We start from the raw sequence: 72,089 nt of genomic DNA on the forward strand, positions 1-72,089 counted from the left end.
AAGATTGGCATTAGTTATTTATTCTTTACAAATGGATGTAATTGTTGTGGGTTTTTTTTATTTTGTTATTGCCAAAGGTCTAAAATATGGATTATTCTGCTTTATGTATCTATTTTTATACAGCTCCTGGGTAAAAGTGAACTTTTACATAGCATTTTCCCTTATTGTTTTTAAAATGTAATATTTAAAATATTTGCCATTTGCAAATCAGTCCCTTTCTTCATCTCTCCTCCAAAGTATTACACTTTCTTTTGTTCTATTGGGATTTCTTTATAGATGAAAAAGAGAAAAAAAAGCATATTCCAGAAACAACAACAACAACAACAACAATAATAATAATAATAATAATAATAATATATTTTTCATTACTACTGAAAAGCTACAATTAAGCAAGACTTTTAAAAACAAACCTTTTAAAGAATATTGAAAAGAAGAAACATCACAAAACAGGGTTTTTTTCCAATTTAGCAGAAATGAGGGAATGTAGCTTGTCAGAGGAAAAGTACAGTTGGAATTCATTACCACGCACCACTGAGTGGGCTCCCTTTCTCTTTCCAGGCTATTTTCTATTTGAACTCCATTTTTTTTGGGTGATAGTTGTTTTTTACTGTCATTTCTGCTCAGTCCTGTGCTTGAACTGAGGTCTCAAGGTGTTGCAGTAATATAATTTGCAACAGGTAAAATGACAAAACATCCATCATTATCTCCAGCAATTTTTTACAAGGCTATCAACAGAGCGATTTGAAAACTGTCCCAACTGCTTGGCTTTTGAAGGCAGATTTAGCGCTTCTGGACTGAGGTTTTTGCAATATTTCACATAATGGTTTGTGCACAAAACTGTACTATCACATTTATAATTGGAGTACCTTTTGTCATTTATAAATCTAAAGTAATAAATATCATCGCCACTAAAACTGTAATTCATTTAATGGTGTCACATCCTTTTAAAGTCAGTAGTACTCTGGATTATGTCCCTCCCTTGCTGTAATATTAGAACCATGATATAAAAATGTACTGATGACTTTGCAAGAAAATATCATTAAAAGAGAGTGCTTTATCTCTTTTACTCCTTTGACCTCTCCCTCTCAGCCATAACTAGTTTACTGTAGCTGTATTCTTCCTCTCCCAAAGCAAAAGTAATTAATCTGCTTTCAAGATTTGCAGAATCTCATATTTCAAAAAGTACCTGGTTTTGCTTAGAATGGCCTTCTTGTCATTGTATGATTGAAAAATGATCTGAAACACTTTATCAAAGATCAAAAGCAAACTGCACTTACCATTAGCTAAGTATTTGGCCTGGGCTGAGTGATACCATCACATACTGTGCTCCTGAGCCCAGTGTCATCCCTGATCAGCACTGGAGTGTGGCACCCACAGGTTTAATAAGACTGCAACCTGTCTGTATAACTGAGTTTGAGTTTAGCAATAGATAGGTACGGTGATGGCCTTGTTGTTGCTGTGGTAAAGACTGGGCTTTTAAAAAGTACATAATAAATTAAGAGTAATAATGACAAACAAGAGGAGGTGGTTGATGTGGAGCTTATGAATTCTAATTTAAATTAGGAGCTTCTATGTGAGATTTCAAACTCCAGAATGAATGTAGCTCTGGGTGCCTTCACTACTGTCTTTTACTGCCATATTTGGCTAAAATTCAATGGGATGATGGCACAGCTCTAATAATGGAAAGTCATTAACCTGAGGAAATCTTATTCAAATGAAACTAAATGGGGAAATGCAATAGCTAAAGCTTGCCAGGGTAAGTTTTGCCTGACTTCTTTTCAGGGAGCTGGAGCTCAGAGCAGTGGAATTTCTCCCTGAGGTAGAACAAAGGAATTAGATGTAATTTTGCAGCCCTTTAACTGAAAGTGATTTCAAACCTGAAGACTTTTTGCAGGAGAGAAAGTAGCGTTGCTCTCAAAGTAGAATTAGCCGAGGAAGAAGAAAAATGGCTGTGTGAAGAGGAGAGAAAAGGTGAAATATTCAAGAATGTTCCAAAAAGTTCCTACTATCTCAAAATACACATAGTTCAGAGAGAAAAGCCAAAAATATTCTGATGTATCAAAAAAGCATTGGGGGAAGGAAACAGAGGCATGTATATTTATTATTTTGTCTAGTTCTGTATCCTTCCTGTGCTAACTGAAGTAGAGGATAATTGTATTTAGAAATCCACATACATCTTGGGCATCTGTTAACTTTCATCTGTCCTGTATCACTGAAGAGTAACATGTAAATCCAGCGTGCTGCAGGCTAGATTTAAGGAATTCAGTATGTTTAAATCACTGCGGTGTCTGGAAGCTTAGGACAGCCTAGGGGCCATTTAGCCTCATTTCTGTGAAGCGATAACAGATACCCATATTTATCTAAGAATTGTGTCAGAGGTGCCAAGGATGGGACAAAGACCAGTAGACCAAGAGAAGATGAAACTCACATGTCTGTCCTTGAGGTCCCAATACAGCAGCCTGGCTAGTGTTCAGCTAGGGTTAGCCCCATCAGAGCTGAAATAATAACCAAGAATAATAGGAGAAATATATATTCATAGCAGTAAGTGAGTTTGCAAATTGCATTCTTCTTAAGCTCATGGACTCGGACCAGAACTTTTTCATTTAAATGATATATTGAAATAGCACTTTCCCTCCCCCTCCACTGGTTAATTAACAAAAGCCTCATACTGAAGTGCAAAGAGTGAACAGTTGAAAAAATAGACACATTTTGGGGGTTTTTTCTAAGCTATTTCTTCAGAAATAAGAGTTCCACTTCATCAGCATTATTTCTGAGTTTGGGAAATTGTATGCAAAAGCCATATTGAGCTTGCTTGTTTCCATCTCCCACGAAGATTTTTCCTACTTGTTTGTGACCCCCACTTCCCCATCAATTACTCCCTCTCAGTGATCTGAACTGGCTTGAAATCTTGTAATACAGATAGCAATACCAAAGAGGACTCATCCATAGAGGAAGGGAATGTGGAGCTAGTCTTCAAAAAAGCAAGTGTCAGTGTCTCTCAGTCACAATAATATTATTTTTTTCCTGAACTAGAAGCTTCTAATGTTTATCTTAGCCTCTGGGCATTAAATGGATCAAAAAGGAAGACTGGAGGGGACAATACTTATCTGAGGCACTCATGTGCTGGCAGCACACCTTCATTGGTTGATCAGTTGATTATCGTATCGCCACTTATGCCACTCATACTGTGGCGCTAAATATAGGTGGTAGTGTTCACATTAGCCTAGTGTTGCCTGACGATCTTTTGCTGTGAGAGGGGACACTACCATTATAGAATTGTGAAAGCAGAAGCTGAAGTATTTCAAGAAGGAGACACTTATACATGCACGACTTTTTACTGTGTCCTTCCCTCTTCTTTTTGCATTGTCTACGTGGAGATGTCTCTTCCCCCATGGTTATGCTCTCATGTGTTGTGTGTAGATACTGAGGGACTCTACTGTAGCTGACAGAGCTGGTTGCTCCTGTAGCTGCGGGTAGCTTACACATCTTTTCATGGCATAGCAGTCTGCCAGACAGGCAGGTTTCTGGGTAATGCTGACACCAGCTTCATCTGCAAGTGTAATACTGGATGTAACGATGTAACATGTAATGTAAAGGGCTCAGAATGCCCCTCCTGGGACACAGATGTCCCAACACAGACACACGCATGCACGCACGCATGCGCGCACGCACACAGACACACAGACACACAGACACACACCCACCCCCACACACCCACCCATATTCAGATGTTTTCAATGCTTGTGTAAAGGTAGGTGCTACAACATGGCCTTGGAAGCCTTTTCAATGCATTGATGAATGCAGTTGAATTTTAGATCTCTGGCTTAGTGACCTGGATATTCGTTAGTTCTGTTTTTTGCTCTACCATCTAAACCATTTTTAGTGGTAATTTGCTCTCATATAATTCGCTCAGTACAGAAGAGAAGAGGCTTCCTCTTCCCTGTCCTTTGACCTACCTTTGATTTCTACTTCCAATTATATCTCATGCTTTGTAGTAGGTTTTCATTTATTTATGACATTTATTCTGTGATCTTTCCATCTTTCTAACATCTAATGTCAGGGTGAAGTCTTTCATGGTGTTGGGAATCTGCAGCCTCAGACCCAATGTAAATTGAAGGCAAGGGAGTGTGTGGTGGGGGGCAGTGGGAAACATCCTTCTCAAGCTTACACTGGTGGTGAGCTCAGGACGTGGCCCTGCACTGCATATTGTGGGGAAACAGGGGAAAGCCTGGAGAAGGGATGGCTTTGGGGCACCTAACAGCCCCCCAGTGCCTATGAGGGGTCATGGAGGAGCTGGAGTTGGACTCCTCACGGCAGTGCGGGATGGGAGGGCAAAAGACAATGAACACAAGCTGCAACAAGAGCTGGGTTCAGACTGAGTGTAGGAAGAAACTGTTTCCCCATGAAGGCAATAGGGCAGTGGAGCACGTCACTCCAGAGGCTGTGCCATCACCGTCCTTGGAAGGTTTCCAGCCCTGACTGGACCAAGCCCTGAGCAGACTGGTATGACCCCAGAGCAGATGGTGCTTTGGGCAGAGGGTTAGACTAGAGACCTCCTCAGGCTCCTTCTAGTCTAAATCATCACTGCAGCACTGTGATAGACAGAATATGTACTTTCCTATGAAAGATACCAGGAATAATCCTTCCACTGCAGGAAGCAAACATTGCAGCAGAGGAAGAAGGGACATGGGCTGTGTGTGAGGCCTGAGGAATCCTGGTACCCTCTTCCTAGGACTGTCTGAGTGTAAGTCCTGGCTGACCTGTCATTTCTTTGTCAGTTTGTCTTTGCTCCCATGGTCCCTGCTAGCACTGAAGCTGTGACTGCCACTTGCTGGGGTGGGAATGGCCTGCAAATGGTGGGAATGGACTGGAAACTGTTCTTCCTCCTCTTTTCGGAGAGTTGGCAATTCGACCCTGTGGAGGAACAGAGGGGCTATGGGCACTGTTGTCTTTGGAGACACTGACCACTGCCTCCATCTCATCCTCCTGGTTCTCTGTGCTTTCTGTGGAGACAGATGTCTGCAGTGGTTTCTGTGTCCCTCTTCCCTGGCTTCCTCATCAGAGGCTCCCTGTGGCTGCCAGGGAGACCCTGGGGCCGCAGGATCCTTGTGGGTGAGGATGCCTGTCGTCCTTTCCTTGTGCCCAGGCCCTTGGAAGTGTCCTGGTTTGGGGTGGACCCTGGCTGGAGACTGTTCTGGGGCTGGAGAGGTGTCCACACTGGAAGAGGCTGAGGGACATCCCTGCATCACAGTGGGAGTATGAAGGTCACTAAGGTCCCAGTGAGCAAAGGTGTCCCCATTGGTGGCACACCTGGCTTCAGGGACAATCTTCTAGAGGAACTGCTGGGTGTGACCCAGCAGGTACAGAATTAATTGGACCATCAACAAAGTTGCTCCCAACTCAGATGGGATGTCAACAACCCACCTCCCATATTGGGATTGAATTGGGCCCTGTGTCTCCAGCTCAGTGCCTGCAGGGTGAGACTCAAATCACGCTCACTTTCCCTACAGTCATTCAGGTGTTAGTGCTCTTTGGGACCATTGGATCCGTTGTGCTAGTGCCCCAGCTGATGATGCCACACTCTACCAAGAAGACAGAAGCCAAGACCAGTCCCTCTTGTGGAGGTTGTCAGGAGCTAGGAGGTGACCTTTCCTGCTCTACAGGGTTTCTCCTCTGTGTAGAAGAAAGTCACTGTGTTATTATCTACATGCCACTTTGTCTCCCTTTGCTGAAGGGAGTTGTGCTTGGCCAACCAATTGTTTACATCCCATATTCTAGCCCCCTTGCAGGGTAAGTTTGGTTCTGGATGCATGAAAACCCATTGGGCCCAAGAGAGGGCTATATTTTAACAAAATCAGAGCTGGATTCCCCAAAGATGAGGAGGCTCTGACCTTCATTAACCCTGTAGCCCAATGGTTAGGACCTTAACCTTAGAGTCTGAACAGAGGAAACAAGAACCAACAGACCAGCTGTGTCACGATCTCTGCTTCAATGAATAAGTAAGGAGTACTAGAAAGGCCCACAAGAGGTGTCCCTTAGTGTATCCTACAGCCCATTGGTTAGGTCCAGCTGTCTGCAGAGGGATTATAGTAATCTCCACTATCTGATTAACAGGTAAACTCCCACAAGCCAGGCAATGCTTCTAACCATGAGGTTATATTAGGATGAGACCTCCCCTATCTTGTTCTGTTTTGCCCATTTCTCTTTGAAAATAAAAGCAAGCAATAAATATATTTTGTTTTGGAATTGATACTTTTTCCATTTTTTAGGGCTACAATGAGTTGAAACGGGTTCAGCTTTCAGGTAGTGATGTCTAAGCAGCAGGTGAAAATGGCTGGTTTTATCACTCATCTTTTTTAAAATCTGAAGAGATTCATGAAAGCATTGAGTATGGTGATGCCAGGGCTCCACAGGGACTGTGGAGTCCCTCAGGTCTGGGGAGCATCAGGGGCTCCCCGTGGTGGGTCAGGGCAGGGCCTGGCAGCCAGGGCCTGTTCCACCCCCAGCCAGGAGCAGCCGAGGGCACCGGGGCAGCACAGGGGACAGGGAAGGGCTGAAGCTGTGATGGGTTGTCGGTTCATGGGTGAGAATCAGGATCACACCTGATGGTGGGGACCAGGGTGAGACACAGCCCAGGGATAGCCACATGGGTGCCCTCAGGACCCTGATTAGCAACATGGTCATTATGTGCCGGGCTGTCAATAAGTGACTGGTAACAAACTGTAGACAGAGAAGTAGCAGGGTTTCCCCATTTTGGGTTAAAACCAGATATGTATCAGAGCCTTGCACGTCCCGTATTGCATTATATCCTGAGCAAACTTAGTGCTGGCTGTGGGCCAGGAAGTAATTTTCCATCCATTTTTCCAGCTGCAGACTGGAGTGCCTTGAATGCAGCCTTTATAGTCCTCTAACATCAGGTCCTGAAACAAAGGCTATGTGTGCTCTACAAAGGCATTTTGTTATAACTAGGTGGATTGTATTTACAATTGGGATTACAGTACATGGGAATCAAGATACAGAAATATAAATGAGAAAGCCTCTTTCTGATGATACTGAATAAAATAACCCCCGTAGGAATTGCCATATACTTACACAGTCATTATGTGGCTTACTGGGAAAGTTGAAGGTATTAGAATCTCATAAGGGTCCCAGCACATCTGCAGTTATACCCATAAGCCTATTTCAATATAGTACAAAAAAATGTTATGCGTGTTTACAGCCACATTAATTTTAGAGTTGCCATAGAAAATGCTGGCATCTCAATACTTAATTTCATTTTGAAACAGGACAAGATCCAGAGATTTCAAAACCTTCCTTAGAATGGAAATTCTTAAATTCTTAGGAAAAAATATTAAAAAGAAAAGTAAATCTGGAATTCATTGAAATGTTTTTTCTTTTTTGCTTATTCTAAACATCACAATGGTTTTTGTTGATTCATTTCAACACTGAACTGCAGCTCATGATTGTGCATCATCTTGAGGGAGCTGTAGTACCAAATCTCATTCATTCCCACACTGTGAGCAGAGTCCCTGGCTTGAGTCCATCTTCTGTAACACACTCAGAATCACAGGGCTTCCAAGATAAATCCTACAGTTTTGTTCAGAAAGGTGTTATGTGCATTAATGGAAATGGATAATTTTAGCAAAAGCACAAGAGAAAGGAAGTCCACAGCTATAGACCACCTCAGGCATAAAACATTAGGAAAACGTCCTTAAGCATCTGCTTATTCATGTCAACTTCAAAAAAACCCAAAAACCAAACCCAACCAAACCAAAGCCAAGCAAGCCTTTGGAGTCATTCAGACCATAAACACTTTCTGATTTGTATCGAATCACCCAAAATGAAGTATTTCACTTTGATTTTTATGAACATTTTTTTAAAAAAAATAAAAATTCTGCAACATAAGGCTCTTTAAAAAGCATCTACTACAAGAAGTCAGGTGACAGAAGAGACTTACAGCCATTACTTCTGTCCAGATTTCTGACTGGAAAATGCACAAAATGCTTTTAAACGCAGGAGTTGGTACTTCAGTGCTGGGCAAGCATCCTCTTCTGCACCTGTCTCTCCCTATACTGCCTTTGGTGTTCCTTTTTTGCTGCTCCTCAGCTGGAGGCTGCTACCTGCCACGGTGGAGGGGTGCCCTGGCCCATGTCAGTGACTCTAAGACCTGTTATTTAAGGTGTTTAAATAACTTGACTCATTTTGAGTGAAGCAGGTGAGAAAGACTTTGATGGCAGAGGAACTGTCAGATGGGATGGCTGGTGGATTGCATGGAGAGGCAATGGTAAGCAGATATAGGCAGGGTTTGAAACTTCTTCCACTGGCACAGGTGCAGCTGGGAGGAAACTACTTGTAGTCACATTTCACTGAGGTCAAGGTGTGTTTCTGCTGATTTGGTCCATGGTTTTAAAAGTTCTGTTTTTCTAGCTTACTTTATCGCTAGGTACTCTAGGATTGTTTGAACAAAATATGTACTTGCACTGAAAAAAAGACCCAGTGAGTTATTGTTGACACATGGTGGTGCCCTTCTCTAGGTACGTTGTCAGTTTTTATTTTTTTGATGCAAGTAAATCCACTGTGCATGCCAATGTGACTGTCTTCACTAGAGACAAAATGTAAATAGATTTTAAAAAGTTGCTAAGCATACTTAGTGCAGTGGGCTTTCATGACTATCCAGAGCCCCTGCAAATTGGGCTGTTCTTACTGGTGGACAAATATGGAGTTAGGAGAGAAACTTCAGGACTACTAGGCTTCATCAATGGAATGGGTAGCTCATATATAAAAGTGAAAAACTCCACTCCTCAGACCAGAAGACGTTTACCATTTTGAATCCAAATCAGTCTGCAGATGCTGACTACATTTTATGAATATGTTTTATTAAATACTTTTTATAAAATAAAATTTTGGAAAGCACACATATCCACTACTTTTGCAGAATCAGGCTCTTGCATAATGAGGAAACCTGCCATTTATATCCATAAATGTTAGTATGTTTCATAGAGGAAGGTTCTGGTACGCATAGCTATTGAGGTGATCTCTTGCAATTTGGAGGACTACATAATCCTAATATTTATTAGTGTGCCACTGCCAGATAAAAATATTCCTTATATGGATAAGACATCTATGAGGAATGTATACTTTTAATAACTGCAGTACTTACGTTGACAAACGCCAGTTGAGTTTGAGTATGAGTTTGCAGTCCCACCAGGCAGTCCAGGGCCTTTCAAGGTATTCACCGTAATTGGTAGTTGGTAGAGGAGAAGAAGCAGAAGAATTCCTTCATGTCTCAATTTGACTTAAAAAACAAAATTCAACATCAGATGATTTAGACTAGTTGTTGTATTTTATCAGCTGATGATAAGGTACCTCACGCAACAAATTCTGGGCATTTTAGTATTCTGTATATCCAGGAACATTGGAACATATGTAATAATCGGTGCTCTGAGGTCATAAAAATGAAAAAGAGGGTAAACACTGTAATTTGAAAGAGTTTCAGAAGAGTGTACACTCCTAAGCAGGTCTCTGTTTTGTCACCTAATTTCTTCAGTGTAGCTTGCCTTGTTATACAAAGGCATTTCCTCTGCTTCCCCATATGACCCTGTAAATATGCTGCATCTTGTGGACTATTTTTGCCTCATTTTGATACGTCATTGTACCTATCTCAGAAAACTACCAGTAAGACCAAGACAGGTCCTTACCCCAGGGACTGATGACTCCAGAAATCCATTGATTACTATTTTTGCATAGGTGTCTTTTCCTTTGTCTACAGTCATTTGGGTTGCTGTTTCATTCCAGCCCTATGAAAGACAGGATATTTGTTTGCATGTGGCATGTAGCAATTGACCATATTTTGCATTTGTGGTATTTCCTCTTCTTTTTTTTTAATTTATTTTTTTTCTTCCCCCTCCCCCCCAACTGTTACTATGTGCATAAAACTGTATAGCTGGAAATGTTGTTAGCCTTGTAGGCAGCTGGATGTTTCTGCCATTAGAGCAATGACTTGGTATTGACGCAGTGCCACAGACTTCTTGCTTACTGGGGGAAATTGGTTGCCTGTCCTCTCCCTGGCCAGCATGCTGTAACCTCCTCTACTCATTCTCTTGTCTGTATTGGGTACAAGCTCTTTGAGGTAGGGGCTGCCTTTGTCTAACTATTTGGGCAAGATACAACATGATGCAATACAGATATTTTTTGGAGCCTCTAGGAACATAGTCATGTAAACAAGACCGTTTTATATGAATCGGGATTCTATCATTTAGCAATTCACTGGCATGCCCCAGTGGGGGGCTGAAATGCAATTTTCCCTATGCCATATGCATGCTGCAGAGTCACTGTGACAAATTGTTCAGGAGCTGGAGCTTTTCCCCTCCACAAAAGAAATATTGAGCTAAATTGAAGGCCAGTAAACGCTTAATTACTGATACTAAACCATCTTTCATATATATACTGTGAACATGAAACATATTGGACGGAGCCGCTGTCTGGCGCGTTTTCATAATATGTGAAACTGGTAAATCAGAAACAGATGGAAGTATTGAAATGGGAGAATTGCCCTGTTCCCTAATTAACTTGGTAACAATGCAAAAGAATAACAATACTTGGGGTTTTTGGAAGACCCTTGGGTTGATATGCTCCCAGGTAGAGAAGATGGATAGCTAGGACATGAAAATTATTACCAGGATATATATACGTTATTGTATTACCCATTCATATTTATCACGGAGAATCTTATAAAACAGCTGTCATTATGTTTCTCTTCTCCATCGCTATTTCTTGAACCATCAGATATTCTGCCTAATGCATTGTAAAATGTGATTTTGCATATCAGCCCAATGCCAGATATGGAGCCTGTGGAAATTACTGTTTTTATTGATTTACTGAAAGAAGTGGTTTCCTGAAAAAAACTTATGAATTGAAAATGAATCAGATCAGTACTTTTGGCTATTAAAAATGGATCTCAAACAACAAAATGTTTGAATGTCCCTTTGGACCCACTCATTCTTCCTCTGGGATAGCTGGATTAAAATCCTTTTTATGCCTTTAAAACCACACCTCTGGACTATTCAGCTGTGTAAACATGTGTGTACAAACATTTGCTCTCCTATGGTTACAGTAATGCTTTATGCACATGGTTAGAGGTACAGCTGACCAGGAACTAGAAGTCTGGTGTCTCACACTGTGCATAGTCCTTCAGCTAGAACAGAGCTGAGACCCATGCAGCCTGGCGGCTGGAGTTTCCTTATACTACCTGTGGCCACCTTGCCTTAAGAGTCCTGCCAGTAGCCTAAGGCATTATTCTCACTCACTTTTGGCTGAAAAGACTAATCATGACCAAACCTAAAAGACTGCAATAGAAGGGAAGCAATCCAGCATATATCCTATCCCTTGGTGGTTAAAATCCTTTTCTGGGAGGTAAGAGATGTGAATTCAAACTGCCACCAGCAGGGCATGAGATGGACCTGGATCTCCTAAGCCTCGGTCAGAGTCACTAAAAATCACTGAATTACTGAACAAGATTACAGCTATTGTACAACAGCTTTCCAAACTTAGACCTTCTCCTCTTTTGCCTTCCTTAAAAATGCCTTTCAAAACGAATAAGGTGGTGGGTTTTTTAGATTGTATGGAAAACTTTCAGCTGTTCCACCCACCTTTTGGTTTTTGCTTTATTTGGCAAGAAAAAGGAAGCTTTTAATTCATTTTAACCCAAACCAAAATGCTTTATTTGTGTGTTTTCTTCTGGCTTTAGATCTAAAAATCCAAATATTCTAACAGTCCCAACCTTAGCAAATGTGAGAGCATGGGTCGAGTAACATTCCTCTTTCTAAAGGGTTTCCTCTGGGCAAGCTGCTGTATAGGACCACACCAAAGCAAGATTTTGTTGTTAGTGTGATGTACAAGGATATGCATCTGTGATGCATAAATCCAGCTTTCTGAAAATGGGGTGAGCAGCACAGTGAGTCCAGGCGCTCCATTTCGACCCTCCAGAGCCAAATGCAGTAGGTATTCAGCCACAGCTAGAAACCTGATATCCCCTGGTAGCTGCAGAAAATGGGGTTTACTGCACTTATGAAGTCCAGGCATATTTTTCCTGAGTCATGATTATGTTAAATGCATTTACTGAGTAAAAATGGAAAAATGAGGGGGGGAAAGGAAAAGAATTCCATGCAATTACTTCTCTATTTTGTTTTAGAAAAAACCAGAAGCTTATGCTCTGAACAGGGAAAGAGGGTGTTTGCTTTCTGCGCTGCTTCTTTCTCTCTGCTCCCCATCCCCCAGAACAACTTACAAAATCACTTTCAAGTGAAGCCTGACACTTCTTTTTGGAATTGGTTTTATGACACTAGAGCAATTATGATATTTCACGTATTTATTGGCTGTAGTCCATGGAGCAATTGCTGATAATCTCTGATGAGCTCTTTGGCATCATATGCTTGGGACTGATGGAAAAAACCCTACAATGGAAGAAGGCTCAGGGGGCAGGCAATGCTCATGAAGCTCAAGGAATGTAGGGAGTGACCAGAGCTATTGCACATACAGCTGAACTCGTCTCAGCACAAAGGGGACTGGAGGGTGGCCTTTGTTTTTGATAAACGGCTGTATCAGTTGAGTGGATTAGCTGATACACTGGGCTTTCCCTGAGTTAATCAAAAGAATGTGAATGTCTTCTTGAGTCCTGGTTGTCTGAGACCAATATGGGGAAAGAGTATACATGGCTCAGCATACAGTATAAAAAATGAACGATCAATAAAAGCAACATGCTTGAACTGGCTTCACCCCGTGGGTTCCCTCCCAGTGACTGGAGATGCCCAACATCATGAAAGTGAGCATAGAGAGAATGGAAATGGCAATTACATGTGTATTGTGATCCAGTTGTATGTTGCAATTGCTATGTTGTTGTATTCTGATTTCAGCACATTGCTGTATCACTGCTAAATTAAAATCCTGTGTAACATCAAGTATCTTCAGATATGTAAATGTGGCATTAAACATTAAACCCTTTTTGTGCAGAATATAAAAAAGAGTATTGTACTCTGACTGTTTCTGAGTTCTCCTTAGTTTTCACTGCTAAATCAAGTTTGCAAAGATTGAAAACCCCATTTGCTGTTTTCCCAATATTACTTTCTCAAAGAAGCTATGAAGCTGTGAGCCAGTCTAAGAGAAGTTCTAAAATTGTGATTTTTCCAGCTACTCTATTACCCTGCCTGAGACCACACCACCGTTGCATCTTTGAAAGGAAGCACAGTCTTCCTCAATGATCACCCAGCTTTCTTCCAGAGCAATAGCTATTCTACTGGAGGAAGAATGGGCTGGAGGGGCAGCAGACTTCACCTAGCTGCTGCTGACATGTCCATCCACATAGGAACTGATACAACTTCTGTTTATCTGTGAAATGTTCATGGTTATTCTAATGAATGCAAATGACTGAATATTTTTTAAATTTGACAGTTCCTTTGCATCAGTAACTTCCCAAATCAATCACTTCTTTACTCATGTTGTAGGATAAGCTTTTGGAGTATGAATATTAAAAGCTCAGGAATCAAGTGATCAAAAGTTAAGAAAAATTACATTTAAGGCTCTTTGCATTGTTAACTACATGATGATGTACTGATTTTTGTGAGTTCTTATAATGTAGTGTGGGGAAAGTAAATGTCACACTTAAATCATTAATTATTAAATATTAACTGTTGACATGCTTGAGTTGTAATTGCTTTCATAGTCACGGTATATCTCCTGTTGAATGTATTTGAAATATATTTTCAGATATATTGTTCTGATCTTTTTTTCTGCTGTCCTTTTGGGCAGAAGACATCTGCCAAGTTCTGAGCTTCAAATTGCAGAGTTCTTGTCACAACTTGGTTACTGATTTACTGGAAGATATGCCCGTTTTTCAGTCTATAGACAAGGACAAAATGTTTTCCAAAATCTCCTTCCCAGTTTAAAAGGATTGATGAACATTTGAAGATATAAGCTGTGTAGAAGAGAAAAGTATTATTATTTGGAATTTCCTTAAATATTATTGCTCACCAGAGGTAATTAGAAAATTATGTATTCAGATCTCTATGGAATGGTTTCTGAACAAATCTCTAAAGAAAGTAGAGTTCTGATTTTCTTCCAACATTTTACTCTTTAAAGGAAGTTATGTTTAATGCAGGAATATTGTTTTAAAGTTAGAACAACTTAATGTCTTTATAAACACTGTACTTTGTTTGACATACTCCAGTCAAATGGTTTCAAATAGGACGTTTTACTAAAGATTTAAGTGAAATTAAGCTGAAGCTGGAAATGGTGCTAGAATCCTTACTGGAAAACAGTGATATATACATACATTTATATACACACACACACACATTTATATACATTTTTATATAAATATATATATATAAAACCTCTGTGTTTCAGCTACTATTTCCTGCAGGGCCATATTTTAGGTCATTGAAAATCTTACTAGTATATACCTTGGTCTATTTGGGAGTGAAATATCCATGTGCACAAAGTGTTTTAAACCTTTGATTTCTCATTAACTGCTTCTTTCTGACAACTCCAGAGCATTTTTAGTGTGCTACAAGCTTAGCTACACTGTATTGTCACACTCTTCTCTGCAGATTTGTATTTTTTAATGGTCTTCCAAAGGCTAAGAGGCAACATTTAGCAATATTTACATTATGTGGTCGTCACATCTGTTCAAGGAAGCATTTCAGCTACCACACTTAATTTGTGGCAAGAATAAGACTGACACTCAAATTGTGTAAAAACTGGACATAGTATAAAATAATATAAAATGTAAGCAAATGAAATACATGGAGTTATGTATGCAGGGATTTGGCATGCTAGGATCCCTCAGCCCCACTTTATTTTCTGAAGCTGTTGAGTCAGACAAAGTTTAAGATAATGTTAAGTAAGTCTTTGAGCCTTTGGAGGCTTGGCAATACTAAGTCCTGAAAATGTAGTTTAATGTCAAGCCAGCTGTGGTCAGCCCTCATCAAAATTGCTTTTCCCTGAACTACTTGTTTAAAATGCCAGCTGGCCAGCAACCAGCATATACGTAATGCATTGACATCGTGTAGCTGATATGGAGCTCAACATGATTTTCAAGGCAAACTTGGGAAACTTCCCAAATTATGTCCTAACACCACTGGAAAGATGAGACTACTGAAATAGAAATAGCTCCACAGCATAACATAGCTTTTACTTGACTGTGTAAATACTTGAGAGAACTTTAAAGTTATGCCCAGAAACAAGTTGGTTTCATTTAAGACTTGCATTAGCTCTCTGAGCAAAGCCTCACTGCTTATTTGATTTATACCTGGCCTGAAGAGGAAATACTTGTACAGAAATGTTTGTTTGAGCGCCTTTCAGGGAAATCTGCCTGTTCTATGATAAAGGGTGCTGGGAGTTCCCAGGCAGAAGTATGATAACCCTCAGCCCTAGCTCCACAGCTAGTATCTCTTCACAAGCACTCTATGATGCAGACTGGATGTACCTACTATACCATTCTATGGGGCCATCTAGAAGTGACTGAAATGAAGACCTGAGAAACACCCAGAATTTAATGTCTCACTCTAAGTGTGTGCAAGAATACACTCATTTCCTTGGGAAGGCCCACAGACTGGATGAGAGCTTCCATACGTTTTGACCAGGCTGAGGCAAGAGCTGAGGTTGTATCATAGAACGCACCTACCACGCAGGGTAAATACCACCCCACTTTGCCTCTGGAGACCACAGTGCAAGATAAATATGGCCACCATGGTTCAGCATCTGATTCTTCTCTCTCACCAGTATATGTAACACACTACAGTGGAAATAGTCTGTTATCTCCAGGGAAGACAGGCCACATTGAGAAAATTGATCTGAAGACGAATTAGGTCTAACAAGCTGTACTAGATATATGGGTTTTCAAAGTGCATGTTTTTATGTGAAGTGTTTACAAATGGCAATCTCCCACATCAATCCTATCTTCACATGATGGAGCATTAAAGATTTTCTCCGGGCTCTGTATTATTTGTATTCCCTAAAGATTTAACAAGTTTACATGAATCTCTCTTTGCCTGGAATCATAGTTGTTTTTTCCCAGAATAATGAAGCTGTTTCACAATCACTGGCAGACATGAGGCCAATAAGATAACATTTCCCACATACTTCACATTCCAGCATCTTGGAAGGGAGCTTTTAGATATGGCTTCTTAAAAAACAGTCGGAGGTTTGAATTAAAATGTCTCTGAATGTAGCTCCAAGTCTCAGTCAGTCCATTTCTTGAAATACTGAGTAATACTGATGTGTTGACAGAGTATGGCTATACAAATCCATTAGCAAAAGTCAACACCTGTTCAGTAGAAAGCAAGAAACTTTTGTACGCAGCTGTAGCAGTAAAAAAACAACACCAAAATACTCAGAAAACCTAAAAGGTAGAAACTCTTTATTTTCCAATAGCAGATTAAAGTGGGTGTTCCCTTCTTGTTCTTCCCTAATGTAACACAAATTCCCAAGGAGTAGGAGAACATGTGCAAATTCCCGGTCTCCTCATGCTGTCATTCATCCATTAATTTGCCAATTTATTTTTTTCAAACAAAAAATACCTTTCTCTTTTCAAAGGAGAAATTGCCTCATCATCCATTAACAAAGATGACTGTTAGTGGGTTTTTAAGTGTGTTAAGGTAGAACTTGGTGAAGCATAAGGTTTTTGCTATTACGCTTAAAGACTGTGCATCTCAAAGAGCCTATATGCTGTCAATGCTGTCAACACCAGCAATCCAGAGAGTTTATTTTTCCTCCATACTGCACTAGAGAAGAATGCTCATCATTCCATTTGTGCAGTGACCATTTCAAAGCACACCTTTTCAAGGCAAAGCATTATTAAAATGGTTTGTGAACTTACTGTGTGCTTTGTGACTTTATTTTCTTAAAACTTCCAGATTCTTATGGTGTGTGAGAATCTCATGTATGCAGATCTGCATCCCTTCAAATCTGATACTGCAGGTATACTGTAATGCAGAAGTATTGCATGAAGCTTTACCTTGCTTCTCCTTCATCACTGTAATGTCAAAGTACTTACCCTTGTGCCTTTGGTGTGACTGAAATCTGTCATGTGGGGCCCATTCTTCTTCAGGGGAGGTGTTACGTTTCAGTATTGTGATATGGCTTAGTAAGGTAGTTAAGCTTTTACTGTGGTTTTTCTTTTCCTGTTTTGAAATAGTGCTATGTGTTTACTTTAGAGAGCGCAAGGTCAAAAAAAGCGTGCTTTGCTGTGGTCAGTTGTTAAGTTCCTGAGGAAGTTCATTCCATGGTCTGTGAACTATCTCCAGGAGAGCTCTCCCCTGCAGAGAGGGAGGTGTTAACCTCTGCTATAAAATTCCTTTCTGCTTAAGCCATGATGTTAGCTGCGGTTCTCACCCCAGAATTTTAGCTGAGCTTTTGGATTTGTTCAACTTGAGCCACTAAGTGCCTTGAAGGTTTTGCTGTTGGACAGATTGTCTGTGGGAAGCTGATGCAAGCTTGGTGCAGCCCATCTATCTGGTGCTATTGAGGAGAAAGCTTTCCATTAAGAGAGTCCTCTTCAATTCATCATCAGTAGATGTCTTTTCAACAAGTAGGGGAATTCCAGAAAAATACAATGAAACAGTTTTACCAAATGGCTAAGAAGTAGGGTTATTAATTTTTTCTTGAGGCTCAAAACCTCATGATTTTTGTGATGCTGTTAAGTAATGAAACAGGGCAGGGATCTTGCATGGCACCTCTGTGCAGAAACATTAAAGCTAGGATCTGCTGGAATGAATCAATGCAGTGCCAGCTTGGGCTAAAGCCAACCGTAGGGAGAACTGAGGGCCTTGGATGGATAGCTGCCTCCAAGCTGCAGACCACGTAACCCAAGACACTCAAGTTTTGTCTGGGGGTAGTATGGGGAAGAGAAAGACTCTTTTTGCAACAATGACACTTTCATGGCAGTTAAGAGACCTTACTTTCTAGGTCACTATCTTCCACTAGAAGATGATTGAGACTTTTACTCACCTGGGCAAATGGAAGACTATTTGCTGCTGTGAAATCAAGCATAAAAAATACAGGAGTCAAAGAGTACATAAGAAAATGTAAGTCTGCTTTTGCAACCTGATGAGGAGGCCACTTCCCACTGAAAGCTGATCCTGCAGTTGGGTTACTCCCTGCTTAGCTTCAGAGTTGAGTGCTTCTGAGTAGTTTTAGAAGCCCAAGCTAAGTCAGCCTTTTGGGTCAAAGTGAAGGCAGTGGTTGAATTTTAAATGCTTTTGGGAGTTAAGTGTTACTTTACATGGGTTATCTAAGGCTTTTCATGAGAAGCTCCCACTCAAAAATGGCAGCTCCTGAGCTTAAGTTCACCTGCCTTGAATCTGGCCAGATCACCTGTCAGTGGAGTTAGGGCATCAGCTGCCTCTTTCCATCCAACTTAATCCACATGGCCAAGATTGTGCTGAGCTAATGAACTGGATTGGTTTGTGGAAAGTCCACTGAGGCCCAAAGCTGCTATGAAAACTAAGGTGGGACCATGTAACTAAGAGTGTGAGAGAGGAAGAGAAAAAAGAGAATTTGGAGGGTGGGTACATTTACCTGTTTCAGAGCCGTTAGATACACTGCACAACTAAGGTAACCACAACCTCAGGCACAGGCTGTTACTTAAACATTTTAAGCAGGTGTGAAACAGCACTGCAGTCAAAAGAAGCAGGTCTTTCCCCTGCCTTCTAGTCCCGTCTCTCCAATGCTCTTCCCTTGTTCTTGCCATGTGCGTGTACCCGCAAAACAAATGGGAGGGAACTGCTGGGCTGAAAACTGACTAGACAGCAAAAGGTTATTTTTAAGCTGGTTAACACAGATAGTAACTAAGGAACAGTAATCATATACACAAGAAGATATACTCCTACTAGGGAAAGTCAGCCACAGAAAAGGTGCCCCAGCACAGTGCCTCAAAAGTGAATGGTAAACACTGTAGATTGAGAAGCAAACAAGCTCTCACCAGTGTGAAGCCAATTCATTGTGATGCAGCTTTGTCTGTCCCTGCATACAGGGCCAGAGAAGGATTAAGGATGCTCTGTGCATAACAGGCCACTGCAGTTTTCTCTCCAAGTAGAAAACAAGGAGGGAGAACTGTTGCTTGCTTGAGTACGCTTGCTGCATTTTTTTCCTGTGGGTTACTTCCAAATGGGGAGCAATATGGCTACTGGTGTTTTTTTTCACTTTTTCCACATCTCCTTTTCAAGAGGTTGTGTGTAATGCTGTTCTCCAAGAGTCCATGAGTACTTACATCTCTTATAGGCATAAGGTCTCTGCCTTCCATTTGTTATTGCTTATGAGGGCCCACAAAACACATTTCAGCTTTTTCACACTTATTTTGATTTGTACATAATCTGCTTTGTCTTCTTCCATTCACTCATGGTAAATGAGTGGCCTCCAGGGCCTCTGGGAACAGAGACTTGCTGTACTGGTACAACAGGTGTAGCCCAGCAGGCTCCCTCTGACACAGACATATTTTCTATAAAGGTTGCTGGCACCACAGGTGACTCTGGCAACCACTCCTGTCACATGTTCCAGCTCTTGCTGCCTATTTTTTGCTGTCCCATGTGCAAAGTCAGTGTTGCCCCTAGCTGTTGGGCACAAGGATAGATGTAGTATAGCCTGGGGCGTGTTGTGGAGTTCGGGATTCCTTGGCTACTACAGTCTTGGCTATTTTCTGTTTGCTACACATTGCATGAGAGCAATACTTAAAATGTGAAAACATCCCAGAATCTTGAATCTAAACCCCTACAAGTCTCAGGAACTTGGGTTTACTGGGTTGGCTTAGGTTTTTTCCCAGGATTTTATCACTCAGGTTGAAAAGGCCTTTAAAACAGTTTCCATTTCACTTCTCATATGAGTGGTAACGCATTTTTATAAAAGCACTCACAAGATAACCACAGCTGCTGGTCATCGTAGGCTCAGGCTATCAGGACCTGGAATCACACTGAAAATGCATGGAAGCTTTTAGCACTTCTAAATTTGAGCTGAGCCTCTTGCTCTGAATCTTCTTGTAATCCAAAGGGTGAGCCTTTGACAATTTTTTATTTTATTTTATTCATTATTTTAGACTACATCTGAACACATTATACATTACCTCCCTGAAAGTTATATTAAAGCCGTACCTTTCATTTCTGGTTGATATTAAATCTTAATTAATTAAAATATGAACACGAACATTTAGTCTTATGTTATTTACTTAGGCACTCTTAAAAATTCACATCACCAAATGAATCTTCACTGACATTATATATCTTTATATCTGTTAGCAGATTTTGCGTTTTTCCTGCAATTTTGTCATTTTTGGTCCAAAAATTATATTCTGATTCCACCAAAAGGAACCTATGTTTGCAAGCACTCAGTTGCCACCATTCTGTCCAGTTTAGAGCTGATTTGACCGGGTGTGGAGGTCGTGTTACACTTCTCTTCCTCTCACCGCATAGGCATAACATCTGGAGTTAGGTTTCTTGTGTGCATGCTATCAATTCCATATGTAAACCTGCCTTCTGTGAATATTAAGCAGCATTTGTTTGCAGTTTGGTATTCTGACAAATGCTTCTGCTGTGACCTCATTTGCTAGATTTCTGGGGAAGGGTAGGTAATACGTATGGGATGCTGAACATACTGCTGCAGAGCTAGCCATCCACACTCACGGGAGCTTTTATTTTATTTATCCAAATAAAATTCTCAGGGATTAGAAAATCACTACCTGGAAAGTTGCACCGTTACCTTATTTAGAAGAGCTGAGAATTCAATGAAGCTTGACTTTAGTACAATTGAAATTATCTCACCACAAAGGAGCCTGCACAGTTCATTAAAAGGAGACTAACATGGGCTACTTTCAAATATTTTAGCCTTTTTGTCTTCAGGTGGTCTTTAATGAAAGCCAGAAATGGGAAAGAAGGAAGTCTTTTCCTCAAAAGTACACACTGTAAATAAAAAATATTGCTGCTTGCATAGGGAAAGGATCTTTATGTGCAGGTTTTGTCACAGAACTGGAGCTTCTATAACATTCAGAGTATCGCTTTTCGTTAAATATAATTAACTTATCCAATGTAGCTTCTGGTGTTGCTGTAGTTATTTTTTTATGATGTCAAATAGTGACAGCCAGTTGAGGAAAATGTGACCAGCAAGGGAGCAATGCCTCATTTGTTGCTTTGCAGCACAGCACAGAACAGTAATTAGAGGAGAGGCAAAAGGTAATCCAATATATCCAGCTTACTGGTGTGAGCAGCACCTTGAGAAGGCCACCTTGCCAGAGTTCCTCTGCCATTTGATCTTCCAGTTATGACAACATAGTCTTGCACTTTGCAACTTATTATCAGAATAAACACTATTTGCAGTTCAGCTAGGGGTTCAGGTAGCGTAGGAAAACAGCCTGCTATTCTATTTGCTTGTCCAGGTATGCCAAAACTCATGAAGTACGTATTTTCAAGACTCTGGTTGCTGGTTTGCACCAAACCTCAGTGAAAAATGCAAGTGGAAAGGTGCAGTCCTTATCCTTTAAGACGGTGTAAAAGAACAGCTTGTAAAACCACTGTGGGACAAGGCAGCAGAAACCACTGTGCTCTCCACCCCAACACAGGAGCACACAGTCCATGGCAATGACATCTCTACAGCATATGGTGTTTTGGTGGCTGTAGTTTAATGACAATTCATGAATAAATGAAAAGGAAGGAAAGAAAGTGAAGCAGGAGATATGTTAGAGAGAGAAGGCAGAAATACTGCACATAGAAAACATGGCCTGGGAATACCACCTAAAGGAAGATGCAGAGAGCTTGTGGACAAAGCACTGACTGTGAAAGGGCCATGACATGGCAAGGAAAGAGAAGGTCTCTTGCTCTTTGACTCCTGCTGTCTTTAAGGAAACCAAGTATTTTGTGTTCCTTGTAAATAAGTAGACTTTTATCACAGATGTGGGATCCTTGAATTCTCCTAACCCAGTCATACCCACAGGGCTCATATTTATAACTAACTTTGCTGGTCTGGAGTTTAGCAACATTATACTGTCTGGGTTAACAAACTTGCAGCCAGAAGGCTACTACACTTTCCCACATTTAAAGACAATTTAAACCAGGAAAAATGCAGGCTCATTTCTGAGTAGTATTAGAACACAGTATTTTGGCATCTACTTACAAGCAGTCACTGTTGACAGTACATTGTAAAGGCAGCGCAGTGCCTCGTTATGTTTGTGTTTGCTCTCCCTCCCATACATGTATTCCCCTTCAGCTCTGCCATTTGTGCAAAACCTCTCTGCATTCTGCTGACCCTCACCAAGACCCAGGCTTGGGGTATAAAAGGTCCCTTTCAGCATGAGTGAGAATCAAGCCCAAGCCCATAGCAAAACCTCTCTCCTCACCTCATGGGGCCCTTTTCAGCATCACCTTCCCCAGTCCATCACCCTGTACATTTGGTGTCTTTCCCTGGGAAGCAGCTACAGGGGCTCTGCTGTATGCATACATGATCAGCTGGCTTCTCCCACAGAGATGTAGAGAGAACGAGGAGGAGGGGCGCCTTCAAATGCCCAGCCTTTCCACACCCCATCAAGTCTTTGTACCTTGACATTTCCTTCTCGTGATTCAATTTATCACCCTTAATGTAGTGGCATGTTAAAAAGCTGGACCTTTAAATCTGTATAAATTCAGTACAGCTACTCAGGAAACTGAACCACTGATGGGACAATATCATGGGGCCTTTAGAGATAGCAGTGGCTACAGCTGTGATGCCATCCTCAGTCCTGGGGCAGAAAGGACTGTGCAGAAGAGGAAAAGGAGGAAAAGCACAGAGGCAGAACATAAGAACATTTACAGTCCCCATGAAAAGACACTAGAAAGGCTAAGGTTGCTAAGGTTGTTTTATCACAGAGAAAAAATCAGCATGAGTTACACATTGAAAGTATAGAAAGCAATGAATGAGTTAGATATGTTCCTCCTGTTTTCATAGATGGGATGGTAATATCTGAATGATTATTTGGTACTTGTGGCTTATTGTTATTAATTCCAGGCTCTTTTTAGCAGTTTTTCTATCAGTGAATCTCAAAATGCTCAATAATGTATTTTTTTGAGGTTAATAAACACTGAATATATGTTAGGCATATCATGAACCATGTAGTAAAAATAAGTGCCTCCAAAATGCCTGGAGAAAGTAGTAATTTTGTGTTTCTACTATGAACAGCCCTATTACAGAAGGAAGAAGAAATTTTTCTAAAGTGCTTAATAATGAGATTTCCCACTTGAGACACAATCATTTGCTGAAGTTTTAGAATGTGCTAAGCCCTTACTTTCTGAAAATAATGTACCTTCAATCTGACATGTGAAAACAGTGGTCACATTACAAAAATTTAGAACAGAGCTTTTTATTAAAGGAAATTTATATAGCTTATAGAATGTCTCTATATTTAAGAGTAGGCAAACATATGGATAACATAAGAACCAGTTTGAACTTGAAACCTGAAACCAAACTTTGAATTGGTTGAAAATGTTTATTTAACTCAGAAAAAAATCTCTGCCTGCATCTGTAATTTCTAGTCCCTATAGGCAACAAAAATATTCAGAATAACACAAGGAAGAAATGACATCATCCATATTCTGATACAAACAGAACCATGGACATATCTCAAAAAAAAATGTGCTCTTCTGAAATATAATGTGATTCATCACTCAGTGCATGCTAATCTAAAATGTACCTCTGCACGCTACAGATATAATCCTCAGAAAAAGTACAAAAAAAGCTGTCTGATGACCAGCACAGTTTGCAGCAACACTTGTGAACTTTTGTGATGAATATATGAGTTTTAGCTTTTAAGGTCTTGCTATTGAAGCCTTTTTTAGAGCACATTTTCTGTTTTGCTTGTATTATTTTACATGCAACAGGAAAGGAATCAAAAGAATGGTTCATGACTTTGCTGTCAAAGACAGACTGAAACGCTGAACTACTTTATTACTTCTCACGGTCTGAATTTTAATTTTTTCTAACCCCTTGCTCACCAAAGCTCCCTTCCTTTTGCATCAGGAGCACTGGCAAAACCAAAAAAGTATAGGACCTCATGTGCATTAGGAAGTGAGCCACTGGGATTACCAGGACAGCAATAACTCTAAGAGTGCAGCTGGAGTACAGCACTGTTTTATATGGTACATTTCACCTGGCACTGAAAATTAGTAAGGAGTGCCTGTGTGGTCTGTAACCACACCTCCAAAGTGAACATGCAATTGTGTCTGTGGACATTAGTAACCTGGTCTGAAACAAAATAATCTTATACATATTGAGCTTGTATTAATCTGTTTATTGACTTTTGGGTGTGTGCTGATACTAATCTATTTTATCTATTCGGTAATTGGCATTTACTTAAGCCAACCCTTTTGACTACTTGGAATAAAAAAGATTTTTAGTTTTGTTATTGAATGGAAGATTTTAGTTGGCTATCTTCAACTATTTTGTATGTCTTCTTATAGAACAACATGGGCTATAGGCTGATTTGATCTTATTTACAGTGGCATTAATCAGGGATGTGTCTATTGAAGCCGATGGCATTTAAGTGGATTAGGCTGGGGAAGGTGAGATAAGAAGCAGACAATGGCAGCCTTGTGTTTTTTGGAGCTGTTTTTCTGCCACGAACGAGTATTTAAAGAGCTACAGGAGCAGGAGCGATCCCAGGATTTTAGAAATACCTCTGAAGGGTAATAATATACACAGGGAATGTGTCTGTAGAAGCACAGAGATAAAAGGTTTATATTCCCTTTTTGTAGTCATTACTAGGACACCAAGTGGTATAAAAAGTACGGTCTTGGGCCTGATTCTGATCTCCCTGGTTATCAGCTGGGAGAGCTGCCTAGCTGTGAACCTGCTGGGAGATTAGAATGAGGCTGTTTGTGTACTGATTTCCTAAAATATGTGATTAGTCATGATCATGCTTCAAAACACTACACATTCTTCCAAGCATTTTTTTGTAACTTAAAGAAGGTTATCTGCCCACCTGAAAGTTAAGGAATTTTCAGTATTTCATTCTATAGATAAGTTTGTGGGTCACAGGAAGAATAATATCTTCCCGCATTTTATTACTGTGTACAGAAAGAGGAACAAGAACAGATGACTCCCACATCTTAATACCTAGCCTGTGAGTGCTTCTGCTTAATGAAGGCCAACAAAGTATTTTTTTTCTGGATGAGTATAATGTGAGCATGAAATAGCCTGTACTATTCGGTCCTGTATCCCTCTTGGAACATTCTGACAGTTTCCCAAGATTGTTTCACAGTCAGCAAGAAGCCCTATGGGGATGATTGAGAGCTTGTCCAGTTCTGCCCAAACACTGCACTCCCTCTGCCCTGTGTCCAAGGAAGAGCAAAGGACAGGCCATGGCACAATCTGTACACAGTGCTGGGAAAACATGGATGGACCAGAGCATCATTTGCCAAAGATTCACTTCGATGCTACATGTCTTAGCCCAAGACCCCAATATTTTTATATAGTAAACTGCACGATGTTATGCAGCCTCATACTGATGTTAAATGTCAAATCCTTATGTAGGCAAGATGAAAAGTGTTGCTCAGTTAAGTATAGTAACTCATAGCTATGTATAGCATTCATTCTGTTGTATAAACCTCAGCTGTTAAATAGTGTATGGACTGTGCTTTTGGCAATATTACTATTACAACATGGTACACACTTGATATATTACTGTATATTGTAGTATTGGTAGAAAGGAAAGGATAGACAAAAATGACTACAAAAGCAGAACACTTTTTGGGGACTGAACAACTGTGGAGAAGCTCAGGCATCAACCCCACTGGTTATAACTGCTAACCACAGCTCTGAGTACACTGTCCTGCAAACATCAATAGTGGGTTTTGGCTGGGCAGAAATATCTCTGTTTCAGCAGTTATGGTGAGGACTGCACAGAGAGAAGCTTTTCCTATAGACTGATCTGACAGTCTCCTCTGGCCCTGCAATGAAAGGACAGCTGTTTCTGATGCAGGTCTGTGCTGTTGTCTTCCTGAACTTATGTGGTTGAGTCTTTCCCACGTCAGCACCTTTTTATTCCAGTCTGTGTGACACAGCTGTTGTCCTTCTCGAATGCATGTCCATTACCTGGGAAATTCAGGCTCCCTGGGGAGGTAGCACAAGTGGTAAAGAGAGCATGTGGGCTTGTGAGAGAGTTCCATGCTTTACATCTGGCCAACTGAACACACTGGTGTTCCCAAACCCACTCAGGAGTGAAAGGGATGCGTCAGCAGCCTTTCACTACCATAAATGTGGATGTCATTTATTCAGTGCTGTGAAATATTCTCATTTCCCGCAGGTGCAGGGGGGAATCCAGATTGCCCCTGGGTTTAATTGACGTACTTTGTATTTGCTGTTGGTTATTTGTCTGCTAATATTCTTTAGGTTTCATCAGTTTATAACTGATTTCTGCCATGGAAAGTCATGTGTGTGTAGCTGTGGATTTAAGGGGGCTAAAATCCAAATGCTATTAATTGATGGGCACAATCACGGAAAAATAATATATGAAGAGTTAGTGTGGCTTTTTCGAAATTACTTCCTTCTTTATTAGTATTCCTGAGAAGGAGAAGAGGTGTACAGTTTTGAAGCATGAGGAAGCACCAGGCAGTTGGAGGAAAGGCATGTAGATCAGGCTGCAGTTCTGTGACATGGTTCCTAACGAGCAGGAATCAACATCCATTACTTCAGCTTGCCAGATCAGTCCCCACTCCCCCGCTTGCTCTCTAACCACTCCTTCAAAAGCATTTTTAAAACTCCAGGCTGCTGGAGACTCACAGACTTCACGCAACCACAAAAGCATATATGCAAGTACATGTGCATAAAAAGCAATGAAATGATAACTGTTCCACTATGTCATTTAATGCTTGTAATTTAGAAGAGATTATTCATCTTGGTTTTGCTTTGACAGAAGAGCAGTGGATTTTTTTTTTTAAATGTATTTTCCCAGTTCAGAAGGTTAAGAACAATTCTGTGCCTGCGGTGGGGAAAAAAGAAAAGAACAAGAAAGAAAGGCGGGGGGAGGAAAAGAAAAAAAGAAAAAGTCTGTCCATGTCTGGATTTCAGAGGGATGGCTCCAGCAGTCTTATTCTTCCCTCCTTCCCTTTCTCCCTTCCTTGCTTCTCCACCCCTTTGTGCGCTAAAGTTACAACCCAAGGACTTGGAGACATATCAAAGGAGCGTCACTAATGAAGACCACATGTGCACTGTTCCTCTTGTTTAGTCCAGAACAAAGCTGAACTGTAAGAGCCTTCTCTCAACGGGGGGAATAACAGGTCTTCCCCCCTCCTCCATTACCCACCCACAGTTTATGAATGAGGCTTTCTCAGGTAACCACCACTTGGCATCAGAACAGTTTCAGGAGGAAATCAATCATCTTTCCAACAGAAAGTCGTAAGGCAGAGAGCATGCGTTTCCTTTGCCAAAATGTCAGTGGTGACACTGAAACGCCCATGTGTTTAACAGCGCTGCAGCCTTTGGCCTTCGTTCTTGCACAGCAGCAGTGCATTTGCTGTAGCATTTTTTCATTTGCTTTTGGGATGCCGCCTCTGTGTTGTCTCTGGAGCTGCATGAAGTCAGGTTTGTACATGGGGGTGGGCCACAGCAGGGCCTGCTTTCTGAGCAGTGTCAGATGAGGAGGAAGCTGAATTCCAAGACTGAAGCACGTCATTTTCCATCTCTGTTTACAATTAACTGCATTTCAGGAAAGACTTTCACCAACTAACGGGCAGTCGATCCTCACAGTGGTAGTTTTATCAGGCAAATAAGAAAAGAAGCTGACATCTGAATTTGTGATTTTGTGTCCATTTGGCGCTGCCTCCTCAACAGTGTATTGCAGTTTAATGCAGGCGGCTGTCCAGTCCCAGCAGTGGCCATCTAGGAGCAAGGCAAGTGGTTGAGGGCTCCCTCAGAGGGTGCTTGCTGGTTTGGGAAGGAGCCAGCTCTTGCTCCCAGCTGAGCTCCCAGTGCCCTCATTCCCTGACAGTGATTAACAGCAGCACTGTGGGTTAATGCCAGATTAGAAGGGTGGGTGAGCCTCACCTCTGCTCGGATCCTCCTTCTGAAAGGAAGACATCAATAGGAGATAGTATCAGTCATCTTAGCCAAGCCGTCTGGCAGCTTGTACTGCTGTGATATCGGAGCACAGCTGTGTCACTGGGCAGCTGAAGTGTCTTCCTTCCTGCATGGCACATCTGCAGGAGGAGAAGCCTCAGGAGAGTGGCTGAGAAGGGATAATCCTCAGGCTTTCATTTCACGGACCAAAAAGGGCTGTAGAGTCTTCTGAGGAGAGGGGCAGGATTGAATATGTGAAGGGAATAACCAGCTGAGGGGCTCGGAATCATGGCATCTATCTCTAGTTTGGTTTCCGAGCAAGAATCAGCCTGCTGCTGTACATTGTATGAGCAGGTATGCTTCATTATATCCATTGGCTAATTGCAGCTGGCAGAAAGATCTCAAGGTTATTAATTTTCCAATGCGTTCATTAAAATACATGATGGGGCGAGCCAAATCTCAATTCTGTTTCTTATAAAACTTTCTGGCATTAAGAGAAGCCAGCAGCAGTGGACAAGGATGTGTTAGGACACAAAGAAGCAGCTCAGAAGATACCTACCTATCTACCTACAAGCTGACAGACTCATGGATGATTGACCACCCAGCAAGGTAAAGGCACCCATGGGCCCAGCCATGGTGGCAGCCCTCATGGACATAACACCGCTGCTGTCTCAGACAGCTGAGCAGCATGATGGAATAAATAAATATGAATAAAAAATAAAATAAGCAAATAAATCCAAACAATGTCAAAGCCACTGTGCAGTAGAGGTTGCTGCTAAAGCTGCACCTATTTTCTGACAGGAAGCTCTTCCGGCACAACTGCCTTTCAGAGCCATTTCTGGTTACCACCAGTATGGGGATTTGTTTCTATAACAAATATATTCCTGTGGATGAAACTGCTAGTATTAAAAATAAATGGGAAGAGGGAAGTAGATTCTATGGAAAAGTGACTTCAGAGGAAGAGAGGTGACCTCTGTGTGTTGGTTAGCAAAAAAAAAAAAAAATTAGTGGAAGCATTTGAAGGATCATAGGACTTTTTATAAAATCACTTTTAAGTATGGGATTAAGCAACAGTATATATATAGAAGAAGACATAGTTTGAGGATGGTTGTTTGTTCATAAGTGATCTAGGGTTAACAAAGCATTCCAGGGTTTTATGAAAGCACTTTTAAACAAATAAACATTACCCTGCAGTGTTTACAAGCTAAGCACTTCAACATAATCTCCACGCATGAGAACCTGAGAAGAAAATTGATTGAAACGCCACGATAAACTGTTTTGTTTAATTGCCTAACCTCATGGCAGCAGAGAAAAATAGATACAATAAATAATGTAATAATGTCAAATTTTAGATTTTCAGTGCATTTCATCACCCAGAGTGCAATTTGGTAATCAATGTGGGGTTCCTGAAATATTTCCATCTGGGAAGTTTCTCTTTAAAGTGGCATCTGGACCTTTTCTTGAATCATATCAAAATGGGTGAGGTTTCTTTTTCCAGCATAAGGTGACTGAGGGATTGCCATAGCCCTGGGGCAGTTCTTTGAAGCCCGAGGCTGCTGTCTGTTCATCAAATAAGGCATCCTAAGCATTTCTGATGCTTCTGGATTCCTCTTCTTCTTACCAGGTTTTTTTGCTGAGTATCTTGTCTGCCTTCCAGACACATCATGAGGTCCTTAGATCTAAACCAGCTGTGATTTCATTCAGTACTGATAAAATTAGATTGAGTAGAGCAGGGCTGTGCTCCTGGGGAAAGGAGAAGACAGCTCTGGAGTATGGTCATGAACAGGAAAGCAACAGGGAGCTCCTCCAAAGTCTTTCCCACCTGGCCAAAAAACGATCATCTGACCGTCCCAGCCACTTCACTCTGGGATACAGGAGTGCTGCCACACAGCCACCCTGTCTGGGTGGAGGCCAGAGGGCTCAGCCTTCTTGCTGGTTTTCTTGCTCTCTGAGTCCAGCTGGGGTGTTTTGGGTGGGCTTATGCTGTTTCTCTGGTCCGTCCAGTGACCAGAGCAAGGTGCAAGGAGTTGATGTCCAGGTAATCCCAGTTGGCATTGCCTGCCCCGAGGCTACTCAGTGTTAGAGTTTGTTACCTTCATTTCTTCTGACCCCAAAGAAATGCCATCTCTCACATTGTTCCATGATTTAATTTTTTTAGGGGTGACTGGCTCTCCAGAGTGGTTTGTCTTTATAGATGGCAGGGAATAAATAAGAATATAAAGTGAGGAAAAATAAACTGTTCTACCCCAAATTCCAAACTGCTCCTTTGAATATCTTTATTGTGTAATAGATGTTGCCTTCACTGCTAAATTCCCCTCATTTTTAAGGTTGATCTAATTGGCCTGTTTTCTTCAGCCAGCTGAGGCAATGGAAATGTCACCTCTGTGAGGCCAACCCCAGGCACGGCTGCGCTGGCTGCTGAGTGATCCGGACATCAGTGCCATAAGCATAGTCCCAGCACAGATTACTGTCTCTGCACACCTCCTCTGGGCCATTTTATATAGTGGAACAAACAAGACTCTGACTGACTCCACAATCTGTTGGAGCAGTGTCAAAATTAACCTTCATTCTGAAGAACGATGTAGACAAATTAGCAGTGATGCTTTGGGTGTTGGCAATCTTTCTCCTGTTAGATATGTCACGAAAACTGCTCTGCACAGATCCATGTATGTAAATGCATTTATTATACCCATGGTAGATTCAAACATAGGTACAAATGTGGCAGTAAGCAGGTTTGTTTGGGAACATCTACCTTTTTATGGAGGAGAGCTAATAGTACAAAACACTAAGGCAGAACATTACTTTCATTCTGCCTTTGCAACAGTCGTGTGCAAGAGCTATGAAGTGAGAAAGCATTTTACATCTTTAAAGGCAAACATTCTCACAGCAGTATAGGCTGTGGAAACAGCCCATTTGATTCACACAGCAGTAACATTTTCTTTAAGTGAAGATAAGCTCTGAAGCTCCAATATCTGTTATATGGCATTGCAATCCATTTTTTTTTTTCAGGAAATTCTCTGTATCTCTTGCCTCATAACTGCCAATACCATTCCACTCTCTCTTTAAAACTACAGTACTGACTCAGTCTGCTTGGAGACAGAAAGCTATTTTGACTTACAGGTTCAATTCCTGTTGACTCAAAAGGGAGGAAGAAAATGCAGAGACTGAGAATGAAAACACTTCTTATTCCAGAAGTTACTAACAGGCACATGTCATTAAGGAATGGGTGGCATTTGTTCACCAACTTTTAAAAATATTTTTTCCTGGCTGAGGTTTAGCTCTCCGTGTATTTTCTAGCAGACGCTGCCATGAAGACAAATGAATCTGGATGTGCTCTTTGCCTCAGCAGTTGTATGAGGTCTTCCTTCTTGGCTGGGATCTCAGAAAGGAGCCTGAGCAGGGTTTCTGTGTCCTCCCATCCTCCCCAAGGCACCTGCAGGATCTCTGCCATCAGAACAAGTGCAGCTCTCACTTCCTCACCCATTTGGCCAAAAGGGGAATAGTACAGTTATGCTGGCAAGGGTTTCTTTTTCCAGCAGACTGTGGTTTTCACAATTCAGCTCTATGGACTTCAGAATCTCCCACGTCACAGGTCTCTGTAAGCATGATAGAAAACAGGAAGGGGAAAATGCTGATCAGACACAATAAGAAAAGCATTACTGGTCAGTTGTGGTTCAGACAAGGGCTGATGTCTATAAAGCAGGAACCTCTAAGAAAAAGGCTGGCAAGTAGATGGGATGCAAAGCAAGACCTCTCTCCTCCCATCACCACACTGTTTCAGCAGCTCAGTTTTGGAGACCTTCCTGCTGAAGATTATAGGAGCATGGGGCTGAGAAGAGCTGTCTGGGTCTTTCCTCTTCAGCCATCATATCTTTCCTGTACCCGTGGTCTCTCATGGAGTACAGCAGGAAGAAAATAGAAAATGGGAAGGCCCCTGTTGTCCTGTCCAGGAGGAGGCTTTCTTAGCAAGGGCCTGACCAGCAAAGCCTGCCTGTGCCCAGTGCCTTGCAGTGGAAATCACTTATCTCTCTGCTGCAGGAGTCCTCCTTGTGCAGATTTCACTCTCATCCATGTATATACCAGAAACGCTTCAGAGTGTGACTGCTCCTTACTACCTCATCAGCAGAAACACTCATCTCCAGGGAGACGGGAATTTCGTGTGTGATAATTTAGCTGTCTTCCATCAGCCTTTGGGCATTGATTATCAAGTATAGCAAGTGCTCTCTCCCATGCTAGTGTGCTTACTGCCTTTCCGCCCTCTAGCACTGAATTTGTTAAGGGATTTTGACTCCTAATGCTGCATCTCCATGAACAAGGAAAAGGAAGAGGTTTGATCAAGCAAGCATTTTTAAGCCACAGATTGCATCCTGTGCTAAAAATAGGCTTTTGTGCCTGGAAAATGCATATTGAGGTGGTCACCTTAAAAAGAAACAGTGCTCTACACTCTTCATCCTGGTTGCCACTGATTGTATGTGAAATGTGGAATTATATGAGGGCAAGGGTGGGGGGAAGACAATGGGCAGACAGGCTGTCAAGCCAGCTCCCTGACAAAATCAAGCAGCTGCTGGAGGAGTTGCCAAATGAAGACAAGTCCTATGAAAAGTATCAGAGACACCCTCCCCAGGCACTTCCCCATAAGCAGGAGACCGCGTAATGCCAGAGGTGGGGAGGGAGAGACGACAGGTGGACAGGTCTGGGTACACACACAGCTGCAGTGGAGGAGCCTTGTGTGACTGAGGTGAGGCCTGGAAAAGCAGCTACATTTTATATGATCTCCAAGGCTCCCTCTTTCCAAGTATTAAGAGATTTCCTACAAGCATAGGAGCTGATCTGGGGATTTCTTTAGCAGCTGCTTACTTAAAAATCAGCCATTGTCCTTCCTTAATCTAAATTCAGATCAAGCCAGCTATTAATGTTTCTGTTACCCTCATTAGAAAGTCTTATTTTTAATTTCTTTGCAGCAAGGTGACATATACAATGAATATAAGGTCATAACACAACCTTGACACTAAAATGTGAAGAGCACAGCATTTCTTTATTGCACATACCAAGCAAGGGATTCTTGCACTGCATTGCTACAGGTGTAAAAGGAAGGTACATTAATTTCAACAATTGCAAGATCTTTTAGAAAGAAGGTTTTCTTAACCGTCTTTTAATCCAGATTCTCATACTTGTTTACAGCTGTTTTCAGAAAAAACAAGTAGATGCTGCAGTGTCTGAGTCTGTATAGGGGCATTCAGTTTGCTTGAGTGTAAATTTGGCTTGTTAATATAAACAGAAGGCAGGTGTAAATCTCTAGCTAAGCTTACATTTAGGTGTCCGACCAGCATCGTTGCTAATTTGAATTTTTTGATATGGCTTTAAAATTAATGATTGCTAAAAGTTACTTGCTCTATTTTTTCAAAGCCTGTTTTCATTATTTTTCTAAGTGCAATAACTTAAGACCAGATCGATAAACTGTGTACGTACAAATATTCCCATCCCAACACAGAACATAACCTGACTGAACTCTTAAGATTATGAGTTTAAATGGAAAATGTAAGTGTTCCCTTCAAGTACCTCTACCGGGCTGGCAATGGGGAGGGGGATAGTGTTTCCTGTTTATAACAGACTCCATCACAGCTGAAAAGTGTTCTGATTTAGGTACAGTGCGCCCTGGATATCAGGTTACCTTTCAAACTTCCCACTCCTTTCTGAGCCTACCGATCTCTTTGTGGGGTTTGAGTCAGACTGCTCTTTCCTTCCCAAGCCTTTCCTTCCAGTCAAAATTTTGCAAGACCAATTTGGACCCCTGTAACTACTATGAAGCCTCTTGTAACGGGTGACTCTGTCTGAGAATCTAATAACCCTGGTGCTGCAGGGCAGAGCAAGACATATTTTCGCTATTTATATGAGGTAAGTTGTAAATCTGAGCCAACCCAGGGTTTGAATCAGCTGAGAAGGGGCCCTTTTGGCTAAAGAGTAGGGGTCCTCAAACTTTTTAACCAGGGGGCCAGCGCGTGGATGAAGTGGCAGGCCGTCATCTGCGGCTGCTTGGTTCCCCCCCAGTCCCCGGTGGGGGGGGCGGGGGGGTCTGTAAATACCGGGGAGGGGCGGATTGAGGACCCTGGGGGGCCGTATCCAGCCCATGGGCTGTAGTTTGAGGACCCCTGCCATAGAGCATGTATTCTGGTGTAGAAAGAACTAAAACACGGTAATGCCTTCATGGGGAAATATTTGCATTGCAGAGCCCTAGCGAGAAGTGAGAGAACTAAGCATAAAGCAGAATAAACTTCTCTAAGGACCCTGTGCATCTGAAGCAAATAAAAGCTCATTTCCCAGCTGTGATTGTAGATGTATGTGTAAAGAAATACTGTGCATGTAAGATCTATGCTCCATGGTGAATGGCAGTTGTGGTTGTGGCTTCCCCTTGGGACAAGGCAGAAGAATGATGACTCTTCATATCCACTGCACTTTGATTGGGCTAATTACTAGGAACTACATGAATCTACAATGAACTGGCAATAAATAATTTATCCAACATATTAAATCTAGTTTTATATTCACTTACTGCATTATGCCTGTAAACAAATGAAGGACTTAAAAACCACGCATAAATCTTTGAAGCTAAATGTGGGCTTAGACTCTAACCCTGAATCCCAAGACCCTCCCAAGATGCCAGTACCTGCTGAGCTAGGAGCTGAACTGTGTGCTGACAGGCCTGATCCCCCCTGCCCCTGGGTGTTTGGGGCCACTTAAGCCTTTTCGCCTCTGAAGTGGCTCAGCTTGGCCTGAGGCATGAGTTAGCAGAGCTTTAGCTCTCTGTGGTTTCTTTGTCCAGGCTGGGTAAGTCAATTGACTTTGAAATATAGAGTGGTGCAAAGACCCTTTCTGCAAGCTGAGATTTTCTGTACCCCTAAGGAAACATGGCCAGCAGGAGTGAGACTGCATCCCCTCCACAGCAATCAGGCTGAGCACAAGGCCCTTGATCTCATAAGAAGCTAAATCTGACAACACTAAACTCTATAATCCAAGCTCAGCTGTGGACTTCAAATATGGACTTCACTTTCTCTGGTCCAGGCTGCATCTAGATAGCATTTAATAGGTTCATTACCCTCATAAGTGTTTTCTAAACAGATACATTAGGTACTGGCTTCACGATGGCCTTTTAAAGCAGAACCAAAACCTTATGAAATCATGATTTGTCACTGGAAATAGGCAAAAGCTGGGTGAGAGCCCAGATTGTTGGAAGTTCATTTGATCAATGAGAGCAGAAGGGTGATAACTGTACGGGAAATAGCTCCATGTCAGTAGTATACACTGCCTGGTCACCCTTTGCTATTGATGCTGGTATCTGCCCTGCAGTCTTCCTTGCCTGGATTGCATAATTTGGAGCCAGACAAGGCTTGGCCTTAATCTCTGACCAGCCAGGTTTGTCTGTGCGACACTACCAGGCATACACAGAGATTTCCTAGCCAGAGTTCATGACTGCACACACTGTCCTTGCGCGTTGTCCCAGTGTTGCTACAGAAGCAAGGGCTATTGCATAGAGAAAGGTGTGCAGAAAAACAGCCATGGAGGTGGCCAGCCTTTCTTCATACAGAAAAATGATAGATAAGATATTCAGTGCAACTAAGATGTCAGAAAAAATAATATTGGTTGGCTCTAGGAAAAGTCTAACATGCCACGACCTGGCAGTTGCTCTGCCTCCAGGGATTGATCTGTGAGTTGGATGACAAATGGAAATGATGCAGAGTTGTCCTTAGAGTATGCTGGCTGACTTTAATGCTGTGCCAAGAAATATGTTGCCAGTTCAGATCTCGCTTCCTCCTTGTCCCCGTGTTGTGTGCGGCCAGTCTGGAGGAAGCTGCATCAATGATGCTCTGAGCGGGAAGGAGAGCAGAGCTGAAAGCAGCAGGGTACATTTACAGACCCCGGCTTGACGCAGCTCAAGAACTTCTCCCTCTGGGATTTCCACAGTGTGTGGGAGTGGGAACTCTTTGTGCAGTCTGTGGGGCCCCTAAACTTCTCTTTCTGGCAAGGAAGCGAAGGAAGGCTGTCTGAGGCAAGTTGGCCTCTTCCCATGGATTTTCCATGGGGCAAAGGTGATCTAGGGTGCAGCATTTAACTGATGTATGTGGCCTGCCCTTTTTAATCAGAATTAAAACCTTATTTGAGATCCGATTTAGAGTGTGACAAAAAAAAAAAAAGGAAAAAAACAAGTCAGAGGCAATCTCTCTCACACTCTCCATTTTCTCTGCGTGAGTTATACCTGTTTGTATGCAAATGCCGGCCCTGTCACTCGGGACAGTGGGCAGAAAGCCCCCTGTCTGAATGGGGCAGACGGCAGCATTCCTCCGGACCTGGCGATGAGGGTGGGGTTTGATCAGCCAAGGGAGAAAAATGTCAACATCTGTCTGTCACTGTGCAGCAAATGGCCAATTATCTTTTTTTTCCTGCCTCCCTAAGCTGCGGTCACACAAAGCTGCCGAGCTCCTGGCTTTGTTGCCTGTGCCATTTCCCACCACCGCTCCACCTCTGATATGCTAATGGCAAAACTGAACGGTTTTGTGTGGCTGAAAAGGATCTTTGGGCACATTCACTGGGTCAACAATCCCAACTGCTGCTGCGCCAGAACCCTGTGCCAAGGGACTTCCCTCCCCCCTGCTCCTCCTTTTTTTAAAAAAAATAAATAGTGGAATTAACCATCTGGCTGTCTTGGTGCCCAAAAACTTAGCTGAACAAATTATGACACGAAATACTCCCCTCAAATACTCTCTCGACTGACAAATGACAAGTTGGGCTAGGCTTTCCAGCACGAATTGCTGCCTTGCTGGATGCAATTTGGGAGCTGAGAGAGAGGACTGTCTCCTCTCTGCTTCAGAGCACCACAGAGCAGCTAGGTGGTACAGAAATACTTCTATGTTTATACAGTTGGCTTTGCATGTGTTAGAGCAAAAGTAACACTGACAGTCTTTTGTTTAGAAAATGAACCCTGTCATATGTGCAATGCCAGACACAGAAAGCAAACTTGATGACCTAATCCTATCTATTGTATAGTAACAGTAATGCACTTTAAGTAGTAATTCTAGATCTGGTTGAAGAGTAATTGCAGAGTTATTGGGTGATGAGTTTCCCATTCTCTGATGTTGTGCAAGTGCCAGGGGAAATGGGCTGTAGCTCTGAGACAAGGTGCTCATAAGTCTGTGACAAATTGATTTTGGAGAATTTATCATTTATAATTAGTCACCTGAGCTAAGTGTGAATGCTATGAATGATACACCTCCTTTGGCTGATGCTGTACTAATACCGTCATTGTTTCACAAAAAAACCCAGCAAGTCGCCAGGTTCTTTGACAGTAAAATTTGAAGCAGTTTTGCAAGCAAGCTAATTTTTATAAGCACGGCAATGCACCATCATTACTCAAAACAACTATGACACATACAAATGTGTTGACTGCAAGCACCCTATAAAAACTGCTGGACATAAGCTCCAATGACATGAGATAAAAGCTGAAGAAACTAAAAGCTGAATAAACAGTGCAGTCTAATAGTTCGATGGCTTCCAGTTGACCCTAAGCAGAGATCTGGGTAAAGCTGGATGAATACTCCAGCCAAGAAAAAGGTGGTAGCTGTGAGTGTTGTTTATGAGACTACAATTTTAATATAGCCAGCGCAGTAAACAGTGCTGTAATAAAAGCTGACCTTTGCCACAACTCGCTTTACTCTACTTTTCTTACAATGTGCTTGTGAGCAGTGAGAGAAAGGTGGATTGTCTGGATCCAGAACCAACTAACTCACTGTGAAGACTTGTACATATTTATTCCCACACAAGAGGATTAGCAAGAGGAACATCTTCTTCTCATTTTTGAAGACATTCATCTTTGTCAACTTTCCCTCTCCTGGCTATGCTGGGACACACTTAACACATCATCTGTGCCATGGTCTTGCATCTCTTTCTTGTGTTTTTGCACTGACTCCCACCATTGTGCATCCCCTGCATGAGTATTCACCCAGACCCTGGGAAGTGCTATTGGCGGTGCCTTCTGCTGCTTTCCAGGGAAGGACTTTTATAAAAAGCATGCACAGCATGAAGGAGGAAGCAGATGCAGGCTCACTCTGCACACTCCTCTCCAGTTCCTGGCATATGGTGGATGGTTAAAAAAAAAAAAAAAAGGATCTGAATGGTGTGAAAATCTATTCATCCTGTATCACAGAGAATAAATTATTTCTTTTTGGTCATATGCTGTGTGTTGTCCTGGCTGCACCCGCCTATGCTGTTATGAAGAAATGCCTTAGACTCACAGGCTGTACAGACCAGAACAACCCTCTACGCTGACTTTCTGCATGACAGAGGCTGAAAATGTTCATTCAATCACTATTTTGTCTAAACCATAATTTCTGATTATGCTTGTACCTTTAATGGAAGAAACACAAGCCTGATTTATGGTAATAAAGGGACAGAAAACCCTACGCAACTGTAAGAATTATGCTGCCCCAGTAGCTTGTTGCTGCTCATGTTGGAAAACTTACTTTATGCATGGTCTGACATTTTCTGTCTTCAGACTCTAGCTGCTGGATTTTGCTACATTAGTGCCTGGGTTCGCAGTCACTGCTGATCCTCTGTCCCACAGCTTTTCTGCAGAAAACAGCTGCCTGTGGCCAGAGGTGTGTGGGATGGCCCAGTATCCTTCTGGGTGTGTGTAAACTCCTGTGGGGCAGGCAGGGCTGGGGAAAGTGGGGTCCATCCTTCTTAGTCCTCTCCCATTCCTTGTAAGTATGCCGCTGCTCAAATCACCTGCAAAGGTTTTCTTTGATAAACTAAATAGACTGAGTTTAATTTAACCTTTCTGGCACACGTCCAGGAATCACTTTTGTAGCTCTTTCCTGAAACTTTTTTAGTTTGCTAGCAGCCTTCTTAAATCCCGGGCACTGGACTGGGACAGACACTACGTTTGTGGTAAAGAAAGGTGAAAAAACATGTTCAAATTAAGCTCAAACTTCATATTTGATTTTCATTAGTTTTGTTGGCTTGTTTGACTACTCTTACTACCTAAACTGAGAGTTTTTGAGAGTGTTGCCAAGTCTTTAGTTGTTGCTAGTCTCCCAGAGATTCAGGTATATTGCCTTACACACCATATACTACTTCAAAACACATAACCAAGACAAGCAGTTAATGGCATATAACAAACTTTCCCTCCAGTACAATACAATAACAGCTGTCCCTTTTAAATATTATAAGCATCTCTCTTTACTGAATGCTAGTAGTGGATAAACAGATTTGAAGGAAATCAGCACTCAAATGACGTCTCTATTAATAGATTATTACTATAATATGTATTATAAAAATATAATATAAATACCTATAAGCTTTCTTAGTCTTTGCTTCCCTAAAATAAATTGGAGTGAGGGGGAGCGAGAGTTTGTGTGTCTTTGTGTGTGTGTGTGTGTGTGTGTGTGTGTGTGTGCACGCGCACACGCCCGCAGAACTCAACAACTTAATGATGCTGTGACAGCTGTGGGTCTGGCATCCCCAGCTGGAGCAGAGCTCCTCCTTTTTGTTGGACCTTGTACTCCTCCAGAGAGTCAGCCGGGTCTTTCACCTGCAGGCAGGTTCTCTTAGCCCCATCACCCTGTGCATCCACCCTGCTCATCCCTAGGTTTGAATTGACTTTGCCTGCGAAGATGTCCCCTTTGGGAGCTGGGAGCTGGAAAAAAAACAGTCTCCGGACTGCTTCCTGAGACAGGTGTGGATTTACTCTACGGTGTGAATGAGCAGCCCCAGGGAAGGGGGCAGACTGGTCACCCAATCTTTCCCAGAAGCATCACCCAACAGGGAGGTCCTGCTCCTAGTTACATCTCAAACTAGCAGTACCAAGTTGTCTTTTTTCCCCTTGCCATCATTCACACTGCCGGTAAAGCTACCTTCCAACCAAAACAGAATTCGTACTTTAAAAGAAGTGAAACCAGAAATTCAACTAGAAAGCTGGAGCTGGACTTGCAGAAAAAAACCCCAAACTACCTCACACAAATCAGCCACTGGGAAAGTTACACCTCTGGGGCAGGTATAGCCCTGCACACTGTAGTTTATATACGTAATACCTCCTCACGACTCCAAGAAAATTATGCATCTGACAGGCACCTCTGTGCTGTTCGTACATTTGTGCTGCATGCATGGCACTGAGGGTGGCAGCAAGTCTTTCCTCCCAGGTGTATTTCACACTGCTTTGCACATATCCCTCTGCCTACATTTCACAGTGGGGAAACAGATCTACCTGAGCGAGGCTGTTACTGGACTTATCAGTCAGACAGTGGTGCATGATGAGCCTGTCTCCCTTAGCTTCTCTTTGCTTTTCTTCTGCCAAGGTGGGGTAGGACTGCAGGGACCAGCTGGCAGCTCTGGTCAGTGGGATCTGGACTGCTCTGGGCTGTGTGGCAGCCCTGCAGTGGCTGCTGTGAGGAGATCTGGGCAGACATTCCCCACCTTTACAAACACACTCGCACTCACAGTTCCTACAGGCTCCCACCCCCCAGGTGGGTTTTTACAACCTGAATCTAAAAAGAGGTGCATTTCTTCCTCCTTCCATTTGCACCCCAAGGAACAGCTCTGATGGCAGTGTGCTCTGTTGTACCAAAAAGCCTAGCAGATCCATTACATCTTGTGACTATGCCTTTTGTTTTTTTAATTAGTCCTTGGGGTGTGGGGCACAGTCTTGGGCTGACCAGGTCCCACTGGGGTTCATGCTGGAGCTAGGGAAGGGGAGAAGGAGTAAAAGTGAGCAGTAGAGAGGGTTAAGCCACTGCACAATTGTGCCTCTCCTTCTACCCTTGAATAATATCCCTAACAGTGCTTGTCTTGCAGGGAACCTGTGCTCATCAACAACATTATTTAATAGGAAAATGCCTTAAGGTGCCAATCAGGATACTAGACAAAGTCCAAATCTGTGGGAAGAAGAAGCTGTTGGTTGCCTGTTGTGCAGAGCACGCTGTGCACTGGCCTGACACAAAACAGCCTTGTACATAGCTGAGAAGCCTATTGTTTTCCAGAGGCTGCTGTTTTTGTGCTCATACGACAGCCACAGAGATGTGTCTGACCCGTGAAAGGCCTGCATCCTCTGTTTTGTTTGTAATTGCAATAGCTCTAATTACTGCAGCCTCACAGAAAAAAAAAAAAAAAACAACAAAAAACCCCCCAAAAACCCAAGCCATTTTTCTTCCTTTGCTTAGGTGGGGTACAGGTTGCATACAAACATGTACGTATGCACACGTGTACACACACATCTACATACCTAGCTTTTTCCATTAAATTCATCACAAATATAGCCCAAGTACTGAGAACAGCTGAAGTAAAATAACAGCTCTATTAGCAAAAAGTCACATGTTAGATGCTGAAGTCAGTATCCCTGCACCAGCAATAAGCTGAAAGCAAAAAAGATAAATAAATATACAATCTACTCTTTTTTTTCTCCTCCTACTTAATACAGATTGCAAGTGTATTTAAGTTGTTCAACCTACTCTTGAAATTTGAAGCAGCAGCGTACACTTGATTGTGGTGTGAAATAAGGCATAACACTTCAAAATGAGGAAGTATAATAATTTCAGAAGCCTGCTTTTCCTTTTGTAGATTATACATAATACTAGGCTTCAGTCCAATTTCCATTTTAGTGGATATTGGGGAGGTGAGAGGAAATATTTATTTTAGCAACTGGGCAAATCAAAACCATTTTTGATCAAAACACAGAGACTCTGAGGAGGCTCTGCAGCCACCAATTCAGTATCAGCCAGACACCTGACAGAGCTGGGGATCTGTGTGGGGTGCCTGGGGGCTCCAAGGGGTTTGTCTGTGGGCATGGAATGGTCAAAGCTGTGGGGAGGAAACCTTTTGCCTCACAACTTTTGCAAAATGTTTGACTGAACTGGTTGAAAAGGTCCAGGAAATCAGATGATCAGGACAAAACTGTTCTTGCAGGGGAGTTACCCTTCCTTTTTCAATAGCTTGATCCCATATATAACAACCTGCAATGAATTCTAGACCTAGTGAAAGCCTATAAGACTCTCTTTGTTATTATTATTTCACAGGCTTTGGACTGGACCTGGTGTTTTTGAGACCTAGCTCAACGTGACAGAATTGCATTTCAGCTTTTCAGGTTACATTTATAGTGGAGCAACAAGTATTCTGTGCTTTTTCAGGAATGGCCTATGGACTTCAGACACTGGGGGTAAGAAGCCATTCCCTTCAATCAGGGCAGGCAGACCAGGGCTTGAGCTGGGGGGAGTGTGTTTGGGTGTTGACCCACCGTCTGTGGGAAATCTTGCAGTGGCTGTTTAAGAAAAAGTCTTTGCCAGCTGCCTGCTCTGCTCCTCTGCCAGAGATTATCATCGTCCTGGAGTTGGTGAAAGGAAGTCTTTGGCCACGGGATCCTGTGTCTGAGCTCAAGACACTGATGGAGCTGCTTCAGTCTAATACTGAATTTTTGCCTGAGACCCTAGTGTGTGTGGACCTCTGCCAGCCCTGCCATGAGAGGAGCAGATGGGTAGAGGGTGATGAATCACCAGAAGGCTGAAGACCAAAATCATCTTCAGCTACTACATCAAGGTTTACCCTCACTTATCCATAGAGATGATGTCCATCCCAGGCACAGTGTCTATAAGGAATCTACCTCGTCCACGGTGACTCCAGTTGCCGGTGGTATCTGCTTTGATTTCTCATTGTCTGTCATTGTAAAGCAACAAGGAATCAACTTTAATTACCTCTACTCTGCCCTTTCTCATCCTTTTGTGCTTGTAGCTTTTCTAACAGTAGCTGCTTATGTGCAGTTTCCAGCATTCAAAGAAGAAATTGCACACTTGGGAATAATGTGAAATCTCAATCTCAAACACCTTTTTGCTGCATTTATCCCTACAAATACCAATTGCTAAAAGAGCAGATGTCCTGGATACATAAACTTTATTATAAGTAACAGAAGAGGGGCTGTAGCAGATAAGAACATGTAGTGCTCATGTTTTTGTCAATGGCCCAGTGATACCTTTAAAATAGGAAGAGTGAAGATCTGGTTTGTACTAGGAAAACTGAGACAGCCCAGAGGTTAGGTGTAATTCACACCATCAGGCGCAGCGTATAGTAATCTTACTTGATGTTTTATGCTTGCTCTGATTCCTGTCTGCAAATAACAGAAGACAGCACTGTCAGAGGAGAAGAAAGGACAACTTGTGCTATTAACTCTGTTCTGTTGGCAATTTCTTCCTATCTTACTCTGCTTTCTTTTCTCTTATGAAGCTCTTTTTCTTTTGCCCAAGTGGTTTGTGAAACATAAAGGAAGAATATTTATATGTTCTCCTCTCCATTATAAGCACTCTGGTTGCCAGCATTGTGTGTGCATGCACCAACATGTGCGTCGATAACCAAACCAGAGTATTTCAGTCACGTGCTGCTGACAAGCTCCACTCATGCATAGCACATGCCTTTCCTTAGCTCAAAACAGATGTCGTTTCCCTTGACAGATGCCTCTCGATTCCTGAAAATAAAGTTGGGTAGAACTTTGTAGACTTTGTTTTGGTTTGGTTTTTGTTTAAATAGCTTCAGGTTAATAAGTATGTTCCCAGACTGGAGGGGAGATTTGAAAGACAGCAAATAGATGTTTCTGAGTTATTGATCTCTTTGCTCTCCAAAATAAATTACGTTAAATAGCTGTTCTCAGGGCCATGGCTTTAATGAGAAACACTGCTGTAGCTACACTTCCCTTTTCTCTAATGCAGAGGCCCTGCAGCTGAATCCTGCTGAGGACTGGGGATGTCATTCTTTCTCATGACTGCAATACTCCTGATGCTCAGCATCTTTCTTGCAACGTTATTCAGATGGACCCGATAATAAAAAAATGTGTACATGTCTGGGCTTCTATGGCTGCATGTCAGAATCAGGGTGAGCACTCTCACACAGACAGAAATGACTCTCAGGAAATGACTGCCTAGCACCGTTCTGGTGAACCATGCTCCTGGGTGACAGAGATGGTCATTAAGAGAAACTGTGTTTTTAAATGGTCGATAGGAAAACTAGTTGAAAGGCAAAATTGTCATCTGTTTGCATTGTGTATAATGCTTTTTACGCAAAGAAGGAAAGTTAGACTTGAGCAAGAATGCCATACTGAAGCAGGAAAAAAAATTATCAACTAAAATGCTTGCATGCCTGGGGAAAAGGACGTTTTCCAACAGAAGAAATTAGTCCTGCATCTTTAGCACATATTTCACTTTGCCTTAAAAGGAAACAGATACTGTTTTGAATTAAATGAGATGTTTGCAGGATTATGTACATATGTTTCATTTGTATGGGATTAATAACAGAAAGAATTGGGGAACACAGAGTAATTTAATATATTTCTGGCTGCCAATACTTACGCTGCTAGGTAATTTAGAAAAAAAAATTATAGTTGCTCAGTGTGTCTGTAAGATTCCTTCTTCTCCTGTTTAGAGATTCCCTTTGAAATATGGGACCATGAAGGCCTCTTGTATCTCTCTCCTCTAAGTAGAATTACCATCCACAATAAAGGCCAGTCTCTTTTCATTGCAGCTCATTGCTGTGATGACTCATATGGATTCTCTCACAGGACAGACCAGATGTGTACGACTGAGCATACTTAAAGCAGGAAATACAGAAACGTGTGCGTGGTGAGCTTCGCTGTGTGCTGCTGCCTGGCCTGTGGGTGCAATGGGCTGAGCAGTGCTCAGGATTTACAGGAGGCAGGGACTGGCTAAAGCTACACCTTGACTAAATGTCCTCTGTTGTTTTCCTGAAATAGCAATATCAAAACCATCAAACAATGTTGCAAAATCATCTCTCTTATTCTTCAGAAGCAATAGCTTTCATTTGACTAGTCTTTGAAAATGGCACTGTCAAAGTAAGTGAGTTGATACCCTAAATTGTGAATCATCATGTGAATATTGCTTTATTGTAACTCCACTTACATTTATTAACTTGGTTGTGCAGACTTATCGTGACCTGAAGACCAGGATGAGAAGTGCAGCTGCATTACTGGATAAAGACAGGCATAACACGCACATGTAGGTGCTGAAGATGTTAATCCAAGTTTAAAACCACCTGGAGAAATTCAGTACACAAACACTCCTAGAAGGATCATATTCACAGCTCATAACTGCTGTTGCCAAGTTTTAAAAAGTATTCCTCCTCCACATAAAACATCTACAAAGGTGATGACCATGTTAGATACTTGGATTGATTTTATAAGAGGCAGTGCAGGTGAGTCAGCCTGTTCCCATTACAGCTCAAACTTAAAATAGCTTGCTGTAAATAATCTTTTATGCTTAACAAAAGCTCATACAATTCCTGATAATTAATTCATCACCCACACTGCCATTCAGAAGGCTGAGATAATTTCTGATGTTGTCTGGTTCACTGTTGAGGGCATGTCCAGAGAAAATACTGAAGACTGACAGTTTTGAGATAACTGTTTATGTTCTTAGGACCAAATTTACCACTTGTGTAAACTGGCCTATATCCTTCAAAGTCTGTTGAAAAATTCTGAGCACAAAAAGTTAATTAGAAGTGTTAGAGCAGGCCTATAGTTTCCTTTTTGAAAAGGCAAAGTCAGCTGGTCCATAAAGGTCATATTCGATGTCCCGGCCCCACAGGCACAGCACAGGATGGCTCCCTTGCTCTCAGACCAGGGTGCAGCTGATGAAACAGGTTGTAAAATATTAGCATGAGCCCAACAGCAGCTCTTAGTGTTGCAGGGGAAAACAACGCTTCCCTCTTTCCTGTTTTAAATGCAATTGCCTGTCATTAAAAGCTAATTCCATCAGCCACAGCCTTTCAGAATGGAGTGGAGGATATGATCTTTCAGCATCTCTGTGCTCCCAAACACCCTGGCAAGAACCTGAACCTCCTCCAGATTTTACAGATGTCAGGGACACGAGCAAAGAAACAGAAATCCCTGGAGATTTCTTGCTTCTGCAAGTATTAATGATTTGCACCACAGCAATGACACAGGCTGTAGCACAGCTGCTCTCTGCCGAGCCTGCAGGCCAAACGGGTGAGATAGGTGTGAGGAGAGGAAGAGGCTGGACATAACCAAAGTTATTTGGTAGGACTGAAGCGAGGGTGAGACCAGAGCACAACCGTCACATTTACCTTAGGGTTTCCCTAGGGAAGTCTTATGACCTGCCCTGCTGTAGGCCTGCATTTCCACGCACAGGGTCAGGTATGTAGGGGGAAAGAAGGCAGCTGTACTCCTTCTGCAGCCTCCACCCTGCTCAGCCACTGCTTCTGCTTACATACCAGGAGCACGGTGGTGATGCTGTGTGCTGCCCTCTCCACCACTGTGACTGTAGATGGCTCCAGCCTGTCACCAGAAGCAGAGAAACAGGCACAAATAAAGAGACTAAAAAAAACCCCCAACCTTAAATCATGAACACTTCCTCTTCTTTCTGCAGGCTTTTTTGGTTGTGGCTTCTTTGTGGGGTTTTTTTTTGGTAACCTCATTGAGAAAACCCCATCCAATTAGAAATGGAGATGCGGGTAAGCCATGAGCTGTGGCTAGCTGTCACAGCAGCTTTAGCCACTTTGTAGTTGTTTTCTCACTGGGGAAAAAACAGATGCGAGTACTTATAGTATCTGACTGCCAAACCTAAGGAAAAAGAACTCATTTCCTCAACAGCTATTGTGCCCTTCTGGGGGAGTGTGAAGTGCATTTACTTTGTGGGGAGAGTAAAAGCTGGGGAGGTGGCAGACACGAGAAAGTTCTCTTCCTGAATGTGTCAGGAAGACAATTTCTTCTTTGTAGAAAAAAAGTAAGAAATACTATAGTAGGAAGAGCAGATACTAGGGCTGTGGCAGAAGAAGATCAGTCACACAGATGGACCACAATTGGGACATGTGGGTGTGGAGATGAAGAAGGATGCTTGCCCTCATAGTGGCAGTGAATTAACAGGTACAGTAAATTTATGTCTTGTGGTCACCTTTTGGGGGAGGAAATGAATTGCCAACAGCAGCAGCAACAACAAAGAGTCATGACAAACCCATCCGGAGGACCGCAGCAGTGACCTCGGATTTAGCTGCAGCTGTATTTTCAGCTGGTGGAGAGTGCTGGTGAAGCGAGGCAGCAGCGCTGCCACAGGGTCTACACGCAGCAGGTCCTTTCAAGGATTCAGGATGGAGTTAATATGCACATTGTTGCTGTTTGATGAGGTTTCAACTGTCTGCTGCCTATAAGGACCCAGGAAATGTCCTTGGGAGGGCTAGAACCCAGGAAACCTGGCTGTGGCAAAAAGCCCATTAGCTTCAGAAAATTGCTAGAAAGGGTTTTCCTAGAGCCTCAACCCATCATGGTGATGGGCAGCCTTACCCCTGCGGAAGCCCCTTGCTATGCCCCAATGTGATGCTGTGCAAGTCTGGGCCAAGCTGTGCTCAAGGGCAGATTTTACCCATGGAGGTGGAGAATGACCCCAGGGCCTCTGCGGGTCGGAGGCAGGCAGGACATGGTACATCTTGTGACAGCCAGGACAGACAATGGGACACATCTATTAAGTTCTTGTTTCACATAGAGGAGCTTCTGATGACTCTCCCCTTGCCATGGAACTGTGCTCCAACTCCCTCCCTGTGGATTATGTGGAAATTGAGTGAAACCAATACAGTAATATCTTGCCGAATTTGCAGAAGCCATAGCTTTGGGAAGTGAACAATCTCATGCATCTCAATGGGATTATTACCTCCTGAGTTTAGAGCTAGCAATTCAAGTAGAACCATGATGAGCTATTTTACTTTTGATCACTTAGATGATGCATCTATCTTATTCCATGGTGTCAAACTGCCTCTCGTGTCTGCACGTGCTCTCAAGCCCAGCTGCACAAACTCACGTCTTTCCACCAGACAATTTAGATGTAATTGTATCTCATCAAGGAGAAAATCAGTAGCACTCTGCAAACCTAGAATGTGGGCAGTATTAAATACATGGCAGTTAATATCAGGATAAACAAAATACAGGCTGCTGAAAAACTTCAATTTTCTCCAAGGAGTTCTCTCTTACTCCTCTGTTTTTCCTTTAATCAACATTTTCAGTGAATACAGCACAGAAATTCTGTGACATCTTTGCTAAATCTGGGCCCTTGCTGCAGAAGACATACAAAATCCTGTCAGATAAATTTACAACAAACTAATTCCTCCTTCTAAAAGGGGGGCAAAGACAGTTTCTTGACACTAAGAAACAGCCTAATGTGGGCATATAATGCTATTTTAGTGTCATAACCTATCTTCTCCATCTCCAAAAGAGCCCATATCTTCTGTAGATTCCTTGTTGTATTTGCCATTTGAATATCTCAGACCAAAAATGGTATCTACAGTGTCACTGGCTGCTATCGTTTAACTGTCTGAATTGCTTCCTAACTAGGAGGTGTCTAGGAAGAGTTAGATGCCATTTGCTGTGGCCACAAGTGGCCCAAGGGAAGTGGCCTGGAAGCCAGCCCCTTCCCCATCTGTGTAGCAATACTGAGAGCTGATGCTTGGTCTCGTGGCTGATGTTGTCTAAAGGGAAAATAGTACTGGGGAAACAGGGAGCAGTTTCTTACACCTGTTTGTGTGAAGGCAGAACAGGCTGCTGCTGGCCCAGGTGCCTGGTGGGGCAGGTGAAGGTACAGGCTGGGAATCAGCACCAGCAGCTTTAGTAGTGACTCCCATGTATGGATCTGTGAGATGAAAACATCTGGAGTCATAAAACAGTGAATGTGCAAATAAACAAATGTAGATGTTGTTGCAGATTTGATGAGTACTTTGTCAAACATGTCATTTTATTTAAAGAATATGGAAAACATCAAATACAAAAGTGGTGACTGATTTCAGAAACTTGAGTCTCACCTGGATATTCTGCTTCTTCACATTCTTTTTTTCTTTTGCTCATTACTGTTGTCTTCAACTACTATTAAGGCACCTTTGGGAGCCTCCTTTGATTTTCTGCATTTTTGATTCTCGCAAAACCTGCTCTTCCCTTTCCTCTACAGTGGCCTTTCTTCCCTGTAGTGTATCCATTCTTCATCAGCTGGGAGCTCACACATGCACACAGTTCCCAAGATGCAATCACATGTGCTGACCATTGCAATCTTCTTGCCTGACTCTGCTCTCTGTCACACTCTAAGGCTCCTAAAATGATTTCTGTACAATTCACACTTGGCTGTGTGCAAATCAGATCTCTGTGTTTTTCTGAACATGTTTTTCAACAGGTGAGTCAGAATGGAAATAGTTTTGTCCCTTAAGGTACCTTTATTGCAGCATCTCTTTCCACAAGTAAAGTTCGTAATGTCCCAGTGCACACATAGCAAGTATGTGGATGTGAATGCATTGCACTGGTGGACGGTGCCATTGGCATGATGTCTTAGGTCAGTGTACAGATTGAGATGCACCAGGAATTCCAGCCAGACTGGTTTTCCAAGCCTGTAGGCGAGAATGCTGTAAAATGAAAAAGACTGGAGTATTACTTAACTATGTGTCTTACATGGGGATGTAGGGGTGGGTATTATTTAAATAGGCCTGTTATTTTGCTACAATTACTTACTGGTGGTGCATAGACTAGGGACACTAGCTAGCAGCTCTTTGGTGTTGGGATGCTATGCTTGTCCTCCACCACCTAGAAGATATGCTCTGAACTCCACTTACTTAACAGCAAGGGAAAGCCTTTATCAGAGAGGATACACTAAGAGTTTCACAGAAATGCTTTTTCAGCAGCTTCACAAGCTCCTCCTTGTGATTTAGAAGGAACAGCAAAGAGCCTGACTTGCTCAAAACTCCTGTTTGGATGTCTGTCTTTAGTTAGGGGAAAAATCTTTAACACAGAGCCTGTCCCAGTGAATCACTGTTGCACAGCTGCAGTATGAGCAGTGTCTCACCACCGGGCACATGCACATTCAGCGGAGCTGCCTGTGTGGCACTGGTGCTGATGCTTCCCCAGGACTTCCTTCTGGGTCTGTTCTGCAAAACCCCGTGGTTTCTGTAAGGGTGCACAGTTAACTGAGGTCACTGGCAGCTACATATTTTAACACATGCTTAAAATTAAGGATATTTTCAAGGGGTTTTCTGAATTAGGATTCAGGAACTCAGCCTCTCCCATGTTCCTCATTAGAGGTGCTGTGATTTTACTTCGAGCTGCAGATCTATTGATTTACATTCAGAAGAGAAAAGGAAAATCAATGATGAGTGGAACAACTGTGGGGTGAACTGCACATAGGCGAGGTCTGTAAGAGCGAGGTTGGAGGAAAACTGCAGCCATTTCGAGATGCTCAGAGTCTCTTTTCCCCTGAACTCTGTCTTGAAAGAAATAAACATTCTTATTTTAATCAAGAGGTTTAGTGATCCTCCCTTATAAGCCTCACAACATAAATCACATTTCTGAGAGCAGGATGGCAAAGATTGATGACTAGCCACTCCTGCAAAAGCAGCCTCTGCTGGGATGCACCATGTTTTCATATTCTACTGGTGAGACACCTGTCATGTTATGTGTTGATTTTTCCTTTGTTTGTCAAAGGCACGGTTTATGTATGGGGACTAATCCTCTGATCCCTATAGGAAAAAGAACAAAGATCATTTGTTTCCAATGAGCTTTAAATGAAAATCCAGAGTGCCTAATTAGGTAACTTCTTAACTCCCTGACTACTGCAGTCTGTTGAGCACTGTTTCTTGCCTTGCCCGACTGTTGAACACTGTCCGTCTGCCTGTGACCCTTTCACAGAAATAGGACGTTAGGGTGCATCTGCCTCCTGCCTGCTGACATCCCAATTTCTCTTGCAAGAGTTTGTGATTTCTGGAGCACTGATGTACAAGCCACCCCTCTCTGACAGTGTGCTAACTGAAGCAGATAGACACACCAGCTCTGAAAAATTGCCAAAGTTCTGATCATTCTTTATGCAGCTAACACAGGAGCTGTGGATATCTTGATAAAACCTACACGGATTTTTATTTCTGTTTCCTTAGTGGGCCAGGGCTTTTCTCACGTTGAGAGCAAAGCCCTGCCTGCGCAGCACCCTATTTCTCCCTCCTATTTACTGCTGACTTCTCCCTTGTACCTTGCTGGCTCCTGCAAGAGAGGTCTTTGCTGCTGGTGCTTTTTTCTTTTTCAATTTCTTTTTTCCTCTTTCTCTCATTCCAAAAGGCTTAATTTCCCTTGTAATCTCTCATCAGGTGAATTCCTAATCAGCCTCATCGAGCGATGCTTCTGCCCAGCAAAGCGTTGCCTGGCTACAACCTGTCTGGCGTTAGGAGCTGAAAAACTGCCTTTACCCAGAATCACAATGTAGCTTTGTCCAAAGGTGTGCCACCTAAATGGATGGTCATCAAAGTTTAATGACCTCATTAGTACTTGTTTGCAGAGTGCAAAAGCAAGCACTTTCACTTTCTGTGAGACACAGATTAAAACAAAAGAAAAAGGGAAAGGAAAAGGCAAAGGAGACTCATTTTCAAGACAACTGGCAGCCAGCCCAGTATGAGCAAAGGTGAACCACCCTTAGCAGACAGCAACAGGTACTGCTAATCATAGACAGTTTTCTGCATTGCCATACTATTACTTCTGTGAATGTGTATATACATCCCTGAATACATGGGAAGTCAGTGGGAATACACAACCCAGTCAGGATTATGTATTTCTCCAATTTCAGGTGACAGTAAAATGACTGCAGGTCTGAAAACTCATGGGTTTCTGAGCTTTGTATTAGACTGATGGACGAAAAGTCTACTCCAAGAATGACTCCCACAGTGAGAAAACTGTCCTTAAGCTGGACCATGAAACACAAACATCAAAACCATTGCCATCATAATTAATACTAATTGTGTATTTTTATGCTACTGTAACTGCACTGGTGTGGAACAGAGTGGACTAAATCCTTGAGAGGCAAGTGTGGAATAATTGAAAGTCGTGTCTGGTGCAATTTGTGGTCTCAGGGAAAGTTCCTAAAGGCCCTGGGGTTCGCTGGTGAGGTTCATCTCACCTAACTTGAAGGACTTGAAATATAGGTGCTCTTTATGCCTCAGTCACTAACGTCTCCTCTAGTCAGAGAAGAGAAACAGGCAAAGGGTGAAAGGGTGCATCATCCATGTTCATCCAGGTCTCTGTTCCACTTTGAATGACTGAGACTAGGTACCTAACTTAGAAACAGATAAAATTAAATTGAATGAACCCTATCCTGAGATATTATATAAAATCAACCCTTCTTACAATGTTTCCACAGAGCTGTTGCCATGCCACAAAAGTCATAACCAGCAAGAAGACTGGCTAGAGTAGAAGAAATGTTCTGGTTCAGGTACAACATAGCAGTGTTAAGGCAGAGAAAGTCCTGGGAGAGGAAAATATGCCATGTTTTGCTTTCACCATTAGTATTTCAGAAGTGAATCTCTCAGAAAATAGGAGGACAAAACTGAGAGTCACCACAGCAGTATTTAATATAAGGAGCTGTATTTTTTTAGAGGAAAGCCATGAAAGAGTTTTAAGAGGGAACCATGGGGAGGCCAAAATGCTACATAGATGGGGGACAGAGGGCAGTCAGCCCAACCGTCAGGTCAGCTGAGACCCTAAGCACTTAGGAGAAACCTGCTATAATGTTTAAGTGTAATTAACATTTCCATTTTACTGGCATATCTTTTTCCTGCTTACTAGCTTTTGCCTGTGATTTTTCACATGTCCACTGCTTTATTAGAGTAAATTTCTTTAAGTTTCGTTGATGTTAGAAATTATCTTTAACAGGCATAAATTTCTTTACTACTCCAGGGTCGACTAATCCAAAAATAAAATGGTGTCTGCTGGTGAAACAGATGCAAATCTCTGAGCCTTAAAGAGCAGAGCATGCAAGTCAGTGTGGGGGCTGGTACTGTCAGCACGCAAAGCAAGCAGAATGAGGTTAAACAGCATCCTCTGGCATGGCATATGCCACAGAAGGGCATCTGCTGCTGTTATCTCCTCCTGTGAGCATTTTTGAGAGTTCAACAATTTTCCCATTCAATACAAAGACAATGCATGGCTTTCAAAGGTTGTTATGACACATGGGGGAGACCCTTTAGCTGGTATCACTGTTGATACCAGATTGAGAGCACTGAGAAAAGCTACTGAGTGGTGAAGTTCAAGGCATTAAGCTTGCTCAGGATAAGCAAGGGCTTGACTTGCAGTCATCCTCTTCCCTGGTCAGTGCCGTAAGCTCCAGGGCTGTCACCAGATGGGATCTGCCTCTTGCCCAGCAGATTCTGCAAAGACTAGCTAAGGGAAAATGCATAGATGCAAGTTTCTATGAAGATTTTGGACTGGTTGTGGTTATTGTTGTATGTGTACCTCTTGAAGGAGTACTGTACTGAAAAGTTAGTGACATGACCTAGTCACACTGTTGTGATGGCCATGGACTACTCCTCTGTGTGATGCTGGGAGGTAACTTAGGAAGGCAAATTGGTTTGCAGTCACTCTGCAGAGAACCACAGCTCCAAGGGAAAATCCTTAGGGTTTCATGCCATGAAAAAGGTTGACATTATTATGTTAGCTGCTGTCCTAAAAGGAGAAAGGACAGTCCGTATCCCGTAGAGTTTTCTCCAGGTGTCTCTGAATTAAGTGTTTAGAGGAAAGGATCAACAGGTATGTCTTTCTCTAAGGCAGGCTTTATGATCTCCACAATCTAGCAGCCGCAGTTATGCTCTTTGGTGTACAAAGGAAGAAGACCGCCTTCTGCACAAAAAACCCCAAATGAAAACAAAACAGTGAATCTCTATAGGATGGGTTGTACAGGAACTCAAACTAAATGGTCATAGTGGTTCCTTGCGGTTATGCATTATGCGGTTCCTGACTCAGTTATGCATTAGTGAACCTGGAAGTGATTTCTGAGCATGGCACTGGAGGGATAAACCAGGATGGTCTCTTCAAAAAGACATTGAAAAAATGAAAAGATATGAAAAAATCCAGCCTGCCATCTGCACCTCTAAATCCTTTGAGGTTCATGCTTCAGCTACTACTTGCAGTATCAGTTACTAAGCATGTACATGCATGCCAAATAAATGGCTTAAGAAGGTACACATGGGGCACTCACTCTCCTTCCCTCATATAACAGACAAAGGAGGCTCCCTAAATCAGCCCACATGCCATTTCTTTTCTAAATATAGAATTTTTTCCAGCAATGAGAAAGAAGCTAGACAACAGCTTCCCTCATAAGAAATCTTAAACAGCTAAGAAGCTTGATTAATTACTTAGGGATTTCCCTTGGGCTGTTACTAAGGTAACGGGAGTAAAAGTGTTTAAAGATGTCTGAATATGCTGTATGCACTAGAGTACACCATGGCTTTTCAGCAGCACCTTGCATTGCGAGTTTTATGCAGTATTAATGTAAAAAAATGAAAGGTGTGTGCATATGTGCTTGTACCCATGAAAGTGCAGAGCCCACACAGTCCTATGAATCCTCAGCTGCATTTGCTGACCACAGAAGAAAATCTGCTTTGGCTTTCAGGAGGATGTAACAGGAAAGGAATATTGATGCCCATGTAAAGGGTGCAGGGCACACTTCTCTTCCTAGCTTTATGATGCCTTAATTTTGCTAGCTGATTAAAAATATTTTCTCCTTCTCTCTCACCGTGTTTGGAGAGACATAGCATTGGCTCAAGGATAGACTCCCGCTCTCCAGGGCTCCTTGCTCAGGTGGAGCCACCCATGCTGTTGCAGGGCCCCCTGCGGTACCCTCCACCACTTGCTTTGACCTGCAGCATGGTGCAGTGTAAAGTCCCTGTGCTAAGCGATGGTGCTGCATAAGTTCCTGTAGTTTCACGCTCCGTAGCGGTAATGGCTTTTCTGGTAAAAACTGGTGAGAAACAAAGCAAGAGGTGGTTATAGTAAACAATATGCCCCTTATTAAAACACCATTACCTTGTGGGTAATCTGAGATCATTTGGTTACAGGGGAGAACAATCATCTTGAGTGATGTTCATGCCAGTATCTTATCAGTGTTCATGCCCAAGGTAGGTAACACAGGATGTGGAGGTAATTAGAAATTTTGGCCACTTATTCAGCCAGAGAAACCATCTCCTCACTAACAGATCTGCTTGCATCCTTAGGAAAGGAGAAGGAGAGTTCAAGACAAAACTAAGGAAAGACATAGCTCACAAGACTGATATGAGATAACAGCTTGTTCTGAGTTAATGACAAACCTCTAGTGGTCTGAGTTTCTCCACCTCCCAGTGAGGTTATTTTTTTTCTCCTTGTCTGACATTCTTCTTCTCCCTAGAGCTTTTGCATGTAGCTCACAGCCTCCTCCCTGTCTCTCACTTCTGACAAATGGCTCTGCCCAGCTCCTCTAACTCTACAGCTGAGCCAACCCAAAGTCTTGGAAGGACTCATGCTGACTTGGTAATTTTTTATTCATTGACATTAATTTACTTTTTATCATGTTCCCAGCAGTGACCACAAGGAAAAACTCTTAAGTTTCCAAAAGGAGCCACTCAAAAATGTGACACTTACAGGGGTTTGTACTATGAGTTGCTGAATACCCATAGCTTTCACTTGGCACCTCACAGGATGCTTATGGCTCAAAATGTGCAAGAAATTAATTCTTCTGGTTTACTGACGCTGCCTGAAAAATAAATAAGAAACATCCTGGAGGAACTGAAATAAATTCTGTGAATATTTCTTGGAAAAACTGGGAAAAATTCCAGTGTGTGAAACAAAAGGCTCCAGTGCAATTTGAAGAGTTTGGTATTTGTCAATATTGTTTGAAAATGTAGTCACAGCATTGCTTTGTGTTACTGCATCCGTATTTTCCTCCCCAAATAGTTTCATCCAAATTGTTGAGTTCTGTGTATCATCTGGAAACCTATGACTACTGTTGCTCGGCTATGACTACTGTTGCTCTGCTAAGCTGTTGAATACCTTTAAACTATCCTTTGAATAGTGCTGCTATCACATAGCTAACCACATAGCCCAGGTAGCTCATTATAGTACAGCAAATTAAAAGTTCTTTGGCTCCCTGTTTCTATACTTCATAAATCACCCACTTTAGGGATATTTAGGAGATATGAGCCTTATTAACAAGATGTTATCACTATTATTTTGAAGCATCTGTCCACCCATGTGTGGTAGGCAATCAAGATGGAGAAGTGTAACTGTTTTACATCACTTTTCCCACAGCAGGCATTTCTTTTTTATAGTCTTGACAAGACAAAGCTCTGCAGGAAGGATAGAGCAGTGACAGAGTTTCATCCTCTCTTCCAGCTCCACTTCCCCTGGATGAAATTTTTTCCCATTGAGCAATCCTTGTTCTAATGAGCTTGTTTCTCTCTCCTGAGAATCGACAAAGCTGTTTCCATGAGTGTATCACAGGGAACAGGTACTGGATGACTTTTTAATCTCTCAGGAAAAGGAGGCAAGCGGGGTGCTGTCTGCAGCAGCCTCCTGTACTGCAGCAGCAAATTTCAGCCTCTAATCCAGCAGCACCTCAGGCACTGGTGACAGTCCTGCCTTCCGCTTCATCTCAGTTTGGATGTGCCACTCCTGCCAGGAGCAGCAGCATCCCAGAGGGTGCTGCCCTGCAGGAAGGGGTGAACCGGTCCCCTGCACCATGACTGCTGTCCCTGCTGGGACTCTCTGCACACAGGGGCGAGACTGGCCTGCCCACTCATCTCACAGCCTGCAGCGTGGCAAGAGGCTGCGTGGACATCTCTGGCCAGCTAAATTCCCACATGGGGATTGCCATTAGAACATCTTGAAAAAACAGGCCACAGTTTCCAGGACCTTTCTTTCTTTTACTTTCTTGGAAGGCAAATATACTGAGTTTTTGCCCTAAATTAACCAAGTCCATGTCAAGAGGACTCTGTAAAATGCATACAGTGTCAGGCAGGGACATTTATATCAGTGTAAGACCATGACTCTAAGATGGCCAAGTAGGGATATGCTGTGGGGCAAGGTAAAACATTCTCAACCCTCTGCTACCAACAAGAAGGATGATTTCTAGCAACTTTTTCCAAGATATTTTCTGGTGTTACATTTCCCAGAACACACCTGTAGAACCAGTAAAGAACACCCAGCAGGTACAGCGATTGATGTTCAAGTGGATTAGTTTAAACTGCTGATAAAAGAAGACCAGACTGTGAAATGGAGTATCTGAGCCACGCTTACAGTGAGGGTATGTGTTGAGTACTATTCATTCTTTTGTGGACACGTTGCCTTGACTTGATAGGCAATAACAAGAAGTGTGAAGTGCTGGACTTTTTAAGTGCTTAAACTGTTTGCTCCATGAACTTGAGCCAGAACCTTAAGATAAAGAGAGAAACATGCCCTTGATGAACCCAAAATAGTCCTCAAAGGAGCTTTGAGTAAAAGAACTATTAGAAACTCCCTGCTCCAGCATCATAATGAAACTGTGAGTGCAATTTGAAGTGATAAAAAATGAGGGAACACCAAGTTCATGTGTAACTGCAGTAACACTAGGATGAAAAGCAGTGATCACTTCCAACTGTTCAAGAAACATTTGTGGGAGCTGTTAGGCTCCATGTTTACAACTCAGATTTGAGGGTTTTCAGAGCAGCCTGCACAGTTCTGGGTTCATACGAGACAGAGGACAACAACTGATGATGGTTTTTGTGTTAGTGTAGCAGAAATAGAAAACAAAAGCAAAATGACATGCCCCTTGGCATTTATTACTTTGTTTACTTTCATTTACTTAGAGCTTATTTTTGTATTCTGTGAGCTAATTTCCTTGGGAATTGATAAATAACAACTTCCTGGAATATTTTCACCCCTACAAAATCTTGGCATGCCTTAACGATCTCTCAGCGAACATAAGGCGTTCAGACAGAATTTCCCACCCTCTCCACCCCCACTGAAAACTGTTTGGAAAAGAATCATGATAAAAGAAAATCTAAGATGTGCTATGAAGCAAGAAGAAGGGGAATAGCTTTTCCTTGGACAGATATCTTTTTGTGAATCATGAATACAAAGTTGCCAAACATCGTAGGTCACTCAAACGTGGAAAAAAAGAACACATTATTAACTGTTTTACTGCTACTGGACTGCTGGGGTAGATCTAGGCACGTGCAGCTCCCTGGATACACTCTGATGGCCCATGGATGGAAAATAAATTAACAGAGGCAAGGAGCAGTGGAAAACCACCAGCAAGTTAAGCAAGAATACATTTGTGATGCAGCTCCTTAGGGCTTCTCTGCTATAAATGATTCTTTCTCCCCCCTGCCTTTAATTTCATATACTTTTTTTTTTTAGTCAATATGATAACTAACATGTGTGAACTACTATGGTATAAAAGCACAATGAAGGCACTTATCACAACAAGATCAGCTCTATGCTCCTGCCTTGAGGCCTACCTTGGCAAATTTGCCTCATGCTAGAACTAAAATTGCCTTGACTTCGCTGCATTTGTGTCTCAGGATAGGTCTGTTAGTTACCTTTTTAATGGTGAGGATAGACTTTTACACTGTGGTTTTCAGAAATCTTTAAAGTGAAAATCTGATTTATAGCTTTGGAACTGAAGCTGATATACTGGTTTTCAAAATGAGTAATAAACACTGATTAGTTGTGAATGGTCAGTGCAGAATTGGCCCATTACTGGCCACCTCTTTCTTGACTTATCTTCCCCTCTATGTCCACTTTTTAATCTGTATTTTGGCTGCCCTAAGCTGAATCTAAGTGGAAAAGAATGAAAATTAACTCAGTAGAAGACACTTTCTGTAGTCTTTCATCTCTGGAAATGCTTTTAATTACCAGATTAGTTTACTGTTCATGTAGTGGATTTATTGAGCTTTAGACAATCTTTCAACATTTCATCTGAGGCAGCACACTTGCTTTAAAGTGCTGGTGATAGATGTTTGCTGCTGCTGTTCTAAGCAGGATAGACCCAGATGTAAGCATTGCTTTATGAAAACCATTTTCCTTGCATCTGTCTCTCTAAAACCAGAAAGGATGCAGGTGCAGATCCCAGGCAGTATGATCAACATGCCAAAGTAGTATCGCTGGGACACCATAAAGCCAGAAAAGAGATGGATTTTGACAAAACGTACAATAGCAGAACACAGGAGAAGGAAGAGATGAGAGCATCCATCTCCATTAATCAACAAGGATAACTCCTTTAGTGACAACATGTGGCCATGATGATGTGTTTTGGTTTAATTGAAGATAGCTGACATTCTTCTGAAAACTTTTAGAACAACACTAACTGTGGAAGGAGAGGACAGGAAAATTAAACATTTTTTTCCATGCAGATGATGGCTGAGAACTGAATAAGAGTCTAAGAGAAGGTGCAAAGGCACAAAAAGAAACTTCTGGGCATGGGTGATGAGGATTATTCTTTTAATGGTGCCATAAGACAGTTGGCCAAGACTAGCGGGGGAAGAAATGAGAACTGTAGAGAAGCTGGGTAACAAAAGCTGCAAGGCTGTTCACGTGAAAAACGCAGATTCTTCTTTGTGTCCAACGGGCACTTATGGTATAGCTTAACAAGTCCTGACAGCTATCGGTTTCTATGTTGTCTTGTTTGAGAATTTGGAAAAGTCAGGTGCTATTGCAGGTGTGCTTGGGTATTTAAGGCTTCTTCAAGAAGACCTGGTGGGTGCCACCTTGTCACCTCCGTCTATATGAGGGAAGCAGGGGAAAGGTTCTATAGAACACATATCCACGAAGGCAGCACTTCATGTGGGAGCATAGCCCATGCTGTCAGGTGTTAGTGGCCTCCTATCCTCAGTGGGATGGCCACTGAGTCCTTAGATTTCTGATTTGTGTCCCTGTGTCTTGATCAGTTAGTAAAGACTAATTATGCCTTACAAGACTTATAGTGAAGTATCAGGGGTATGTCCGAGCTGGACAGGAATACAGCAGCTGGCAGCAAGCAAAGTATAGCTGCTGTACCAGAAAAGCTGAATAATGAAACTCTGCATTATTATTATTATTATTTTAGATTATTTACCTCTCCATCACATCCTGTGTATGTTTTGATGACTTTCTCTAGACACATACTGACACTCCCTCTTGTTGACTTACCACCAGATGTACTTTAATAAACTATTGTTATATTTGAAAGTGCTTTCCTAGCTCTTCATAATTGCTTCTTGTAGTATTTACATGTGTGATGGAGAGATGTCATCCTCCACAGCCATACTTATTGCTATAATTGAACAGTTGCTTGCTGCCTTTTTTTTTTTTTTTAAAGGGATCTGAATTATCTGAGATATTCCGTTGTTTCTTTCCAACTCACTCTTTTCTCTCTTCACCCTACAATATGTAACAAGCCCCATGTTCTGGTCCTCACCATGGATGTGCAACAGAGGGTAGGTAGGATGTTAATGTTAATCTACATTCTCTGAGTTGGTAGATTCGTGGCATGAAACCACCTTCTGCCTCCTCCTCTCCCTTTCCCACCCCTCTCCTCTCCGTTATAGAATGGATGGGCTCATGGATTTAAGTGTCAAGGAAGTTAATGTCTCATCTACAGTACTGATGCTCAACTTCCGTCAAGCCGTTTGACTGTACAAATGTGTTGCGTGTAACCCAGTGGTTGTGGCTGAGGAGAGTTCCCTTTGCATGCATTTTCAATATGATGTTTCTTGTTTCCATCTCCAGGATTTGGGGTAGCACAAAAAAAGTATTCAGCAACTCCTTGGACAAACTGTATTCTATTTGTATGCATAAAGCAGTACATTCCCACATCACTAGAAAATCACTAGAAAAATGGGCTGAATTTCTCATTATATCCTATGAATTCTTGCAAGGAAAATGATGCATGTTTTTGTATTGAAAGAAGGTGTATCAACGTCCAACTTAATCTTAATTTATCTTCATTGGTCCCTGATTCGAATGTTTCCATTGCTGGGGAGTCTTTTCATTGCCACACTTTAACATTGTAGCAGGTCTCTCTTACAACAAATTTTAGATTCAGGCCATAAATAAATCCTTCTGGCCACAAATGGATGCACTTATGACAGAGAAACAAGTGTTGGGGGCTCTTAATTTCTCAAATAAATCATGTTTCCCCTGACTCTCTTTACCCTTAGGAAAGGTCATCATTATTTCACTAACACATATTAATGAAAGTTACACTTTGATGCAAAATGTGTGTAGTATTAAAAGAAAAGATATGAACTTGAAATTGTCTTCCTGAGTCATCTGAAAGAGCCATTCAGATAGACAGTCCTTGCTTCTTGAAACTTCAACCCCAAGAGGCCTTCAGCTGAAAATGTTGCAGGGATACAGGGGAACAGATTGCTTGAGAAAACAGTGTAATATTATCTGTCTTAGACTTTTCTCCAGAAAGCATAGCCACAGTATATGATCATTCCTCCTGGGTCCAATTTGGTCCAATGGGATGGAAAATTATTTGTGACTCTGGATAATTTTATGAGCTCTAGGTATAAATCATTGCAGGCAGAGATGATTTAGCAGTTTCAAGAAATGGAAGGAGGCATTTGAGGGAAAGGAAATACTCCAGCATTCCTCAAACACCAGTGACAGTCTCCAAAAAGGCCTGCTGGGCCCCTTTGGCACATAACTGCCATCAGGAACTGAAAGAGCATTTCTGAAGAGTAGAAATGAACCTCGGTTGCTGGTTCCTGAGAAAACAGCTTCTGTCCCTCCTCAGAGCCATGGCACCCTTACTATTGAAAAAACACAAATGTTTCCTCCAAAAGAGTTGAACAAATACAAGTGTTGGGATGATGTCATGCTTTTTTTGTGTGTTCACCAGCCTCACTATTCAAAGTCCTGTTCAGGAATTTGAATAACATTTGGTTTGGGGAGTTTTCTGTGAAAATTAGCTCAAACTTGGGGGGATTTCCAGCGCTTGTATTTCATTCTGATCTGAATGCTACTGCAAGGGTGCTACAGGGAACAGAAGAATTCAGGATGGAGTTTCATATTTACTCTTACTGTCACCAGGTGAGATTTGGAAAACAAACCTGGGAGATGAAAATCACCATGTAGACACCATGTTTGCTTGTCTGATTTTGTTTCAGGTAACCCAGGAGTAAAGCTAGTATCTAGTATTCAGTGGTATGTTTTTCTCTGGTGGAATGCCTGTTTCAGACATTTCCACCCTTCTGTCCCACCTTCACTCTAGGTTCCATCTCCACACCACTGTTACTGCCCCTTCACATGGTCCCACCAAGAGCAGTACCAGCACAGCCAAGGGGGCAGCAAGTTGTCGTAATGAAGTTAAGACGCAGTAGGAAAGGAGGCAAGAGTGTCTTAAACTGCTTTTAGTTCCAGTAATAATGCATCAGTGAGTTATATCCATTAGAATTCAGCAAAGAAAGGTTGGTGAATGGGCCTGCTGCTGAAGGGAGAATAAGTTACCATTCAGTCTTCAACAGTACAGCTGTGTTTTTTATGGGGTGTCACTAGAAGTAAAAAGTAGTGGCAAACCTTAATTTTTGTTATTCAGATTTGCAACGATGGTCCTGAAATCACAGAGGGAGGTGGTTTGTTGAAGGGAATATAATTACAACAGCAGCAATTGAGCAGACTGCTAGATGTTTGAAAAACTGTTTGCATAGTTGGGCTCAGAGGGTGGTGGTTAATGTTTCACACTCCACCTGGAGGCTGGTTACAAGTAGAGCTCCTCAGGGGTCTGTCCTGGGACCTACTGATGATGTTTAATATGTGTATCAGTGACCTGGAAGACATGACAAAGTGCATCCTCAGCAATTCTGGTGATGAAGCCACACTGGTGGGACCAGTTAATATGACTGAGGACAGGGCGGCCATCCAGAGGGACCTAGACCAGCACTAAGAATGGGCCAACAGGAGCCTTATGATGTTCAGTCAGGACAAATACAGAGCCCTGTATTTGGCATGGACTAACCCTTTGCATTGGTATGGGCTAAGCCAGGGAGCAGCTCTTCTGGATAGGGCTCGGGTGTTGTGGTGGCTTTTAGGCCAAACATGATCCAGCAGGAAGCCATGGCAGCAATGAAGGCTAACAGCATCCTTGGCTGTATCAACAGAAGTATGTGCAACTGATCAAGGAATTAATTTATCTCCTCTGCACAACACTTATGAGACCACTTAGAGTATTGCATCCAGTTTGGGGCCCCCAACACAGGAAGACATGGACAAACTGGAGAGAGCTCAGGGGAAGGCCCCCAAGCCAGTGGGGCTGGAACATCTGCCCCATGTGCAGAGGTTGGGGGAGCTAGGCTGGGTCAGCCTAGAGGAGGGGCAGCTTTGGGGGCACCTGACAGCCACCTTACACACAGTTGTTTTATTAACAAATGTGTTCTTTAATAAACAGACTGCTAATTTTATTTTTATCTTCTCCTTGGGTTTTAATTATCTACTCTAATTTGGCCTTAAAATTCAGTAGCTATTCCATTATGCCAGAACAATTTGATTTGCTTTGTAATTCCACTATCTATATTATTTTGCAGGGACAATGTTAATTACAGATATTCTTCTCTCATGTATCTATGAGGTACTTATTTATCATTAAAAAAATATTACTCTGCCTCTTAATACATAGTTTTATAACGGTAACAGAATCTTTTTTTATAATGGTTACTTACCACACATCTATAGAGAGAATATATCTAGTGGCCTGCTCCAAAAGCATAAAGCAACCATGTAAAGAAGATCGTATCTAGTAATAGGCAAAACTGGATATTTGAACATACTACTTTGACTGTATAAATCTTAATTTTTCCTTTTGCATGCAAACTTAAAGAATGTCTCTGTGATACAATGGCTGAGTGCCAAAATATGGTTTTATTTTCCCTTATGCTTTTTTTCCCCAGATGTTTCCAGGCTGCTATCTGCATGTGATTTCTTGCACTGAGTTATGCTTGTTCCAGTCCTGTTTCTTGTAAGCACATAAATGGCCATTTCTGGAAATCTATACTCTAGTTCCTCTTTTTTCTGATGTCCAGTGTATGCTGTGAGACTCCTACTCTGAATCCCTGCAAAGAGATTATGGGAGTAATCTAGAATCATTTAATATTATTTATTTCCAGTGATAACAATGTATCAAGTTCAGGGAATTCACCATACATTCATGGTGTGTAAGAGTATTTGTGGTGAATGAGAGTTGAAGCTATTTCTAACAAGTAATTCGGACTTGCAGTACTATACCTGACTGTATCTCCTTTTCCTTGATTCTGCAGAGATTACAAACCCATGCTTACCTGCATCCTCAGATTCCCTTCCTTTATGTTTACTCATTTTTTCCACAAGAAAATCTGAGCATAGTTGAAGCTGTAAAAATGGACTAGTAGCCCATAAAAATAGGTGGGTGGGATTCTTTTTAATCTGTAAAGTCTTTGCTAATTCACACTAGCTGACAAATTGGACTTTATAGGGAAATTGTTTTGAATCACTAGCAAAATGATTCCTGTGTGAGGTCAGGAAAGTGCTGAAGTCTCAAAGCTGTTAATGTGAGAGCAGAACAGCCTGGCTTAGGATTAATCTGACACAATGTGACCGTCTTGCTGTCTGGGGGTTTACAGAGGAGCCAGGTGCCTCTGCTCTCTTCACAAATCAATGGAAAGAATCAGGTACTTCCGTGGTGATATTCAATGCATCCTATAGTACTTGCTCAAAAGAGGTTGGGGGAAGAGCTATTTTTTTTTTGTCTCTGAATACAGGCAAAGTCTAGGCTAAGTCATATATCCATACAGCAGATGTCTAATATGAGGTAGGAGGATTCCCTCTCCAGGTATCCCAGAACTTCCTCTGAGTTTCAAATTGAAATAAACAAGATCAGGAACATTTTACTTCATCTGCTTTCACAGTGGCTTAAGAAAGAACAGGCATGAAGAGATTAGTTGCTCTTGAAAGATTTTTACACTCCAGAAAAATGGCCTCTGAAGATGCTCTGAGCACTGGCTTTGTAATGGGACTGAGCAAGGTGCAAGTTTCATGAAATCTGGAGAATTTAATATAAATGTATCACTTTCATTTAGTTTTAAATTATTATTAGATGGAACACTCTGCTTTGTTCCAGGACTGCTTATGACATATGACTCTTCAACCACCTTCTAAGCTCTTTATTTCTAATAACATCTGCCCTGAAGTTCTAGTGTCACACAAGGGGGAAAAAAATAAAAAAAAATCTCTCTGACAGTATTTTAGTCCTTTTGTCATTTTCATGCAAAACCCTTAAATGGATCGTCCTCATGGGAGCATGAATAGGAAAAGCAATATCTAAGATAGGAACATAATTTAACCTTTGGAAAGGGCAAATGCTAATGCTCTTTTGTAGTCTGATGCTCACCCAATCCAACATCCATATCCTTTTATCTGATTCTACTTACGCTCTAAATTCTTCAAAGCCTTAGGAACATGCCCAGTGGAAGAACTTCCACTGTTTTCTGTAGGCTTTGTTAAGCATTAAATCTACATATTTAGCTGCAATGAGACAGTAGAAAAAAATTCTAATATTTGTAGTGCTGGACTATATCTGGTTGAATTCTGGACTTCTAGCCTTTAACTGTAGAGTCAGATCCGTTTTCATACACCTGTCTCCAAATGAGCTCAAAATACCTTTTGAATTATTCTGGATTGACAAAAATTTCTCTAATTTGGAAAAGTGTATGACATTTACAAAGGAACTAAAATGAGTAGTCTGCTACTAATCTGTACTGTGTTATTATTAGTATACTACTTTTAAAAATAACATTTACAAAAATGGTAACAGTGTCTTGTAGGGAAAGTGTTGATTTCATAGGTCTGAAACACTGAGAAATCTTTGGATGAGCTGTCAATTTTCCCTGCTCCTGACTGCACTGAAAAACACTGGGTGGAAGCCAAGGAGTTCACAAGTGTCTTTAATCCAATTCCTTGACACAAGTGATTGATGTCATGCTTGTAGTAAGAGGCTAATGAGTCTTTGCTTAATAATGAAAACTACCTAGATGAGTTGAAAGGCTAATGCGATTCATTCTGCTGACTGTCCTTACTTGGAAGAGTACTTAATTTTTTGTGAAGTGCCTGAGTGGAAGAGCAGATGCCTCACTTGGATTGTGAACCATGTCTTTAAGCTGGCGTGGTCTGTAAACCTTTGCAAAAGTTTTCTTGTCTTACCTGACAGGAACAACTTCTGCAGGCTGTGAAGTGGAATGACTATAGAATACTTTAAGGTGGTTTAGTGAGTGAGGTCACAAGCCGAAAGAACAGGTGATTCCACCTGTGTCCCTGTGATCAGAAAGTTCAGGTCTACCGAGGCCATCTTCTATTGGTTACCTGGAAGAGAAACTGCGTTTTTATGTAGCTATTCCAGCTCAACAGATATATTTTTCAGAATTCCTTTTCCTCCTTTCTCCCTAGCCCTTATGTCCATACTAAGACACAGACAGCTCGCACATCACTTCTTCCAAGTTAATGCTGTTCCCCCCATTTGCTGGAAGCTATCTCATTGCTGTTTCCTATTTTGACTCACAGGGTAGCTTGCCTTCTCAGGGAAAGAGAGTGCTCCCTGACACTGGAGTTTCTAATGTTTTGACAAACTGCAGGTTAAAGTCAGAGAAACAGTTAACTGGTGTGTACTTTTCTTGGATGAGCTCAAACCCACTGAATCTTGCTGCGAGGTTCACAGTGAGATTAAAATACGGGGAGTCTTTTCAGTCATGAATCTGTGCAATTCAGATCTGAAGCAAAACAATCAACAACCAGTTTCAGTTTGACGCTGATGACTTCACACAGATTGACTTTTCCTTGATTGCCAATTTCTAGTTCACTTGAATGCTGGTTACTCTCCTTCGCTGAATGCATGGATACAACTTGATTTTCATGTTCACACCATCTCTATTAGTTCCATCCCTAACAATAAGCTGTTACATTTTCCTTCCCTCCACGTGTGTTGCTTAGGAAATAAAACAAGAAATGCAATCAACCTAACTCCTGAGAGAGAACATTCTTTAGAAATCTAGATATTTTTGTATAAATTAACTGAGATTAAAAGATATAAATAAATCTATTTAAGCCATGGCTTCTAAGGAACTGACCAAATGTAATTCTTTTGGGGCATGTTAAATGAAAAATCATTTTCAAGGAAAATAATTGTCAGTGAGGTTTAATATGTGATTCTGTTTTGTTCATAATACATGTGTAGGTAAATTATCTATGTGAAGAACTTTGCTAACAGATGCACCAAGTGAAAGAGCTATCCAGTGTGAATTGCTCACAGATTAATTCTACACATCATGTGAAATGTGACTAAGAGTCACTGTTTCCCCAGCAACACTCTTGCAAAGGACAGTACTAAATCTTCATGGGGAGAAACGGACATTATTGTTATAGAAATTTCTGTGCTTGCAAACAGTTTTGCCAAAGGCCTGGGGTGTGCTTTGGAAAGTCTAAGATCATTGTAAACAGTAACAAGTTAAAGCAAAACTGTGTGCTAAAAATAGTGTGTGTCACTGGAAGCATCTTTTAAAGTCACTGGTGTGTTTTATTGGAACAAGATATTCATGTCCTCAAAATATTTAAAAACAAGAACGAGCTGATGAGAACAGACACTTTAAATATGCCTTCCAGGGAATGGCATTCCCTGAGGTGCTCTGTAAAGGCTCCAAATTCTCTGGTTTGCTTCAATTTTTTAACCAGTGGTTGCCTGATGTAAGCATGAAATGCACCAGGCACAGACACCTCAGCCCTTTCTTGCCTCCCAGAAGGACTGCGTAGCCCAGCTCCCTGGACAGACAGTCAGATGGCCTTTCACAGAGGTGCTTGAAATCACTTTGAATGCTATTTAGTCACAGGGTCCTCAATCATTTTCCAGCTGAACAGAAACATTATCTCAGGGAAATCCTCCCTTCCCATTCACAAATTGTCTCTCTTCCAGCTGGCAATTACATCTCCTGTTCTCCCACCCTGCAGAACATCACCACGTCCTGGGATAATGGCAGCAAGTCCATTTACATGGGAAAGCTATACCGGGAAAGCAAGATGTGTATTTTTAGGTATTACAAAAGAGATTTAGCAGTAGGAGACAGAGGGAAGCGTTAAAACTATGTGACCTGTCAAGTCTCAGTGGGACCAACTCTTTGGGAATCTTTAAGATGGCAAGATAAGTCATACTGTGAGCACATGTAACCCTATTTTTGTTTCCCTTTAAATCCCTAGACTATTAATTTCTTTTAAAAAAATAATTAAAAAAGGAAAACAAACCAACCCTTTCCAGCAATAGTAACAATTTTTATTTTTGGCAGAGGGGTATTTTTACTGCTAATATTTAAAGTTTTTGTTGTTTTTTCAAGGTGCCCTTGAGATTACTCTGCGCTTGGCAGGGATACTAAAATGTGCTAGCATCAGAAAGAAGGAGCACTCTAGCAGCTGCTTCATGCCAGCACATATGAGGCAAGTGTTTTCCCCATTTCTAGTTTTGGTGAAAATTTTGCAGGTGTGTGATTTCACTTATCTTTTAGTTTGTGTATGGCTTTGACATGGATCATACTAGTTGAATTTTGGAAACAACAAATATTTTGAGAACCTTAGCTGAAAAGAAAGGTTTTTCTTTTTCTTCACTGAGCTGAAAATACAGACTTGGCAGGGAGTAAACTGTCATGCTTGGCCATATCACTCAGTCACTATTGAAACAGAAATGCCCTTTTGCAGAGTTCATCCAACGGTGTCAGTGAGAAGGAGGGGTCATCCTAGTGCAGACAATACAGAAAAGACAAGATGAAAATAACATTTCCTAGCCCTTCTAACATTTTGCTCATGACTTTTTTGTGCATTCCAAAGATTAATGGGAATTACTTGTTTCCTTCAAATATATGGTTGAAATGTTGGGAATAAGATGCCATATTTGGTAAGAATAGCACTGATTCAAAACCAAGTAAGCTTAGTAAAAGTAGCAGACTATACAGCTTCCATTACCATTATCTTAATTCCCCTTCAGTAATGTAAATGCCTTATGTGGACACATTATCCATATCATTAAATTTATATTTTGGACATTTTATGAATGTCCGTTTAATTCATCAGTCATTTTAAGAATCTGCAAAAAAATTCCACTTAGCATCTGAAAAAACAGATAATTTTTCATCAACTCACTGAAGGGTGCTCTCCCCAAATAAAAGGATCTGTTTATGTAAATTTTAACTCAAGAGCAGGGCCGTGAGGAAAATTAGTTGCCTTATTTACATTATTAATAAAAGCAATTGCAATTGAATTTACAGGATTATAAGGGAGAGGGGAATGAACTCTACTGCTGCTGCTGGAAATAAATCAAGCAAGTAAAATGTGAAACACTCTTCCCATAACCTCTTGGAGTCTGCTGCTAGTATCCCCTGTTCCTACAAGGTCACCAGTCTGATGGACAAATTAGACATCTGTAGTGGGAGTCACCACAACGGCAGCACTGAAAGAAGACTTTCAGTGCATAGGCAGATGACAAATCTATACAGAAAGAAGTGGTCTATAGAATCTGGCAGGAGCTTTCCCCATTTTTGCAATTTCAATTATAAATCCATGGCATTGGCACAACATTCCTTTTTGCTTGCAAAACAAATAGTTTGTCTCCTCCCTGTTCCTACTACTCCCCGTTCACTCCAGATGAAACTAAGGGCATATCGTTGTGATCGTCTCTCTTACCTGACACAGCAGCAAATTATATACAACACAGTTCACAAGAAATTCCTGTGTTACTTTGGTTTTCACCTAATGCAGCAGAAAAAGGCAAGGTCACAGTTTCTCTCCTCATTTTCAATTTCTGTTTATTCTCCCCTACTTTCCCACTCCTTGTTCTCTTTTTCTTAAATAAATATGTTCAAAATAATGTTATGCACTTAATCTGGACATAATTTACAGTGAGGTGTGGCAGAAGCGTGTTTTGTTGAGTAAGCGGAATAGGAAAACTAGTTCCTTTGACTTAAACCTTTCAATATTTCAAGTTTAATTGTTAAAAAGATTATTTCTTGCAAGTGACACCATTGGAGCCAACTGTATTTGATGCCCCGTAACTACCATTACGAAAGCATATAGGTATTTTTGCACAAGGCTCCTTATTTTGCTGGAAACTTTTTGCACAGTCATCAGTGGGGACAACCTGCGCAGGTACCCATGCCCCAGTGCAGTCTGTGCTGACAGCTGTACCCCTACCACAGCACCGCATTTAGTACCCTATCCAGTTAAACTCATCCTAAATCAGAGACTGTGTGCTTCCCAGCTGTTCTCTTGAATCCTAGGAGAATTATTCCAGGGTGATTCAAGCAGAACTTAACCCACCCTTTCAAATACGCATGGGGCAGCAGCAGTTTTAGTTTCAGCTTCCCCATCATGTAAATGATTAAGGTTTTTTTGCAAATAATTGCCAATTCAGATCTTTACCTGTTATAAATTACTTCATTTTCTTGTGGTTATGTCAGTTTACACCACTGCAAATCCAGTCTGATGACATAACTGGAAATCTGGGATAAAATGTTAATCTCCAAGAGCATCATAGTCTCTTCACAAGAATGTTTCCATAGCAACAAAACCATTGTGATACAACCATGGTGAACAGGTGGTTTATGTGATTGATTTATTTGTTATGTAGATGTATAAAAGTCTCCACCAAAACCACTATACATTCTTTACAGGTGTTATTTTTCTCACTAACCAGAATAGTATGTTAAAGTACTAAATCAATTGCCTCTGGCTCATCTGTCACAAGCAGAGCCAACCTCTTGACATAATCAATCAAGTCAGTGAACATCCCCCCTTAAGCTTGTTCCCAAGTGTCCCTTTCCCAAATGTCCAAGTCCTTGAGCAGCAGGACTAATGATGCCTGGTTCCCAGGTATCTGTGTCTCAGGTACCTAATGCAGTGCAATTTCTAACTGAGGCATTTTTGACATTTATGGCAGTCATGATAGCTCTCCTGTACAATTCTTTGCCATTTAATACAAGTTGGGCTCATTCATCTCCCAGTGCAAGAACCGACACGGTCCACCTTCCACACCTTTTTTTTGAAACTTTTAGAACATTAACATATTTAAGATCATTATTTTATCAAACTCCATCCCATCAAACATGGCTGAAATTGATGGTCTCAAAAGTTCTGAAGTGTGAGTGAGCAGGCACGTATATTTGCTGTGAAGAGATATCCTTCTTCCCTATGAAAAAAAGATGAATGAATTTCACAATATATCAGAAAAATAAGAATCTGAAACTTTTGTAGATTGTCTCACCTGTAAGGTCTTTCACCAGTCCCGTGCTGCCCCGTCCCAGATCCAACGTGCACTGCGGGAGAACAGGGACAGTGGGATGACAGCCACTGGCTTGGAAAACACTGAGAGCTGGAGGTGCTTGTGAGCAAGGAAAACCCACCTCTGAAGAGATGAACTTATCGCCAGAGGCAAGATTAGCTCATCCAGCTGTTCAGGTTTGCCAGAAGTTATCTCTACTTGCAGGAAAAAAACGGCATCTTGTTTGGAACTTTTCCAGGGTACAAGTGATTTTAGGGACTTTCCCCAACCACAAAGGATTTATGAGGCACTTACTATAACAGCCATGCCAATAAGAAACAGTGTGAATGAATCAAGCATTATGAACAGCCACAGGTTGCTACAGATGAGACTGGGATACATAAGTTTTCTAAACTTGAATGTAGACCTCTATAGTCTCTTCAGTTTTACCTGCTGCTGGAACTTCATCTGGGTGTTTACTGAAACGTTGACTGCACCTTTCAAATTACCTATCTGTACTTCTCCAGAAGAAAACCCGAGGGAAATTGCTAGTCTCGGAAACCCTGCCTGCTCTTCCCCTTGCACAAGGCTCTGCTTTGGTGCGCGGAGGAGCTGTGTCCTGTCAGGAGCTCCCAGGCTGGCCCGCAGGGTGCTGGCGGGCACCTGGGGGCTTGTGTACCCCGAGCTGTGTCCAGCAGTGGTCAAACCAAACCTGCCAGCACAGGTGCCATTACGACCCTGCAGTGCTTCTCCTGAGGTCCTCCCAGCAAAGCCCCAGGCATGGGGGAGGTGCAGCCTCCTCACAGCTCAGGCTTTCAGGCTTCCAAAAATGATCCAGTTTTCAGATTTGATGCAAGTAAACAACAGCCTATCTGCTAGTCCCGTCCTCACTGGGATGGTTTGATTTTTTTCCCTGAGCTCATGGGTTGTTTTTTTAACTCTAAGAGA

This window comes from Falco rusticolus, chromosome 2 (genome assembly GCF_015220075.1).
Source record: "Falco rusticolus isolate bFalRus1 chromosome 2, bFalRus1.pri, whole genome shotgun sequence".
Lineage (NCBI taxonomy): Eukaryota > Metazoa > Chordata > Aves > Falconiformes > Falconidae > Falco > Falco rusticolus.